The sequence below is a fragment of the Canis lupus genome, chromosome X (assembly GCF_003254725.2).
Source record: "Canis lupus dingo isolate Sandy chromosome X, ASM325472v2, whole genome shotgun sequence".
Lineage (NCBI taxonomy): Eukaryota > Metazoa > Chordata > Mammalia > Carnivora > Canidae > Canis > Canis lupus.
The window spans coordinates 41,743,435-41,803,329 of NC_064281.1; the positions used below are offsets into that span (position 1 = coordinate 41,743,435).

General features: G+C 46.7%; 3 protein-coding genes across 10 annotated transcripts; all 3 read left to right on the top strand.

Moving 5' to 3' along the window:
* The first annotated feature begins 19,078 nt into the window (after window positions 1-19,078).
* Window positions 19,079-29,860, top strand: PORCN (porcupine O-acyltransferase). Of its 6 annotated transcripts, XM_025468761.3 has the most exons (16): window positions 19,083-19,236; window positions 19,551-19,668; window positions 19,904-20,076; window positions 21,389-21,581; window positions 21,923-21,966; window positions 22,348-22,529; window positions 22,610-22,740; window positions 22,856-22,873; window positions 24,350-24,364; window positions 24,462-24,587; window positions 24,750-24,850; window positions 25,996-26,072; window positions 26,168-26,231; window positions 26,343-26,428; window positions 27,428-27,538; window positions 29,421-29,860. In XM_025468761.3, the coding sequence occupies exons 3-16, from the start codon at window positions 19,941-19,943 to the stop codon at window positions 29,520-29,522; spliced, it is 1,386 nt and encodes a 461-aa protein (XP_025324546.1). In that variant the 5' UTR covers window positions 19,083-19,236; window positions 19,551-19,668; window positions 19,904-19,940; the 3' UTR covers window positions 29,523-29,860. The 6 variants fall into 6 exon arrangements, with proteins under 6 accessions (XP_025324545.1, XP_025324549.1, XP_025324547.1 ...); XM_025468760.3 differs by lacking the exon at window positions 19,551-19,668 and having other exon boundaries at window positions 19,079-19,236; XM_025468764.3 differs by lacking the exons at window positions 19,551-19,668; window positions 27,428-27,538 and having other exon boundaries at window positions 19,079-19,236.
* A 945-nt stretch (window positions 29,861-30,805) lies between these two features.
* On the top strand, window positions 30,806-35,427 carry LOC112673146 (EBP cholestenol delta-isomerase). Of its 2 annotated transcripts, XM_025468766.3 has the most exons (6): window positions 30,844-30,964; window positions 31,266-31,310; window positions 31,890-32,208; window positions 34,033-34,069; window positions 34,198-34,328; window positions 34,931-35,427. In XM_025468766.3, exons 3-6 carry the CDS (start codon window positions 31,908-31,910, stop codon window positions 35,146-35,148), a joined length of 687 nt encoding a protein of 228 aa, XP_025324551.1. In that variant the 5' UTR covers window positions 30,844-30,964; window positions 31,266-31,310; window positions 31,890-31,907; the 3' UTR covers window positions 35,149-35,427. The 2 variants fall into 2 exon arrangements, with proteins under 2 accessions (XP_025324550.1, XP_025324551.1); XM_025468765.3 differs by lacking the exon at window positions 31,266-31,310 and having other exon boundaries at window positions 30,806-30,964.
* Window positions 35,428-38,709: 3,282 nt separating this feature from the next.
* On the top strand, window positions 38,710-55,038 carry TBC1D25 (TBC1 domain family member 25). 2 transcript variants are annotated; one of them, XM_025468758.3, is made up of 6 exons: window positions 38,710-38,961; window positions 40,549-40,658; window positions 41,515-41,720; window positions 52,686-52,813; window positions 52,956-53,144; window positions 53,422-55,038. In XM_025468758.3, the coding sequence occupies exons 1-6, from the start codon at window positions 38,842-38,844 to the stop codon at window positions 54,781-54,783; spliced, it is 2,115 nt and encodes a 704-aa protein (XP_025324543.1). In that variant the 5' UTR covers window positions 38,710-38,841; the 3' UTR covers window positions 54,784-55,038. The 2 variants fall into 2 exon arrangements, with proteins under 2 accessions (XP_025324543.1, XP_025324544.1); XM_025468759.3 differs by having other exon boundaries at window positions 38,714-38,961; window positions 41,566-41,720.
* The last annotated feature ends 4,857 nt before the right edge of the window (window positions 55,039-59,895 follow it).

Sequence of the window (59,895 nt, forward strand, 5' to 3'; positions counted from 1 at the left end):
CCCAGGAACCCAGGCAGTAGTATCTGTGCATGTGTAACTCTGGGGGCCCATGCCTGGGTGTGTGCAAGGTTTCAGGTGTGGCCAGAGGTTTGAGTCAGGACATGTGTGTATGTGTATCCCTAGGAGCCCATGCCTGGGTATGCTCACATGTTCAGATGTGCCTATGGCTTGGAGCATGGTGTCTATGTGTGAATCTCCTTGGGGGCCCATGTATGCCATTTGTGCTTGCATATATTATGGCCACGTGGGCTGGATGGGTATGCAGCTTCACTTCCACTTACACCTGGCAGGGGAGGGTAAGGGAAACCAAGGAATGTGCTTTCTGTAGGAATCCAGGTTTTGACAGTCAGGGGAGTGAAATTGAGGGCCATTTTGCTTTTCTTAAACCTTGTCACTTGGGACAAAGCTAGAGCTTGGAAAACACCCCTTCCTTCATTCAGCCCCAGGCTCCAAGTCAGGCACCATGCTGGGCTCTGTGGCAACCCAGAGACAATGTGGCCAGACTCCAGGAAAGATGAGCAATGCTTATAAGCCCCGTGTATGAAGCAGAAGCACCAAGAAGCCACTCAGGGCAGGGAGAAGAGACTCAGGTAAGGATTCCTAGAGGGTGGGGAAGGAAGGTACAGGAAAGGGGGGCCCAGGCAATGGGGGAGGGCCTGGACGTGCAGGGATGGGAGTAGAGAGATGTCAAGGTCAGGAAAACTCAGAAGGCTAAGAAAGATCTGGGCGTAGAATGGCAATATTTGGGGATGGCTGGGTGGCTCAGTTGGTTAAGTGTCTGCCTTTGGCTCAGGTCATGATTGCAGGGTCCTGGAATCAAGTCCCATATCAGGCTCCCCACAGGGAGCCTGCTTCTCCCTCTGCTTCTGCCCCCCACCTGCACTCTTGCATGCATTCATGCGTGTGTGCATGAGTGTGTGCGTGCACATGCACATGTGCACTCTTTCTCTCTCAAGTAAATAAATATTTCTTTAAAAAATAGAATGGCAGTATTTGCTTGGTCAGGAAGCTGCTTCTGGCTCTCTGGTCACTTGGAAACCAAGTGCCCAGGCCTAGGAGGCACCCAGGGATGAAGGAAGATTGGTGGGTTGGGGAGCTATCTATCTGTCTCTGGAACAGGCAGCTTACTCTTAGGAAGCAAGTTAGGGTTCCATGGACCCCTGGGGCCTAGAGTAAGCCAGCTCCCCTTTCTGAGCCTCAGTATCTTTCACTGTCAAATAGCTTGCCCGTCTGCAGCCCAGGCCCAGGGAAGAATTTAGCCTCAAAGAGTAGCCCATGGGTAGAGAGCAGGCAGGTGCTCCCCAGGATTGGGGTACCTGCCTGCTCCTCTGCCATCTCTGAGTCCTTACACTCTGCCCTCAGGGTCAAGGCTTGGAGATTGGCTGCGGAAGCAGCAGGGAGACCAGGCCTGACAGTGCGGCATCTCTGGGCTAGGAAGGAGTATGCATCTACACCACCCTCCCACTCAAACATGTCAGGGGAGGCATTGGGACCCCAACACTCTTAGCTGTGGTTGGATGAGGGACCGCTGCTCCTGAATTCCAACTCTAGTCCAGATGTAGAGCAGGGTCTCCCCTTCTAATCTCAGCCCCTCCCCACCCAACCCTGCCAGCTTCCCCTACAAAAAACCCCTCAGGTGTGGTGTCAGGACCTTCTTGTGCCCCCATCTCAACCCCAAGCCACTGGCTTTCTTCTAGACCCTCCAGAGGGTCACCGCTACTGACTGTGGAATGTCAGGCAGTGGCAGGGCCACTGTGCAAAGTTATGCAGGCTGTTTGCTAGCAAAAGACACCTGGCCAAGGAGGAAAGTGAGGACAGAAATGCAGCCTGGGCTCCTCTTGCATCCCTGGGTCCTGGCTTGGGGCTGTGTCCACCCAGAGGAAGGAGTGTCCTTCCCTGAAGTTCACAAAGTCACTCTGCGAGCTAGTGGCGCCCCTCAGTGTCCAGGTCTTTAAAGGCAAAGTCGGGAGATGAGTCTGAATGTGGACACCTCTCCCAGAGCTGGAAATGCCTTAACGCCTGGGGATGCCTCTGAGCTGGAAAACATCTCAGCTGTTGCTTGGTCCAGCCCCTTACATTGTCAGGAAAAACCTCGAAAGGCTTTTCAATGGACAGAACTATTCCGGAGTGTCCTTTCAATAGACCGCTGGTGTCATCTAGCAGACCTTTAGAGCTTATCTGATCTACAGAGGGCAGCAACCTTGTCTCTGGCTGGGCCATTTCGAAATTCTAGAAAGACAGGAGTTAACACGTGCAGGACTGATGATTTCTGTTCGCAAACGTGCACATGGATTTTGTCCTGTCGAATTACGACTGACTGCCTCCCTGATGAAAAGATGAGTCCAAATATAATGATAGATTCTAGTACATCTACTGGCAAATGCTACCTACTAGGATTTGGGAAACCACTACCCCGTTTCCCACCACCCCACCCTGAACACATCAGGGGAGGCATAGGGACGGCAAATTCGTTTCAGTATCCCTGGTAGCCGATATATGTCTATTCTGCAGATTCTCTTTTGAGTGGATTGTAACTTCTCACCAGTTCTCTCCTTCATAAAAGACCTAACTAAAATCTTTGACACATGTTCACTTTATATTTGTATGTGTCATGATCTTACCATTTGGGAAATTACCCTTTAATTGCATCTACCAGCTCATAGCACAGATGAGGTCACCCAGGGGGAAGGGGAGGAACTTGCCTGAAGTGACCCTCAGGGGCTGGGGCTGGAGACAGAGCTGAATCCGGGCCATTCTCAGCTCTGCCCTGCTCCCTGAGTGCGGGTGGAGGAGCATGCTTTACACAGGGTATGGAATGGGGACTGTGACATCTCCGACTGTGGGGATGTAGAATGACCCTCTAGGGTGAGGTCTCCCCCTGTTGGCTCCCATCCTCTATGTCGGGCCGATGCAGATCTAAGACAGCTCCCTGACCCCAGGCCATCCTGGCCAGCGGCAGTTGGGGTGGGTTCATTCAGGACACACAGGTGCTGAAATGCCCCCTTGCCATTCTGGGCTGTTGTGCTGGTGACACCTGGGGGAAATGCTTTATGCTTGGGTGGGTTATATTAACTGCTGGGCTTCAGCTTCCTTATCAATAAAATGCAGGTAATTATGGTTCCTGCCTTACAGCCCTGTGGAGATGAAGTGAGATAGCAGATGCGAAGCTCTCCAGATAGTCCTGTGCAGAGTCAGCGCTCAATTAATACCAGCTGTCAGGCATTAGGTCTGTTTGCCTTGCACAACTTCCAGTGGTAGACATTTTGTAAAAGATGCCTGGGGGCAGCCCGGGTGGCTCAGCAGTTTAGCACCCCCTTCGGCCCAAGGCCTGATCCTGGAGACCTAGGATCAAGTCCCCCATCAGGCTCCCTGCATGGAGCCTGCTTCTCCCTCTGCCTGTGTCTCTGCCTCTCTCTCTCTCTCTCTCTCTCTCTCTCTCTGCATGTGTGTGTCAAAAATAAAAAAATCTTAAAAAAAAAAAAAAGATCCCTGAAACGCCTTCCAGACTCTGGCCTAGCAGGACTTAGTTCCCCCATCCTTAGCTACGATCCCCAGTAAATGCTCCTTGGTGGTAGATGAATGAGTCAGAGCCTGGGCCAGCATGGACATGCCCTGGCTTGCTCTCACTGGCGCCCCCATGCCGCCACCCAGGAGATCCTGGGACCCAGAGGACCTAAGGGGGAAGAGCACAAGAAAAGGTGGCTATCTGCCAGGTAATTATGGGGTGCCCTGGGGCAAGTCCCCTGTTAGGGCCTTGGTTTCCCCATCTGTATGATGGGCACCAGGGAGCCTGGAACTGCTGAGGACCTTCGCAACCACCATTTAGGGAGAAACAGATGGTCTCCAAGGGCAGAACAGCTAGAAGCTAAAGCTTTCCCGGGCCAGAACTTGCTTTGGGTGACAAAGCACAGCACACAAGAAAGGGAAAGGCACTCCCACACACACCACAGGAAGTTGCCCAGCAGGTTGAGTGGCAGAGCTGGCTGAGAGCCCAGGTGGCCAAGTTTCTTGGCTAGTGAGGAGGAAAATGTGGTTCAGGTCACTCTTCAGGCCTGCCAGGGGAAATTACAGAGGCCAGGGGATGGACTCAGTGGCCTGAGGGGGTCCAAGGTGGATGTATCCTTCAGTGAATACATTTGGGTGTCAGAAACAACCCAAATCAGCCAAACTGAAGAGACTTGGGCAGAGGGGGAGCAGGGCATGTACCCCGCCTCTCACTGGGAGTGGGCTTGTGTTTTCTTTTAAAGATTTATTTATTTATCTATTTGACAAAGACAGAGAGAACACAAGTAGGAGTAGAAGGAAAGGGAAAAGCAGACTCCCCGCTGAGCAGGGAGCCCTATTCAGGGCTTGATCCCCGGACCTTGGGATCATGACCCGAGCCCAGGGCAGACGCTTCACTGACTGAGCCACCCAGGCAGCCCCGGGCTCTGTGTTTTGATAGCTTCATCCTCAGTGGACTCCCCTCATGTGGTGGTCACCTTGCCTCCACCTGAACGGCTGCGAGCTCTAAGGGACCCAGAGACTTCATTCCTTGAAGTCCCAGCTTTAGGTCACGTGGTCTGGCTTGGGGTACCTGCCCCTTCCCAACTCTGGGGTCAGGAGGGCAGGTTGCTCTGGTGGACCAGGCTAGCATGGGTCTACTCCTAGAGCTTTGGGCAGGGCAGGGCCAGGGGGGAATTAGCCCCATTAATTAGGGAGCCACAGGCTGGCACTGAAATCTTAAATGAGACCACTGGCAGCCTCAGTCCCTCTCTGCCTATTATTTGGAGATCCTCAGGTTTATGCAATAAACTCACCTTGTCTCTCTCAGCCACCAGAAATTCTACCCCCTGTGACAAATGAAAAAGTTGTTTCTTTTTATTTTTTAATTTTATTTATTTATTCATGAGAGACACACACACACAGAGAGAGAAAGAGAGAGGCAGAGACACAGGCAGAGGGAGAAGCAGGCTCCATGTAGGGAGCCCAATATGGGACTCGATCCCGGCACTCCCAGGATCATACCCTGGGCAGAAGGCAGATGCTCAACCGCTGAGCCACCCAGGCATCCCGATTGTTTCTTTTTTAACATATTTTTAAAATGTATTTATTTGAGATAGAGAGAGAGCAGAAGCAAGGGGAGAGGCAGAGAGAGAGGGAGAAGCAGACTCCCCACCGAGCTGGGACCCCGATGCAGAACTCGATCCCAGGACCCAGAGATCATGACCCAAGCTGAAGGCAGAAGTCTAACTGACTGAGCCATCCAGGTGCCCTGAAAGGGTAGTTTCTATTAAAATCTCAGTGCCTTGGGGCGCCTGGATGGCTTGGTTGGTTGGGCAACTGCCTTTGGCTCCAGTCATGGTCCTGGGGTCCTGGGGTCCTGGGATCAAGCCCGGCATTGGGCTCCCTGCTCAGCGGGAAGCCTGCTTCTTCCTCTTCCACTCCCCCTGCTTGTGCTCACTCTGTCAAATAAATAAATAAAATATTAAAAATAAAATAAAATGTCAGCACCTTCCACAGTGTTTTGTGGCAGAGGCTGTCTAAATCACAGGAAAGGATTCCATCTAATGGTGTGATTTAGGGCAGTGTGGTCAAAGGGCAGGGGAGACATCTGGGAAGACTTCCAAGGAGGCAATGGATCCATCAACATGAAGGTGGCCTGGGAAGAAAGAGAAACTTCCTTCCCATCTTAGGCTACCATGCAAGACGGATGGTCCTCTCATGTATGTCAGAGGTCCAGGCTCTTCTGCTCCCTTCCTCTGAGGGATCTGTCTGTCCAGCTATCAGCCTGTCATATCAGCTCTGCTCTAAAGCTGTTAGATTGAGTGTGTATTCATCAAGCATCAGTTTCTAACATGGATGAAGGATCCTTCTCCCTAAAGAGGGAGAAGGTCTGTCCTGGATGATTACAGGTAAATTCTGTATGGGAGGGTCAGACGGGAAGCTCCAGGAAGCAGATAGGATAGGTTAGAACATTAAAATAGTCATCATCTATTCTTCCATCCAGCCACACACTCACCCCATTGCCCAGCCCTTCACCTAGCCTTGCACCAATTCATCCACCAATCAGTGACCCACCTACCCATTCATCTTTTCATTCATCTACCCACCCATACACCTACCCAACTGTCTGCCCATCCATCCACCCACATAATAACCAGTGGCTGCTGTGGATCTATCTTGAGCCATGCATTGGGAACACAGAGATGAGTCATGTCCACCCCCTGCCTTTTAGGCCTCCCAGTGTAGCTGGAGAGGCATCCTCAGGCATATCTCACTTCCTGATTCTCTGACCGATGCTGTGGAAATCCCAAGGAGCATTTAGTCATAACGACGACATTTTAGTGGAATGTTGATAGATCCGTTAGTGTTTGCCAAGAGAGAGGAGGAGGAAAGGCATTCCTGGAAGTGGGAACAGCATGGGTGAATTCTGGGAGGTGTAAGAGAGATGAGAGTGTTTGAAACAGGGTGGATGGAGGGCGGAGGCAGAAGTTGAAATTGGAAAACTGACCAGGGACCTCTAATTCCTGGCCCCAGGAAGCCAGGGGTGGCATCTGAGCAAAAGAGCCATCACACAAGAGGGTGTGGCCAAAGACCTGGAAGTGGCCAGGCCATTATTATTGCTCCAGGCTTCGATGAGACACCTGCAAATCCACAATTCAAAGAAACAAAAGAAGGATGCCTGCATGGCTCAGTGGTTGAGTGTCTGCCTTCGGCTCAGGGTGTGATCCCGGGGTCCTGGGATTGAGTTCCGCATCAGGCTCCTGCAGGGAACCTACTTCTCCCTCTGCCTCTCTCTCTCTGTGTCTCTCATGAATAAATAAATAAAATCTTTTTAAAAAAATTAGGAGTCTGTGGACTAGAGGTTCCAAAGAGGCCTTGAACATGTAGCAAACTCCATAGGTGCCACCAAAGCCCTCCAACCAAAGCCCCCCAGGAATATGCCTGTGGTTCAACAAGTTGGATAGTTGGATTGCTTGCTTGTTGCAATAAGAGAAAGAGCACACCGTGGGGAAGCATGGGGTGTCTTGTCTCAGGTGTTAAAGAAGACTTCGTCTAGGATTTGGGCTGGTGTTAGGTGAGTTGGTGGCAGCTCTAAGGAGGCAGGGCTTTACTCTGGATTGGAAGAAGAGCATTCTATGATTGGGTATCTTAATAAATCCTATCTAGAAAGAGGGAAGACTAGAGTGAGGCTAAAGTTGAAATGGTAAAGGGGCACCTGGGTGGCTCAGTCAGTTAAGCTGTCGGTTTCAGCTCATGTCGTGATCTCAGGGTCATGAAACTTAGCCCTATGGCAAGCTCCATGCTCAGCTCAGAGTCTGCTTGAGTTCCTCTCTTTCCCTCTCCCTCTGCCCCTCCTCCCCTACCAGTGTGCTTCCTCTCTCTCCCTCTCAAATAAATAAATAAATCTTTAAAAAAAGAAATTGGTAAAGAAACAACCTATTAGGAGACTATTTGGTCACTTTTGTGGCTTGGACAAGGCTCATGTTCCATCTGTGTTCAGATATTATTACGGAGCGGCCTTGTTTTTGTCCTGATCAATTGTAGCTGTAGAATGGCCTTGTCTAAGGCTGATGTTCTAGGAAATTGTTCACATTCAACAGGAGGACACCAGGGGATGGCTCTGAGTGAGAGGCCAACTCCTGGATGTGGGCTTTTTTCCCTCTTTCTCAGTGTGTTCCTTTGATCAGATTTTCTGAAATCTCACAAAGAAACAAATGCTTAATCTCTAAAAATCACCTATAGCCCAGACAGGCTTTGAATCACAGATACCTTATTCATAGATGGGCCCTCACATAGCTTATCACACATGACCTCAGTGGCTGCCTCTATGAAATAGGTGGCTCCTATAACAGCATCAGGTTGTGTGGGGAAGGGCGGAGCTACCCACAGAGGCTTCAACAATGCTGGTGAAATTAAATCCCTCAATCTTAAACCCAACATGGACTATTGAATGGCAGCAAGAAAGACTGTGTGGTTTCTCTTGTGAATAGTAGCTTTTTTCCTCTGTACTTTCTTTAAAAAGATCTTATTTATTTATTTGAGAGAGAGCACGCATGAGCTAGTAGAGGGGGGAAGAGAAGAGGAGGGAATGAAAATCGAATTGGAAGCAGACTCTGCATGGAGAACAGAGCCTGACACGGGGCTCCATCCCACAACCCAGACATCATCAGGTCATGACCTGAGCCAAAACCAAGAGTTGGACGCTTAACCAACTAAGCCACCCAGGCACCTCTCTTCTATGTGCTTTTTAAAATGTCCTTTTTACAACCCAAATGGAGGGGGATTTGGTATCTAACAAAATGCATACATGTTTCTCTTTTGCCCCAGCAATCCCATTTCCAGCAATTTGCCCCTGAAGATATACCTCCAACAGTGTGAAACTGTATAGGCATTGAAATATGGTTAATAATTGCAAAATATTGGCAAAAATATCAGTTCCTATACATAGGCAGTGGTTGAATAAACTGTGGTACATTCGTTCAATGGAGTCCTACAAAGCCGTAGAAAGATCAATGCTATGAAATGATGAGGAGAGATTCCAGGACATATGTTAAGTGAAAAAAGGAAAGTGCACAGAAGTATCTGGCCCTAAAGGGTATTATGCTGAGTGAAATAAGTCCCACAGAAAAAGAGAAATGCTATATGATGTCACTTTACATGTGGAATCTAAAAAACAAAATAAACAAACACAGAAATAGACTCATAAATACGAAGAACAAACTGGTGGTTGCCAGAGGGGACAGGGATGGGGGATGCGTGAAATAGGTGAAGGGAATTAAAAAGTACAAGCTTCCAGTTATAAAATAAATAAGTCACAGAGATGAAAAGTATAGCATAGGGAACATAGTCAATAATATTGTATGGTGACACATGGTATGTACACTCATCATGGTGAGCATTGTATAATGTATAGAATTGTCAAATTGCTGTGTTGTATACCTGAAACTAATATAACATTGCATGTCAACTACACTTCAGTTACAAAAAGAGAAAAGTGGGGCCTGTGCCTGGCTCAGTCGGTATAACATGAGACTTAATCTTGGGGTTGTGAGTTCAAAGTCCCACACTGGGCATAGAGCTTACTTAAAAAATAAATAAATAATTTTTTTAAAAAAAGAGAAAAGTATCTACAGTATGCGACCCTTCATGTAAGAAATGAGAGGATTTAAGGAAACACATGTATTTGCATATCTTTACAAAAAGAAACATAGGAAGGATAAACCAACAACTATTAAATTTGGTTGCCTAGAGATGCTGGGAGGGAGCAGGCTAGAAAGAATAGAATGGAGAAGTGATACTTCCTTGAGTATACTGGTTGGTATATTTCTGACTTTCGAAACCATGCTAATGTTTTACACACTTAAAAAATAAATAAAATTGGGGCACCTGGGTGATGCAGTCAATTAGGAGTCTGACTCTTGGTTTTGGCTCAGGTTGTGATCTCAGGATCATGAGACTGAGCCTTATGTCCAGCTCCATGATCAGCACAGAGTCTGCTTGATATTCTCTTGCCCTCTGCCCTTCCCCTCTAAAATAAATAAATAACTCTTCTTAAAAATTAAAATAAATAAAATTAACAAGGATGGAGAGGATACTAAAAAGGACAAATTAACCTCCACTGTATTTCATTTTTTAAAAGATTTTATTTATTTATTTGACAAAGAGAGAGCATGCATGCAAGCAGGGGAGGTGGCAGGCAGAGGAAGAAGAAGAAGCAGGCTCCTTCCTGAGCAGGGAGCCTGACTCGGGGCTCAGGGTTTGATTCCAGGACCAATCCCAGGACTCTGGGATCACGACCCGAGCCAAAGGCAGATGCTCAACTGGCTGAACCACCCAGGCACCCCACCTTTACTGTATTTCAAACACAGCCTCACTTAAGGAGAGCAGGAAGAAGAACTAACCCAAGTAACTTTTGAATATGGTATCCATTAGGCTAAAGACAAAAAAGACTGTGACAAATATTGACCTTTAGTTGGTAGACTTGTCTTCCTCAGTAGTATTAGCTAGTGAATCTGAAACTACTAAATGTGTATCTTAGGATTGAGATAAGTAAATTCTTGTGGATAAAGAGAATCAGGATTCTCACTGCTGGAGAAGGGAGTTAAAAATACAGACAAGGAAAAGGCTAGGATGAACATTCTGGTGTTGGATTGTTATTGTAGATGCAGTGGGAACTCGTAGATTTTAATATATAAGCAAAAAGATAGATGTATGTATGGAATTACATACATGTGTGTATGGATTCACTATGTATATGCATCTATATTTACACTCTACCTCTGTCCTCTGAGAGGGCCTAGCATTAGCAACACCATAGAAGCAATGAGCACTTCTAGTACCTAGATCTTGGTTTCCTAAATGCCATTCTCCGCTAAAAGGAGAAACAAAAAATGGCTGACCCCAGGGCCATGACTGGGAAAGTACAAGATAAGCCTGAAACATTTCAATGTGCTCTAAAGGAAAGATGTACTCAAAAAAATGATGGAGATACGTCAAAAGGACACAGGAACCAACTGGAGGAGACTCCCATAGCCAAATCTAGAACAATTTGAGCATTAAAATAAATAGAGTTCTGTTCAACAAATGGTGCTGGGCAAACTAGATATCTACATGCAAAAGAATGGATTTGGACTCTTACATCACATCATATACAAAAATTAACTCAAAATAGACCAAACATCTAAATATAAAGGCCTTCTTAGAAGAAAGCTTCATGACATTGAGTTTGGTGATGATTTCTTGGATATGGTACCAAAAGCACAGGCAACAAAAGAAAGAATTGGTAAGTTGGCTATATCAAAATTAAAACCTTCTGGGGGGATCCCTGGGTGGCACAGCGGTTTGGCGCCTGCCTTTGGCCCAGGGCGCGATCCTGGAGACCCGGGATCGAATCCCACATCAGTGCATCGGTGCATGGAGCCTGCTTCTCCCTCTGCCTGTGTCTCTGCCTCTCTCTCTCTCTCTCTCTCTCTGTGACTATCATAAATAAATTTTAAAAAATTAAAAATAAATAAATAAATAAAACCTTCTGGGGATGGGATGCCTGGGTTGCTCAGTGGTTGGGCGTCTGCCTTCAGCTCAGGGCGTGATCCTAGAGTCTCAGGATCGAGGGCAACATCAGGCTCCCTGCATGGAGCCTGCTTCTCTCTCTACCTATGTTTCTGCCTCCCTGTGTGTGTATCTCTCATAAATAAATAAATAAAATCTTTAAAAAAACCCAAAAACCTCTGAGGTGCCTGGGTGGCACAGTCAGCTGAGCATTCAATTCTTGGTTTTGGCTCAGGTCGTGATCTCAGGATTGTGGAATCAAGCCCTACCTCAGGCTCTGTGCTTGGGATTCTCTCTTTCCCTCTTCCTCTGCCCCTCCCTCTTGTGCTCTCTCTCTCTCTAAAATAAATAAATACAATCTTTTAAAAACTTAAAAATTTCTGTGCATGAAAGGATACAATCAACAGAGAGAAAAGGCAACCCATGGAATGGAAGACAATATTTACAAAATATATATCTGATAAGAAGCTAATGTGCAGAATATATAAAGAACTTCTGCAACTCGACAACAACAAAAAACAAACAACTCCATTTTAAAATGAGCAAAGGACATTTCTCCAAAGAATATATATAAATGGAGCCAATAACCACATGAAAAGATGCTAAACATCACTCATTATTAGGGAAATACCAGTCAAAACCATAGTGAGATACCACCTCACACCCATTAGAATGGCTACTATGAGTAACAAAAAACAAGTGTTGGAGAGGATACCTTTGTTGGAACCCCTGTGAATGGAATGTAGGAATGTAAAATGGTACAGCCACTGTGTAAAACAGTATGGTAGTTCCTCAGAAAGTGAAATATGGAATTACTATAGGATCCAGCAATTCCATTTCTGGATATATACCCAAAAGAATTGAAAGGAAGGACTCAAAGGGGAGCCTGGGCGACTCAGATGGTTGAGCATCTACTTTCGGTTCAATAATCTTAGAGCCCTGGGATCGAGCCCCACTTCAGGCTCCCAGCCCAGTGGGGAGTCTGCTTCTCCCTCCACCTCTCCCTCTGCCTCTCCCTCTGCTTGTGCTCTCTCTGTCTCTCTGTCTCTCTCAAATGAATAAATTAAAAAATCCTTTTAAAAAAATAGGGATTCAGGGATCCCTGGGTGGCGCAGCGGTTTGGCGCCTGCCTTTAGCCCAGGGCGCGATCCTGGAGACTGGGATCGAATCCCACGTCGGGCTCCCGGTGCGTGGAGCCTGCTTCTCCCTCTGCCTGTGTCTCTGACTCTCTCTCTCTCTCTGTGACTATCATAAAAACAAACAAACAAACAAAAAAAAATAAAAATAAAAATAAAAAAATAAAAAAATAGGGATTCAGAGGTATTTGTATACCCATGTTCATAGTAGCATTATTCACAATAGCCAAAAAGTGGAAGCAACCCAAGCGTTTATGGATGGACGAATGAGTAAACAAAATGTGACATATACATACAATGGAATATTATTCAGTCTTTAAAAGGAAGGAAATTCTGACACATGCCTGAACCTGGAGAACATTAGGCTAAGTGAAATAAGCCAGTCACGAAAGGGCAAATACTATATGATCTCATTTATATGAAGTACTTAAAAGAGTTAAATTTTTAGAAACATAAAGTAGAATGGCAGTTGCCAGGGGCTGGAGGAGGAAATCCTGGTATTTAATGCATAGAGAGTTTAAGTTTGGGAGGATGAAAAATGTTCTGCAGATGAATGGTAGCGTCGGTTGTACAAGAATGTAAATATACTTAATATTACCAAACTGTACACTTAAAAATGGCTAAGACGGTAAACTCTATTGGGGCACCTGGCTGTCTCAGTCAGTGGAGCATGTGACTCTTGATCTCGGGGTTGTGGGTTCAAGCCCCACGTTGGGTGAGGGGTTACTTAAAATGTTTTTAAAACGTTAAAAGAGGGGATCCCTGGGTGGCTCAGCATTTGAGCACCTGCCTTCGGCCCAGGGCATGATCCTGGAGTCCCCGGATCAAGTCCCACATCGGGCTCCCTGCATTGAGCCTGCTTCTCCCTCTGCCTGTGTCTCTCTCTGCCTCTCTCTCTCTCTCTCTGTGTCTCTCATGAATAAATAAATAAAATCTTAAAAAAATAAATAAAACGTTAAAAGATAGTAAACTTTATGTGTGTTATATCACAATTTTAAAAACTATGCTCGGTGAGAGAAACAAGACACAAAAGATGATGTATCATATGATTTCATTTATATGAAATGTCCAGAATAAGCAAATCTATAGAGACATGAAGAGGTCAATGACATTGTCTAGGGCTGCCAAGGGCAGATGAGGAGTGACTGCTAATGGGCACAAGGTTTCTTTTTGGGGTGATTGAAATGTCCTAAAAATAGATTGTGGTGATCTTTACACCAGTCTATAAATCTATCTACCATTGCATTGTACAACTAACACAGGTGAGTTTTATAGTACTTAAATTATATCTCAATTAAGCTACTTTCATAAAGATAGGAACTGACGTTAATCTTTAAATTAAAAGAACTCATGAGTCTCATACTTTTTTTTAAGATTTTATTTATTTATTCCTGAGAGCCACAGAGAGAGGCAGAGACATAGGCAGAGGGAGAAGCAGGCTCCCTGCAAGGAGCCCAATATGGGACTCAATCCCAGTATGTCGAGATCACACCCTGAGCCGAAGGCATCCCATGAGTCCCATACTAATACAAATAAACAAATTAATAAATAAAGACATGGGAAGGAAGGGAAAACTCTTCCTTACCATAAAATCCCAGCTATACATGTAAAAGAAAACCATCACTTGGCCACCATCATAGTAGTAATTGCTTTGGGTAAGAATTACCAATGGATGCTACATTATTTTTTTAATATTTTATTTATTTATTCATGAGAGACACACACAGAGAGAGAGAGAGAGAGAGCAGAGACACAGGCAGAGGGAGGAGCAGGCTCCATGCAGGGAACCTGACGTGGGACTCAATCCCGGGTCTCCAGGATCAGGCCCTGGGCTGAAGGCGGCACTAAACCACTGAGCCACTCAGGCTGCCCCTGGATGCTAAATTATTAAGTAGAAATTTGAGGAACAGTAGGAGAGTTACATAATCTCAAAGTATGTCCTTACAAGGTACTCATTTATTTTTTAAATATTCTTTCTTTCTTATTTTTAAAATTCGCATAGCATATTATTAGTTTCAGAGGTAGAGTTCAGTGATTCATCAGTTGCATATAACACTGAGTGCTCCTCACATCACGTGCCTTCCTTAATGCCTGTCACCCAGTTACCCCATCCCCCCCACGCCCTCCCCTCCAGCAACCTTCAGTTTGTTTCCTATAATTAAGAGTCTCTTATGGTTTATCTCCCTCTCTGATTTCATCTTGTTTTATTTTTTTCCTGCCTTTGCCTATGCTCCTCTATTTTGTTTCTTAAATTTCACATATGAGTGAAATCATATAATTGCCTTTCTCTGATTGACTTATTTCACTTACCATAATACCCTCTAGTTCCATCAATGTCATTGTAAATGGCAAGATTTCTTTTTTGATGGTTGAATAATATTCCATTACACACACACACACACACACACACACACATCTTCTTTATCCATTCATTTGTTGATGAACATCTGGACTCTTTCCATAGTTTGGTTATTATAGACATTGCTGTGATAAATATTGGGGTGCAGGTGCCCCTTTCAATTACTACATTTGTATCTTTGGAATAAATATCTAGTAGTGCAATTGATAGGTCATGGGATAGCTCTATTTTAAACTTTTTGAGGAACCTCCATATTGTTTTCCAGAGTGGCTATACCAGCTTGCATTCCCACCAACAGGGTAAGGTTTCTCTGCATCCTCACCAACATCTGTTGTTTTCTGACTTGTTAATTTTAGCTGTTCTGAGAGGTGTGAGGTGGTATCTCATTGTGGTTTTTTAAAAAGATTTTATTTACTTATTTGACAGAGAGAGAGAGAACAAGCAGGGGGAACAGGAGAAGCAGGCTCCCTGCTGAGCAAGGAGCCTATATGGGGCTCGAGCCCAGGGCCAAAGGCAGACACTTAACCAACTGAACCACCCAAGCATCCCTCTTTGAGGTTTTGATTTGTATTTCCCTGATGCCAAGTGATGTTGAGCATTTTTTCATGTATCTGTTGGCCATTTGGGGTCTTTTTGGTTTTTTTAAGATTTTATTTATTCATGAGAGACACAGAGAGAGAGGCAGAGACATAGGCAGAGGGAGAAGCAGGCTCTCTACAAGGAGCCCAATGTGGGACTCTATCAAAGGACCCTTGGATCACAACCTGAGCCAAAGCAGATCCTCAACCACTGAGTCACCCAGGTGTGCCCTGTTGGCCATTTCTAAGTCTTCTTTGGAGAAATGTCTGTTCATATCTTCTGCCCATTTCTTGATTGGATTATTTGTTCTTTGGATGTTGAGTTTGTTAAGTTCTTTATAGATTTTGGATACTAGTCCTTTATCTGATAAGACATTTGCAAATATCTTCTCCCATTCTGTCTGTCGTCTTTTTTTTTTTTTTTTTTTTACTATTTCCTTTGCTGTGCAGAAGCTTTTTATCTTGATGAAGTCCCAGGAGTTCACTTTTGCCTTTGTTTCTCTTGCCTTTGGAGACATGTCTAACTGGAAGTTGCTGTGGCTGAGGTCACAGAGGTTGCTGCCTCTGTTCTCCTCTAGGATTTTGATAGATTCCTGTCTCACATTTAGGTCTATACAAGATACTCATTTAATTACAAAGGGAAAAAAAAAACAAAGGGGAAATAGTACCTTTACAATTGAGAAACCTGGAAGACACCACCTTAATCAAATGATCAAAGCTAACAACAATTTTGCAATTAACCAATACTTTGAGCTTTCAGATATGCTGAGAAGAACGCAGTCACTGCTGTGGAATTCCTGCCAAAAATGCATAATCCAAATCAAATTCTGAGGAAACATCAGATAAACCCAAATTGAAGGACATTCTTCCAAACTGCCCTGTGCTCTTCACAAACATTAAGATCATGCAAGTTAAGAGAAGACCAAGACATTGTTCCAGATTGAAAGAGATTAAAAAGACCTGATAACAGAATGTATCTTGTGACCTAGGATTTCCTTTAACTATAAAAGGACATGAGTGAAATAGGTGAAGGGGAGTAAGAGGTACAAACTTCCAGTTATAAAATAAATAAGTTACAGGAATGAAAGGTACAGCATAGGGAATAGAGTCAATAGTATTGTAATAACATTGCATGGTGACAGATGATAACTACACTTATAGAATAGTCAGATCACTGTGTGTACACCTGAAATTAACCATAACATTGTATATCAACTATGCTTTTTTGTAAAGGACATTATTGACACATTCACTAGGATGGCTATAATCGAAAAGTCAAATAACAGTGACTGCTGGTAAAGATGCGGATAAATTGGAACATTCATACTTTGCTGGTAGGAACGGAAGAAAATGAACTTGTTCTTAGGAAATTCATATTAAAGTATTCAGTTGAAAGTGTTTCATACCCTCAACTACTCCCAAATAGTTCAGAAAAAAATACAGATAGATATAGGGGCACCTGGGTAGCTCAGTTGGTTAAGCATCTGCCTTCAGCTCAGATCATGATCTCAGGGTCTTGGGATGGAGTCCCACATCAGGCTCACTGCTCAGCACGGAGTCTGCTTCTCCCTCTCCCTCTGTGCTCTCCCTCTCTTGCTCTCTAGTAAATAAATAAATCTTAGATAGATAGATAGATAGATAGATATAGATGATAGATATATAGAAGCAGAGACAGAAAGAAACAGAGATAAATGTGTTATTATTATGAGACTTGGTATTTTTTCCCATCTAATAAGTGAAAAATGGGATCTCATTGTCTTAATTTGCATCTCTTTAATTATGGGGAGACCATTTAAAATGCCCCAGAATCCATAATCTGGAATGACCACAAAGGCTAAAAGATTTAACAGATATGCCCACCCTCTATAAAGCTCTAGTGATAAAAATATGAAACACCACATCTAGTAGAGGTGAAATGGTATCTGTCGTTTTAATTTTGCATTTCACTGACAACTAAAGAGATCAGGTTATCTTTTCATATATTATACATTTTGGTCACTTCAAGTGTCCTCTGCTGTGCATTACCTATTTGTGTCCACTATCCATTTTTCTAGCGTGTTGTTTGACTTTTTCTTATTGATTTGTAGGTATCCTTTAGATGTCCTAGAGTCTATATGCTAGTTCTTTGTCACACACATCAAAAGACTAGATGGAAACAATCAAGTCTGTGAAGCTCAGGGTCACCTGTAGTGAGGATCTTCCAGTTTAAATGCTAGGTCTTACAACTAACGGAAATATTTCTGGCCTATGCTGTGGGTCATTCTTGACTCTACTCGAGTATGTTTGAAAACTAAGGAAGAAGGGCATCTGGGTGGCTCAGTGGTTGAGCCTCTGCCTTTGGCTCAGGTTGTGATTCCCCCGTCCTGCCGTAGAGTCCCACATCAGGTTCCCTGTAGAGAGCCTGTTTCTCCCTCTGCCTAAGTCTTTTTCTCTCTGTGTGTCTCTCATAAATCAATCAATCAATCTTACAAAAAACTGAGGAAGAAATTACAATGATAATTCAAAAATGCATGGTCTGTATTAAGGGAGAAGAATTAGTGTTTGTGCATCTGGACTATAATTATTCATCATATATATATATATATATGTTCTTGCTGTGTTAAACATTTTTCACTTGTAATACATGAATATTAATTTTATGAGTTAAATGTCTATTTAACTTTATGTTAACATCTTTTAAAGAGATAAAGCATCCATTTCTCTTCAACTGCTACTGGTATTTCCAAGCAAAGAAGTGATAATCCCCCTCTTCTGTTTAACAGAAAGGCACACTGAAGCCCAGGGAGTGGCTTGCCCAGCTTCATACTGGCAGGTATTAATCTGATTAGATCCTGTTTTCCTTAGCTCCTCAGGTCACGGTGGGGTCCAGCTTGACATGGGCTTCCTTCTCTCTTGCTACTCATGCTAAACATGCAGTATGTGCCCAATAAATGCCCCTTTGTAATAATAAACCTTTATCAGCCTAGGGACAGAGGGGAGTGTCCAGGCACTGCAGGGTAAGGAAGGTAGACAGCAGGTGTTGCATAAATCCTCAGTGTTGGTGCAGATAGAACCCAGGAGAAATCATTGTTGGGGGCACTGGAAGTGCCTTTTAAACATGCTCTCGGGATCCCTGGGTGGCTCAGCGGTTTGGCGCCTGCCTTTGGCCCAGGGCGCGATCCTGGAGACCCGGAATCGAATCCCACATCGGGCTCCCGGTGCATGGAGCCTGCTTCTCCCTCTGCCTGTGTCTCTGCCTCTCTCTCTCTCACTGTGTGCCTATCATAAATAAATAAAAAAAAATTAAAAAAAATAAACATGCCCTCTCCCGATCTATACCCTGTACTAGCCTCCCAGTTCACAGGAAACACTCTTTGCTGGGGTCACCCTCAGGCCAGGAGTGAGTCCAGTAGGGAGTAATGCAAGCATATCAGTTCTCAACGACAAGCCAAGTGCTCACGAGGAATCCCTAGGGGAAGCCCAGGCACCTAATTCCCACTCCTAGGTGACACAGTAATTATGCTTCTGGCCCGTCTCTGGGGGGTGGGCAGCCTTGGAGATTCCTTTAATTCCCTCACCGGATGGGGAAGGAGAGATCTCGATTTATTTTCCCATCTGTGAAACCAAGCGGGGGGGGGGGGGGGGGGGTGACAAAAGTGGCCAGAAGACCTGCGCGGGTGGGCAGTTTGGCCGGGAGTGGGCTTTCCTTCTCTCTCCCCATCTTTCCCATCTCAGCTTCCACGGATTATGAATTTGACGATTTGAAAGTTTCTTCCCGGACGGCCAGGAGACCTCGCGGCGCGAACCCTCAAGGGGCTGCGACAGCCCCAAGAGGCCGGATAGGTGCCGGCGCAAACGTTCCGCGCGCCGACGTCCTCCCGCGCCCGGCTGCTCTCAACCTCCCGCTCCTCCTTCCCTCTATCCTCTGGCTCCCCTCCTCCTCCGTCCCCGCCCCTCTCCTGCCCTCTCATTGGCCGAGCTGGCCGGCCGGGCCTCCCCGGGATTTAAAGGGCCCGCTCTCCGCGCCGCCCAGGGAGCCGCAGCTGGTCCCGGCCTTGCGGCCTGCGGGGGAGGCTGCCCGGAGGAGGCGGCGACGGTGGCGGCGGCAGTGCGTCCCCGGCCCCCAGGACCGCGGCTTCCTTCCTGCCAGGTAAGTCGCCGGCAGTGCGCGTGCGGCTGCCCCGCTCCCATCCCGAGCCGGCCTCCCCGCGCGGGTCTGCAGCGCGTGTCCTGGGGCCCCCTCTCCATCACCTTTCCCACTGCTCCAATTGCTTCATCCCCTACTGCCAACTTCACCTTCCTGCAGCTCCCGGGCCTGGGCAGAGCTTTGTTGGCGCCCGCAAGAGGCCAGGTGGGGGTGAGATGGGGCGCTCAGGGGATACAGGACACCCCCCACATCTGTAGAAGAAGAGATGCACACGGCCCCCGAGTGTCACAGGATCTCCCTCTTTGCCTTCCACACAGAGTGACTCTACCTTGGAAACCACGGAGCGCCCCCCCCCCCCATTTGATATGTGGGCCTAGAATGTACACCATTCAATTACATCGGACCCGGACTGTTCACAGCATACAAGAGACACAGGTCCTTCCTTCACCACCACAGGTCATGGGCTGTGTGTGTGCACCCAGGACACCCATCCATACACACAGTTCGTGGCTCAGTCTGATGTACCTGACATTCACACCCTCCTTCAGTCCCCTAGTACCGTATCTCCACAGGGACAGCCCCAAACTGAAAGATGAGTGTTCAAGTCCATCCTTTGAGCTGGTTCTGCCCCATGGACTTCCTGGCTCCCTCTGTGTCCCCACTTTGACAGGTCTATCCATCTGTCCATCCATCCGTGGGGGTCCGCAATGGCCACCTTCAGCCGCCAGGAATTCTTCCAGCAACTGCTACAGGGCTGTCTCCTGCCTACTGCCCAGCAGGGCCTTGACCAGATCTGGCTGCTCCTTGCCATCTGCCTCGCATGCCGCCTCCTCTGGAGGCTTGGTAAGTGCTTGCCACACTGTATGCCCCCACACCAGGCCATATCATACGTACCACATTCATCCATCCTAAGCCAACATTTTATCCTGCTGCATCTTGCCATGCCAAGCCAGACTCCAACATATCTAGCCCACCACATCCCAGCAGCCCCAGTGCCATTCCACTATACCACATTCTACTATGCCCAGCCACCCCATGCCCCACACCACATCAAGATACAGCCTGCCATGGCAAGCCACATCTTTCAGTATGCCTGGGTTCTGAGATTCTAGAAAGCTGAGGTTCTTGGATCTTGGGATCCTAAAATGTCTACATCCCAAGGTTACAAGATTTGGGGATGCTAATGTCCCAGGGCTATGGAATCCCAAAGTACCATGTTACAGGGCTTGGGCATTCTGACAAATTGAAATCCACACATTCTAGGCTTCCAAAAAGCTGGCATTATGGATTTCCAGAAGCAGGGCATAATGAGATTTCTGGATTGTAGGACTCTGGAATGTTTCCACAATCGTGGCAAGCCTATATCCAAATGACAAGATTCCAAGTTCCAAAGGTTCCCATAGGAGGCTGAGAATTTTGGAAATCTGGGATTCAAAGGTTCTCTACTTTCTTTTCTTTTCTCTTTTTTAAAGTTAATTTTTTTTGTCATCTGTACACGCAATATGGAGTTCGAACTCATGACCCGAGATCACGAGTTGCATGCTCCACCCACAGAGCCAGCTAGGCACCCCCCTCCCTATTTTCTTTTATTTTAAGTGGATGGTTTTTTTCCCCCCAGGTTCATCATTTTGAAATATTTCAAAGTTACTGAAAAGTTAAGCTGAATCATGTTACGAGCACCCATATATGCACTACCAGATTCTCCAACTGTCAACATCATGACATGTTAGCTCTATCTTTCTATCTACCTATCATCTTCCTGAATCGTGTGAAGAATGTGTTGACACTTCACCCCAAATCTTTCAGTGTGTGCCCCCAAAGAACAAGGACATCCCCCCCCAACAAGCACACCCTCAACCATCACCCCTCAAGAAATTTACTCTGGGTCCAGGAATAATTATCTAACATAAGTAGATATTCAGATTTCCCCCACGGTTCCCAAAATGTCCTTTATAGACCTTTCTTCTTAAACCCGGGCCCTGCCACCCCTCCGGCTCCCCAAGCCCCACTTCGGGCCCCCTGCAGTCTCACCACATTCCAGCCTCTAGGCCTTTGTCCATGTTGTGCCCTCTGCAGAGATGCCCTTGCTCCCTACCAGCCCACCCAACTTCCCTTTCTTGTTCTCTCTCTCTCTCTCTCTCTCTGTCACCGGAAGGGTTGCCGTCCTACCTGAAGCATGCGAGCACCGTGGCAGGTGGATTCTTTAGCCTCTACCACTTCTTCCAGCTGCACATGGTTTGGGTCGTGCTGCTCAGCCTCCTGTGCTACCTCGTGCTGTTCCTCTGCCGACATTCCTCCCATCGAGGCGTCTTCCTCTCCGTCACCATCCTCATCTACCTGCTCATGGGGTATGGGTGTGAGTCGTCATCCCCGCGCCCTCAGCAAAAGGGCCAGCGGGACCCCAGGCTACAGCTGGCGAGGCTGTCCAGGACAGGGAGGGCATAGGGTATTCCTGGAGGTGGAGGGGGGCAGGAGTCTGGGAGACTTGTTCTTTCTGGAGGCTGCGCGGGACAGGCTGGGCTTGGGCTCCCCCTGGAGGAGGGAGTCCTGGAGAATTATTCCTCCAGGAGATTGTGCAGGAAAGGTTAGGGAGGGGGATAGAACCATCTCCGCACCTTGGTTTCCCTGCTCCGTGGTCCTGAGACCATGGGAGTCATGAAGCCAAGACCACCTTTTTTTTTTTCCTTAGTGAGATGCACATGGTGGATACCGTGACATGGCACAAGATGAGAGGTAGGCAGCCCTGGCCCTCTCACCTGCCCCAGTCCTCCTGTCCTGCTCCACAGCTCCTAATGCCCCAACCCTGTCTTTCCTTCCCCACTTTTCTCCCACATCTGCCCACCCTGGTGGATGTGCAGGCCTCCGATTCCCCTTATATCCATGTCTCTCTCTCCCATGCCTTCCCCCTCCCGTCTGTCTGTCCTTTCTCCTGGCACTTGAGTAAAGGCATCTGCTTGTCCCGGGCCCACCTGCTCACCTGCCTGTCTGACACTGGGCCCACCCATCCACCCTTGTACTCCTCTTTTCCTCCCTGCTCTCCCCTGGTGCGCCCCACCCCCCCCCCACGCGGACCTGCTCTTCGCCTGTCCACTTGACTGTGGGCCCCACACATAGGGGCCCAGATGATCGTGGCCATGAAGGCGGTGTCTCTGGGCTTCGACCTGGACCGGGGCGAGGTGGGTGCGGTGCCCTCGCCCATGGAGTTCATGGGCTACCTCTACTTCGTGGGCACCATCGTCTTTGGGCCCTGGATATCCTTCCACAGCTACCTGCAGGCTGTCCAAGGCCGCCCACTGGTGAGGTCCTGGGTGGACAGGTGGGCAGGGACTGCGGGAGCCACCACGGGGCAGTGTTCATGGAGCCTTGATCCCCACAGAGCCGCCGCTGGCTGCAGAAGGTGGCCCGGAGCCTGGCGCTGGCCCTGCTGTGCCTTGTGCTGTCCACCTGTGTGGGCCCCTACCTCTTCCCATACTTCATCCCCCTCGACGGTGACCGCCTCCTTCGCAAGTGAGCACAGCCTTCAAGGCCTTTACCCAACGGTGCGGGGGTTGGGTAGGGACCTGGGGTCACCCCAGCTCTGAGCCGGTCTCTTAATTCTTCTATCTGTCTTCTGTTACTACAGCAAGAAACGCAAAGCCAGGTAAATGAGGGCAGGTGCTAAGGGCAAGTGGGGCTGACTGGGGGCTGGGGGCGCAGTCTGTGGCCGGTTTGTTCTGGGAGTCCGAGACTGTCTGACCTTCTATCCCGTGACTAGACAGAAACCGTTTGACCAAGATCGGCTCTGTGACTGTGTGACTGACTCTCCAACACAAAACTGAGTCTGGCTATCCACCCATTCCATTGTTGGGGGGGAAGTCACGTGACTACCGTGGGGAGGGACGAGTATGTATCGGTGGGTGATGCCGACCTGACTGTGACTCTGGCAAGGGGTGTCTATGGGTTGTTTGCCTGTCAGCCACTCACTCTCTTGTGGGACTGGTATTCTGGCTGTCCAGCTGTGCCACTGTCAGTGATGGGATGTGTACCTGTCACTGGATCAGATAAAGTGGGGTCATCTGAGACTGCCTGGGAATGGGTCCGAACTATAGTCTGTTGTGTGCCTATCTATGATGAATTCCGCCTGTGAGTCCGCCTTCTCTGGCTGCCTGGTGTTGTCTAGCTGAGGGGCCATGACTAAATGGGTGTCTGTGCCTGTCAGTGGGACTGACCATCCACCTCTAGCATGACTAGGATTTCATCCAAGCTGTTTGAGTTCATGACCCAGTGCCCCACTTGCTGGCCACTGATCATGTCTGATGCTGAATGAGGCTCCCAAAGGGTGGAATGGCTTGCCCAGTGTCACCCAGCTCCACAGCCAGGCATTACTCCCAGGCCTGATTCCAGAACTTACACATTTTCCTGGATGCTGGCTGTTTTTCATCATGTCTGATTGTGCAACTGAGAGGATGACTGTCTCGAGGGTAGCAGGGTACTTGGTTTGGTGGTATCTGTGCCTAAATAAAGGACTCTGGTGTGTCTTATGGTCACTGAATCCGACTGGAGAGCTATGAGGCTGGGAGTCTGATGGTGTTTGTGTCTGGCCACGAGGCTGTGTCAGTGTGTAGCACGTTGAGTTCAGGCCTCTGACAGTGTGGCTGCTGGGTCTGGATGTCTGGCCACGTGAGGCTATAGGACCATGTCATTTTTTTAAAAAGGATTTTATTTATTTATTTGAGAGAGAGAGAGAGAGGCAGTGCACGTGCACAAGAAGGATGAGGGTAGAGGGAGAAGGAGAAGCAGTCTCCCTGCTGAGCAGGGAGCCCCGCTGATGTGGGCACTCGATCCCAAGACCCCTGGGATTGTGACCTGAATCGAAGGCAGATGCTTAACCGACTGAGCCAACCCAGGTGCCCCAGGACTGTGTCACATTGCAAGGCAGCTCACACATCTGTTTGAGGCATGTGAAACTAACAGACGGTGTATGTATGCATGTGACTATCATAGTACACCTCTTTTGCTGCCATGTTTGTCTTGTCTTGTCTTGTCTTGTCTACAAACAACTCCGGCAGGCCTCCAGGTCCTCTCTGACTCTCTTTCCTTTCTCCTCTGCTGCCTTTCTGACCCCCGGGGGCCCTAGGGGCACCATGGTAAGGTGAGTCTGCAGAGTGGGGCTGGGGATGCTGACATGAGGTGGGTGTCATGCTGTGGCCTAGAAATGATCCCTCTCTCCCCTACTACTTTCTCCCCAGGTGGCTGCGAGCCTACGAGAGTGCTGTCTCCTTCCACTTCAGCAACTATTTTGTGGGCTTTCTGTCCGAGGCCACGGCCACGTTGGCAGGGGCTGGCTTCACCGAGGAGAAGGATCACCTGGAATGGTGGGGAGGGCTGGGGGGCCCCCTCTCCCACAGGGTGCTGCCTAGAGGAGCTTCAGGGAGGGGGGAGGGAGTCCCAGGGGAGGGAACAGCCAAGACAAAAGTATGGAGGTTCAATGGATGGGTGAGACCCCGAATGAATTTGCATGTCTCTTTTGCCTACAGGGACCTGACGGTATCCAAGCCACTGAACGTGGAGCTGCCCCGGTCCATGGTGGAAGTTGTCACAAGCTGGAACCTACCCATGTCTTATTGGCTAAATAACTGTGAGTCCCCAAGCCATCATTCCAAGAGAGTTGGGAGTCTTCAATCCAGGCCCTTTCCCGTTCATATAACAAACATTTACTGAGAACCTATTGTGTACTAGGCACTGGAGATACTGCAGTGACCAGAAAAAAACAAAAACAAAAACCGAAGTGCCTGCCTCTGGGGAACTGGCATTTTTGTAGGGAGAGCAGACAGTAAGAGAAAAGAAAATACAAAGTTCAAGTGGTGTCAGGTGCTATGGTTAAAAAAAAAAATGAAGCCGATAAAGATGATCTGGGAGTGTTGGCAGGAGTCCAGGGCAGGGGGAGTGTTGCAATTTTAAATAAATTAACCAGAGAAAGTCCCAGAGAGGAGGTGACATTTGAACAAAGACCTGAACAAGATGAAATATTAAGCAGTGCCAATGTGTGGGGGAGGAGTGTAACAGATGGTGGGAACAGCCAGTACAAAGGCCCTGAGGCAGCACACCTGGCACATTTGAGGAATAGGGAGGAGACCAGTGCAGTGGGAGCAGAGTGAGCAAGGGGATCAGTGGCAGGAGGTGAGGTCAGAGAGCTGACAAGGTCCTGTTCCTATAAGGCTTCACTGGCCATGGGGAGGATTTTGGCTTTTTCTCTGAGAAATGGAGCCATAGCAGGGATCTAAGCACAGGAAGACTAAGGCCTGGCTTGGGTTGTAACAGGACTTTCTGGCTGCTATGAGAGCAGATGGGAAGCAGACAAGGGTGGTGGAAGCAGTGAGGAGGCCCCTGCAGTAGTCCAAGCAAGCAATGGCAGTGGTGGCAGTGGATGTGGAGAAGAGAGGTCAGATTCTGGATAAATTCTGAAGGTGGAACTGACAGGCTTTGCCGAGAGTTTGCTTGTGGGGATGGAGGGAGGGCAGCGCAAGGGTGATTCTAGATTTTGTCCCTGAGGAACTGTAAGAGTAGAGTTGACATTGGCTGAACTTGAGGACACTATAGGAGGAGCAGGTTGGGTGGGAAGATCAGGAGGTAAGTTTTGGACATGTGTAGTTTGAGGCCATTATAAAGATTTTTGTTCTGGGGGGCTCCAACAGGTTGTGGGTTCCTTGCTTTGCCCTATAGCCCCCCAGGAAGGGCAGAGGGGATGCCAAGAGACTCTTGACCTGCATCTCCCCCTTCCAGATGTTTTCAAGAATGCTCTACGCCTGGGGACCTTCTCAGCCGTGCTGGTCACCTACGCAGCCAGTGCCCTCCTGCACGTGAGCTGGGCAGAGCGGGACGTGGGGTTGGGAGAGCTGGACAGGGTTGGCAGGGCCTCCTCCTTATTCACCTCCTTGCCCCCTGGGCCTTCCAGGGCTTCAGCTTCCATTTGGCTGCGGTGCTGCTGTCCCTGGCATTTATCACTTATGTGGAACATGGTGAGTGCAGAACGCAACCCAGCAGATGGGATGGAAGGTAGGGGCAGGGCTAGAACCACTATCGCCTGAGGCTAACCTGACCACCCCCTTACCTCCTGGCCCCTGCCCTAGTCCTCCGGAAGCGCCTGGCTCGGATCCTCAGTGCCTGCGTCTTGTCGAAACGATGCCCACCGAACTGTTCGCACCAGCATCGCTTGGTGAGGGTTCAGCCCGGTCAACCTTATGCCCAATACTCCCCCTCAAAAATGTTACTTTGGGGTGCCCAGCTTCCTCTTCTGGTGCCTGAGCCATCCCCGGAACCTCACTTCTATTCACTGGCACCCATTTCTTTCACATTTATCAAGCACCTGCTGTATACACACCTGGCATTTGTTCCCCACCCCACCCCCCGTGAACATTTATTGAGCACCTGCTGGCATCAGGCACTGCTCTAGGCCTCAGAGACACAGTGGTAAACAAAACAGTTTGTCCCTATGGGACAAACATTTTAACAGATGAGACCGTACATGTGTAAAGAGTCAGTAAAGTATAATAGTTTTTTTGGATTGTGATTAATGCCAAGGAGAAAAGACATAAGGGAAAGGGCAGGAAGTATGGAGGGGGGTGAGTGGTTTCAATTTTGAATAGGGAGATTGACTTTTGAGTTCTTTAACTGAAGGAGATGGGGAAGAGAAGCGTTCCAGGCAAGGAGAGAACAAGCGGTGTAAACGCTCTGAGATGGGAGAGAGCCTGGAATATTTGTCGAACAAGGAGACCAGCATGGCTTTAACAGCCAAGCAAGAAGGGGAGAGTGGTGGGTTCTCTGGGTCATGGTGGGGATTTGTTCTTTTCATTGTCTGCAATGAGAAATCCTGGGCCACCTCAGATAATCTCTCCCACCCAGCAACTGATGTTTATCACCATAAACCCCCAATGCAAGCCACTCCATTCTTCCTCCTCTGCCTGAACATTCACATCTCCCTACCCCAGATGCAGATGCCCTCACGCTAATAGTACCCTCATCCTTGAATACCTCTTGAGCACCCATGGGAAGATCCAAACCATTTTTCCTACCACAGGGGGTGCCCTGTGCCCTGGATGTCCTGATTCCTGGGACCCACTGTGCCTTGTGCATTTACCTGGGCTCCCCTGCCCAGGTGGGGCTGGGGTACAGTGAGCAGATCCAGCTGCCAAGCATATCCATCTGTCCCCCACAGGGCCTGGGGGTACGAGTCTTAAACCTGCTCTTTGGGGCCCTGGCCATCTTCCACCTGGCCTACCTGGGCTCCCTGTTTGATGTCGATGTGGATGACACCACAGAGGAGCAGGTGAGGTGGGACCCTGGGCTGGAGGTTACTTAGGGATGTGCTTCCTGCTCATGGGAACCATGAGAACAAAGGTGAAGAGGCCGAGGCATTGAGGATCTCGTGTCACGTGTCTAGCTTGTGAAGCTAGTGTTCCTTGGTCCTTCTTTCCCATGGCCCTTCTGGTTGATTTGTCCTGTTAGGGCTTTTATTAGAGTGAAATGTGCAAACTATGGTTTTTATTTTTACTTATAAAATTTATGTTATAGAGATGGAGTGAAAAATCCAGGTTTTAACTTTTCAAAATATTTTATTTATTTGAGAGAGAGAGAGAGAGAGAACATGAGTAGGGGGAGGGGCAGTGGGTGAGGGAGAAGCCGGCTCCCTGCCAAGCAAGGAACCCGACTCCACTCTGGGCTCCACTTGGGGCTCCATCCCAGGACCCCAGAATCATGACCTGAGGTGAAGGCAGCCTCTTAACCGATTGAGCCACCCAAAGGGCCCCAGGTTTTACTTTAAAAAAAAATTAATTCTTTCACCATATATTTATTTAGGTAGAATTCACAAAGTTTCTTTCTCCTTTAATTAAAGAAGTATTTTTACTCAGGTCAAGTGTGCAAACTCTGGATTCTGCTTTAAAAATGTACATTAAAATCTATATACTATTTTTATTCATGTGGAGTATGCATATTCTAGATTTTCCTCCTTTCTAAAGGAAAGACAATTTTAAAAATACTGTTTCTTCCTCTGGCTCCTGCAGGATCCAGGTTTTGCTTCTCTTTTAGTTGAATTTTTTATTTTTAATTGAAAATAAAACTTTTATTTCATAGTTTGTCATTAAAAACAATTTTTAATCTTCACTCAGGTTGAGTGTGCAAAATCTGGGTTTTATTTTTATTAAGACATTTAAAAATAGTTAATGCACATATCACAAAGTTCAAAAACAAAACAGTATCCAAGATTTTCAGGGAAAAGTCTTGCTCCTACTGTCTACTTCCTGCCCTCTTACAGGTAACTACTTTTATTCATCTTATTAAAATATCCTTTTAAAGTGTAAGCTCAATAAACAAATATAAATATATATTTTAATTCCCTTCCCCACCCCAGTTTTTATCCTAAGGTGACTCATGAATGGTACTGTTCTGCATGTCACTTTTTTCACATAATAATTCTTGAAAATCTTCCACATAAGTATGTGGCATGTCCTCATTCATTTGTTTCCATTGCGAGGATATGACAACATCACACAGTGTAGTTTGTCCCTTGTCACTGAACACCCAGATGATTTCCAGCCCTTTCCTATTGCAAGTGGTGCTGCAGCAAGTAACAATACCCTTGTACCCATTGTGGATTCACACAGGTGCAGTCAAAACTATAGGATCTATCCTTGATAGTTACAATGGAGAAGTTACCTTTTTGCCTCCCTCCAGCAATGTGTGACCATACCTGTCGCCCTACCGACAGAGTGCCTCTCAGATTTCCTGGATATGTTTGCCGGGTTGAGAGGAAGAAAATTAGGAATGAGGCTAAGTATCTTTTCATATGTTTAAGAGCCACTGGGGTTTTATACTCAGTGAAAATGGCATACTCCCCTCCTTTGCCAGTTTTTTTTATTCTTTTTGAAAAATCAATTCCTAGAAGCTCCTTCTGTATTAGGGAGAATACTGGTCAGAGAGTGGAATTGCCTTGTTTTGTTTTTAAAATAATTTTGAAAGAAAAAGAAAACATGAAAGAAAAAAAACCCCACCTAAATCTGCTTATCTTTCATACGTACCCAGTCTCTTCTCTGGAGCCTCACCTAGGGTGACCATGGAGTCACAGAACTGTCCTTGAGCAAAGGATGGGTTTTCCTGAGGCCTTTTTTTGTTCTTGCCAAGTGGGACTGTCACCTCTTTCTCTCCCACAGGGCTACGGCATGGCATACACTGTCCACAAGTGGTCAGAGCTCAGCTGGGCCAGTCACTGGGTCACTTTTGGATGTTGGATCTTCTATCGTCTCATAGGCTGAGGCACCCCTGTGGACCCACATAGCTTCCTCAAGATTCCTCCTCAGGGTGCCAGCCCTGATGGGAGATGAGGGAAGGCCCTATCTCTAAGTCTTGACCCCTCTCCATCCTTGATCCCCCTGACACCCCTACACACACACACACACACACACACACACAATTTCCATGCCTGTCGATCCCCACTACACCACAAGGCGGGAAGGGGGTGGTCCCTGCTGGGGCCTAGAGATGGAGGATGCTTGGGGAAGCAGAGAGGGGTAGATCCAGGGCCTCCCCGCCTTCCTTCTCCCTTTTTATATACAGTTTGTTATTGTCAAATAAAAGTAGGAAAGATACAAAAGGCTCTTTCTTCACTGCTCAGTGGGGAATAGGATCGACTGAGGAATGGGCACAGTATGGATAAAGGTTTAGAAATTGGAAATCATTAAGAGGGAGCAGGTTGTGATCACTTCCTGGTTAATTTGTTATTGCTCAGTTTTGGATGATGAGCCTGAGGACTGCACAGCTTGATTTCAGTGGAGCTAGGACAGACTAGATAATTGGATGGGGCGCTGGGAAGCTGATAGTTACTGGCTGAAAAACTGATTGGTTATTCTGACTAGGACGGGGAGGGAGAAAGCAAGACAGATGAAGAGTTCATGCTTATTGGTCCTTAGGACTGAAGCTTGTGGGTTCCTGTTTGTTAGGATAGGTCTGGGTTCTGATTGATTGCCCGGCCTGGGGTGCCTGCTGGCTTAAGAGTTAGGGAGTCGGGATTGCCTCTTCAGAGTTGGCAAAGGCAGACCGGGGGGTCTCAATGACAAATGGCCAGCAAGGCTGAGGAGCCTGGGTTTTGACAAGTTCTTCTGACTTTATAAGTCGGGAGAGGTGGAGATGGCCGCTGAGAAGCTCTGAGCGCCGAGGGAGAGGAGAGAGGCAGTGTACAAGATGTGCTCTGCCTGTCGTATTAAGTTTTTTTTTGCTGGTTCGGGCATTAGGATTGAAGACCGGTCCAGGAACTCATTGATTGCTCTGCCTAAAAAACGAGGGCAAAGGTGAGCGAACCCAAAGCAATGCTGACTCAACAGTAGATGAGGAGGATAAACACCCGGTTTCCGATAAGACTGACAATGGGATAGGGGAAATCAAAGCCACGACTCGCAGCAGACCCGGCTCAGCCCGAAAACGCCCACCAACCTCGGCGGGTCCCACCCTTCCTGCAGCTCCTGACTGGGCTTCAACCAACAGCGAAAATGGCACCACGCACGGGGGTGGGGCCGGCGGCACACAGGGAGCTCCTATTGGTTAGGAACGGCACTGGCCGCCTTCTCAGCCCCTCCATTGGCCAGCTCCGTAAGGTGAGGAACCTGTGAGGGGGTGAGTCGGGACGAGGGATTTTACGCAGCCAGCAAGCTAACTTAGATCCGGGAGTGTGTGAGAGAGGCTGCCGCGACCGCGCCGCCGGGTGAGTGTCCTCCGCTCAGCCTACCACTCCGTCCCCTAGCTCGCTACTGCTAAACAGCCGGCCCTCGGCGCCTGTGCGAGACCCTTCCCGCCGCCCCCCAAACGCGGGCGCGCCCCACACACTCCCACACTCCCAGTCTCCCACCGCCCACCGAACGCGCCTGCGTGAGACACCCCTCCACCCCCGCCAACCGCGCGGTTGCCCAGACGACAGAAGATCTGCCTTCTCATTGGACAGCTAGCCTAGAGGCTTCTAGTCCTAATTGGTGGTCTCTGTGTTTGACCCTCGTTTTCCTGTTTAGACCTATGCACGGGACCCCTGCCTTCCGCTTCCCTCTTCCTCGCAGGTTGGTGGCCTTACGGGCGATTTCAGGAAGGGTCTGGCTCTCCATACACTGAACTCGGGGGTTGTAATTCTGATTAGTTTTCTCTCTTCTGTCCTGCAGTTTCCAGGACTATGGGGAGGGGATAGATTTCTGTTGAAAGATGCTAAACCCTGACCCCTGCAGTGTAGCCCAGCCTGATCTCTGTGTCTCCCCCAGCCGACTGTGACCCCGGAGGGCGGGGACCACGCCAGGCTCCTTTGTCCCCTCTATCAGGGTATGACCAATGAGGGCAGGGACCAGGCCTGGTACCTTTATATTCTCCAGCAAACTATGACCCCCGAGGGCTAGAATGTGGCCTGGTTCCTGTGTCTTCCATATCACAGGACTCCTAGAGGACTGAAACAGCCTTATGGTGATGATTTTAAAACTGCATATAATTGGACTATTTTTAATACAGTGTATTCACTGATAATTTTAGTCCATTTACATTTATTGCGATAATAAACTATTTGGATTTGATTTTATGATCTCATTGTGTGCTTTCTATATTTGTTCAAGTTCTCTATTTTTTTTTTCTCCTTTCTGCTTATCCACACACAGCCATCAGCCTACAAAGACATGACCACCAATGCCAGCCCCTTGCACCCATATTGGCCTCGGCACTTGAGGCTGGACAACTTTGTGCCTAACGACTGCCCCACGTGGCATCTCCTGGCCGGCCTCTTCTCTGTCTCTGGGGTCTTGGTTGTGACCACATGGCTGTTGTCAGGTCGTGCTGCGGTCATCCCCCTGGGGACGTGGCGGCGATTGTCCCTGTGCTGGTTTGCAGTGTGTGGGTTCATTCACATGGTGATTGAGGGCTGGTTCAGCCTTTATCACGAAGATCTTCTTGGAGACCAAGCTTTCTTGTCCCAACTCTGTGAGTCCTGAGTTCTTTGATGTGCTGTGGGAGGGGTTTTTCTGGACAGGGATTGGCTTAGATATTCATCCACCCACCAACTCTAACATTAATTTATTTTACAAATTTATTTAACTTTTTTGTTGGATGTATATTCACATGGGTCAAAAAAACAAACCATTTAAAGAGATGTGCAGTGAAAATCTACCTTCTGTCCACCAAGTTTCTGTAGTTATTAATCAATGTTAATAATTGTGTATGTTTTCTTCCAGGGTTTATTTACACAAAAATTATACAGATAAGCCTCAGTTTGCTATTGTAAAAGAGGGATAACAGTAATACCCAAATATATGTAAGTCACTTAGAACAGTGTTGGCAGGGGTGTCTGGGTGGCACAGTTGGTTAAGTGTCTGACTCTTGGTTTCGGCTCAGGTCGAGATCTTGGGGTCACAGGAGATCAAGCCCTGCATCAGGCTCTGAGCTCAACACAGAGTCCGCTTGAGATTCCTGATGCACAACGTGCTTGCTCTCTTTCTCTCTCCTTCAAATAAATAAATAAATAAATAAATCTTAAAAAGAAAGACTTTCAGAACAGTGTTGGCAGACAGTAGATGCAATAACTGTTTATCATCATCCTCATCATCGTTTTTCCCCCTGCTGTATAAACATATGGTAATATGGTATATACACTTCTGAATTTTGCTTTTTTAAAATGAGGTCATGCCTCATCAGCTCACAAAAGGCTTTCAAAGCATAGATGTTACAGAATTATTTGACTTGTCCAGTATTTATGAGTATTTCCCACCAGTCTTTTGCTATTGCAAATTTATTCCCTTTTGGCCTCATGAGTAAAACTGCCATTCTTATATAACACCTTGATCTAACACAAGTCTGTGTGGAGACCTGCTTTCATTTCTCTTGGGTAAATATGGAAGAGAATAATGGTAGATGTGTGTCTAACTTTATGAAAAACTGCCAAACTATTTTTAAAATTGGCGGCACCGTGTTATTCTCCCAACAACAGCATGTGGGAGTTCTAGTTCCTTCACATCCTTGCGGACACTTGGTATGGTCAGGTGTTTTCTCAGTTTTAGTCCTAGTGGATGCGAGTGATATCTCGTTATGGTTTCATTTTGCTTTTTCTTTTTTTTAAGATTTTTATTTATTTATTTGAGAGAGAGAGAGCAAGCATAAGCGGGGGAGGAGGAGAGGGAGAAACAGACTCCAGCTGAGCAGGGAGCCCAATGCAGGGCTTCATCCTGGGACCCTGGAATCATGACCTGAGCTGAAGGCAGACACTCAACCAACTGAGCCACCCAGGCTCCCCTTAATTTGCTTTTTCTTAATGACTAATCAAAGTTTTGAGCATGTTTCATGTTTATTGACCATTTGGGAATCCTTTTTTGTGAAGAACCCATTCTTGTCTCTTGCCTATTTTTATATTGGGTGGTCTTTTTATTAATTCTCTGCTCATTCTTTCATTCACTCATCTGTTCACCTTTGTGCTTGCTCACTCACTTGCTTGTGCGTGCTCTCTCTTATACTCACTGACTCACTCACTCATTGGCTACTTCACACACCCCATCACCTACACTTCCCTTCTTTTATTCCACATTTATTGAACACCAGACAATCATAGCATTACTTATTGTTCTGTGAGGTTTGTACACATTATCTTGAGTACATCTGTCCACCTTAGAATCCAGACAGCTACCCCATTTCACAGATGAGGACACTGAGGCATGGAGAGGTTATAAAGCCCACCTTACATGGGCCCTCAGCTCTCACAAGTCTGAGTTCCTTTTCTTACCTTTATTCCTCATGTATGTCTCTTATCTTTTTCAGGGAAAGAGTATGCCAAGGGAGACAGCCGATACATCCTGTAAGTGTTTGCCTCCATCAAGGAAGACCTGCACTGATTTAGGGTGGTTGTGAGTCAGGGAACACTAATGGGGTGCCCTGTGGGTAGAGCACAGTGATGCCAGTGTCCCCCAATCCTTTCTCCCACAGGAGTGACAACTTTACGATATGCATGGAGACCATCACAGCTTGCCTTTGGGGACCACTTAGCCTGTGGGTGGTGATTGCCTTTCTCCGCCAGCAGCCCCTGCGCTTCATCTTACAACTTGTGGTCTCTGTGGGTGAGGAGAGGGCCCACACTGGGTGCTGGAGGGCCTGATGAGGGAATCCACATATACAGGGGCATCCCTGCAGGGTACATCTCTCAATTGTGCCTATCTGGGGCTGAGTCAGGCTGAAAGATGTCCTCCTAAGGTTTTGGAAAGCCATGACCATCTCAGTCTGTGTTCTCAAGTGGGAAGGGTTCATTTCTCCTCCTTCATCACAGCATTCCCTGTGAAGGTTATATGAGGTGGCAGGGAGCCCCTGGATCCTCCAGGATTAGGATTCTGAGCTCAATCTGATAATCAGTCCTTTTGTGTTCTTAAATTGCTAGCTTTCTTTTAGTTCTGGAATCCTGAGCTGTCTTGAATTAAGGATTTGGGGTTTCCTTAAGTTCTAGAGGTAGGACCTCTCCTGAGTTCAGAAATTTTTGGCTTCTGATTTCTGGAATTCTCACTTTTCTAATTCTTCAAATTTTCAGCTATGTGATTTCAGAATTCTTAGCTCTTGAAATTTGAGAATCCTGAGCTCTGAGACCTTAACAATGATGATGACTTAGAAAATGCCTTGGAATAGCTTTTCCTCCTCACTGGGTTTCTCCTTCCCCTTCTGCCTCCCACAGGTCAGATCTATGGGGATGTGCTCTATTTCCTAACAGAGCACCGGGACGGATTCCAGCATGGGGAGGTGGGCCACCCGCTCTACTTCTGGTTTTACTTTGTCTTCATGAACGGCTTGTGGCTGGTGCTACCTGGAATCCTCGTGCTAGATTCTGTAAAGCAGCTTGCTCATGCCCAGAGCGTGCTGGATGCCAAAGGCACAAAAGCCAAGAGCAAGTAGAACTAATCAGTAGTAAGCTGGGCTTGAACATTGGCTGATGAGGAACCCTCCACCAGGAAGAAGAATCCAGTCCTTACTCCCACAGGTCGGAGGAACAAAGCAAATTGATCTGTCAAACTCAAGCTAATGGGTAAGGACCAGAAGGACCAAAGGCAGGGGCAAGAAAGGAGTTGTGTGGAGCTACTGCCAGGAGCCACTGGGACAAAGGTGCAGAAGAACCTAGGAGGGCCATGATGGTGGCAGTTTTTAAAATCAGGAAATAAAAGATCTTGACCCTAACACTGACAAATTTGTAATTACTAACCCCAGAGATGCCCTATGACTGACCTCACAAGCCCTTCCCTCACTCATTTCACAGACCACCATTCTCTCAGCCATAGACCACCCCCATTACCATTACTTAGACCTCCAATCTATAACACCACAAACCCCCTATCACTGACCCCGTAGATTCCCGTGATGACCAATTAGATCCATGAGACACCCATTATCTCTTTTAAGAAGTGATGATCCACTTGGTGTTCTCTCCAGAACACACTTTCATTTTTTGCAATATGGGCAGGCTGAGAACTTTCCAAATCTAAGTTTTTCAATTTATTCAGCCTCTCGTGTCCTGATCAGGCACCCCACAGATACCCCATCAAGAACTCCACAGATCTTTCCTCACTCACCTCAGACTTCCCCATTACTCATTCCAAAACTCCACCATCACTCACCTCAGAGACCCCACAAAACTCACACAAGACTGATCACTCACTTCACATACCCCAGTCACATACCCTACAACCCCCTGACTCACCCCATAGACCCCCACATCATGTATCACACAGACCCTCCCACTCTTCCCACAAATCCCCCATCATTGACCTCATAGGCTGTCATTACCTAACCTATAGACCCCCATAACTCACCTTGCAGAATTTATTACCTCATACCCCACAGGTCCCCAATTATCCCATAGCTCTTCCATTGTTCCCATTGCTCACCTACATCCTGTCATCCCACTGACCTCCTATCATGTAGCCACAGATTCCCATCATTTACCCAATAGATAACTCTCTCTCTATAGACCCACCCCATCACTCTTCCCAAAGTCTGTCTCTCATTAACCTCATAGACCTTGAGTCATAAGACAAATGGGCACTTGAGGAATTTTGAGGAGATGACAAAGAATGAAAACACTGTAGATACCTGTAGACTGCCTGCAGTATAGCTTTTGAGAAATGCTTCACTGTTCAAGCCAAAGCCAGGCACAGCCCATCTTCTGTCCATTACACTTACTCTCCATGCCACTTATTATCCCTTTGACCTTAAGCATGTTTCTCCCTGACCTTCAGTGCTCTCCTCTGTAAAATTCTTTTCTTTTATTTTTTTTAAGATCTTATTTATTCATTCATGAGAGACACAGAGACAGAGGGGCAGAGACACAGGCAGAGAGAGAAGCAGGCTCCATGCAGAGAGCCCGATGTGGGACTTGATCCTGTGCCCCAGGATCACACCCTGGGCGGAAGGCAGGCACTAAACTGCTGAACCACCCAGGCATCCCTCATCTGTAAAATTCTAATAATAGTACCTACCTCATTGGGTTTTTATGCAGATTCAATGAATTAATATATGTAGACTATCTGGCATACACTTTGTATTTGTTGAATGGAAGAATAAATAAATGAAAGAGAAAGTTTTCCCAGGACTATGAAAAGGACCTCTTTTTTTTATCTCCTTGCTTCCAGTAGTATCTTTCCATCCAAGGCTCTCTCCACAACCAAGACAGGCATCTGACCACATCATACCCCCATTTAAAACCTGTGCTCATAAAATAAAATAAAATAAAATAAATAAAATAAAATAAAATAAATAAAATAACCTGTGCTCTTGGGACGCCTGGGTGGCTCAGCGGTTGAGCATCTGCCTTCGGCTCAGGGTGTGATTCTGGGGTCTGGGATTAAGTCCCGTATTGGGTTCCTTTCGGGGAGCCTGCTTCTCCCTCTGCCTGTGTCTCTGCCTCTCTGTGTATCTCTCACGAATAAATAAAATATTTTTAAAAAATAAACAAAACCTCTGCTCCAATGCCATCAGGATTGAACTCCAGAATCCAGACTACTGTTTTACTCATCCCACCCTATGATAATTTTAATGAGAAGCACATTCTCAAATTCCTTATTTCAGAAAATCCAGCAGAGCCATAAGAAGTAAAGATTTTTACTCAAGCGCATGGGTCAAAAGATATGTGCCAAAAACCTTTCTTTGGTTTTCAAAAAAAAAAAAAAACTCCATTATTTATACCTTCTAGGAAATTGACAACTATCTAATATTAAAACCAAGGAAACTATTTAAGAAGATAGCAAAATAGGGACGGCTGGGTGGCTCAGCAGTTGAGCATCTGCCTTTGGCTCAGGGCGTGATCCTGGGGTCCTGGGATCGAATCCCACATCAGGCTCCCTGCATGGAGCCTGCTTCTCCCTCTGCCTGTGTCTCTGCCACTCTCTGTTCCTCTCATGAACAAAGTCTTTAGGAAAAAAAAAGAAGATACCAAAATAGGGGCGCCTGGGTGGTTCAGTGGGTTAAGTGTCTACCTTCAGCTCAGGTCCTAATCCCTGCGTCCTGGAATCAAGCCCCACATGGGGCTCCTTGCTCACTGGAGAGTCTGCTTCTCCCTCTCCCTCTGCCCCTCCACTCCCTTCGTTTTCTCTCTCTCTCTCTCTCTCTCAAATAAATAAATAAAATCTTTTTTTAAAAAGATACCACAATAGAATTGCAGACTTTTCTAAAAAGTTAAGAGTAGCATTCATACAACACTGCAACAATAACAAGTCCAGGCATCTTACAGGACTTCTTTGTTAGAAATTACACTGGTAAGGGCAGTCTGTATTTTGTCCAAACCAGATGGATGTGCAATGAAGTGAAAAGAATGCCTTCATGTATTTTGATTTGAGGAGTCTAAAATATGTTCATTCAGCAGATATTAGTGGACACACACTGTTTAATAACAGGACTGACTTCAACGTGTTGCGAGGATTAAATAAAATGAAGGCAAACTTAAAAAGCTAGGACCTCCAGAGAGTGTAAAAACAGCTTTTTTGGTAAGTTATTTATTGAAATATGCAGATAAAAACTGCAGAAGTCACAAATGAACAGCTCCATGAATTTTCACATGGTGTAAACTATTTTAAAAAGATTCTGGAAAAAGGATTATTTTTCCATTCAGCGGACTTGAAGCGAGGCCTACAGGCGGTTTGAAATACATGACATCACCTGCTAAGCAGATGCGCGAGGCGAGTGGGGCGGGGCGTGGAGACTGACGTCACCGCACAGCAGCTTCTTTTCCCCGCCCACTTCTCTCGCCAGAATAGATTGTCTCTGTTACATGCGAGCGAATCCGGAAGTGAACTGCCCAAAAAACCGAACCGTAGGCGGGGGGAGGTGGGACCTCAGAAGGCGCCTGCGCACGGCTGAAAATGAGGCACAATGCTCAGGTTTTGGAGGCGGGACACTTGGCAACAGCATCTGAAGCGCATGCGTAGAGGCCATCTCCACCCTGTGCTTGGTGGGAGGGGCAGTGGGGGGGCAGGATCGCACGGCGGCCTCTGCGCCTGCGCCAGGGCGCAAGGTGGGGCCGCCGGCGCCGGGACTCCGGAGTGCGCACAGTGGTGGGGGGCAACGGTCAACCGTCGCCCTGAGGCGGCTGGCGGCGAGATGGCGTCGGCCTCTGGATCCTCGGACTTGGCCGGCTCTGGAGCGCCCCCACCTGGTGGGGGAGCCCAGGCGGCGGCGGCTGAGGAGGAGGAGCGAGAGGTGGTACGGGTCCGAGTCAAGGTGAGGCTGACAGCTGGTCGGCCTGCCTGCCTGGGGTGCCCAGGGGAGGGGAAGGCGGTGACTCTCCTAGGTTGGAAGGCGGGGCCCGAGATTTGGGGTGTTAACCTGAGGGGCGAGGCTTGAGGGCAGAGTGATGGTGATGGGGACGGGCGAGGGGGGAGGCTGGACCTGGAAATGTTGGGCAGGGCCTGAGAACGTAGGGATTGAAAATGGAGGGATAGGGGCCTAAGGAGATAGGTGGAGATAATGGGTAGAGAGGAGGGACCATAGGACTGGAGGAGGGGCCTTAGTAGTCGAGGCGCGAGGGGGGCTGTTGGTGTCTGAAAAGGAGGTGCTGAAGTGAATTAACATGTATGTTGAGACTGCACTTTTGTGCCAATTTACAATCTCACCCTGGATGAGCTTACTAATGCTTCTCGGGAAGACCGCTAAATAAGTGAGATGCTTTGGACAGTGGTGAATGTCGTGAGGAAGTAACTAAAAAGCTTCTGAACTAGGGAGTTACTTTGGCCACAGTTGTAGCGGGAAGTCCCTAGAGAGGTTCTGAAAGAGCAGAGACACCCCCCTTAAAAGGAATCGTCCATGTGCCTATAGGAGGATGAGTGGAAGCAGAGAGACCAGCAAGGGCAACGGCTGGGAAGTGGGGATGAGCTTGGCATGTTCCCTTAGGTTCCCATATTGCTGGAACAGGTAGGGAGTAAAACGAAGAGGTATAAGGGAGGCAGATTGTGAAGGGCCTTTGACATGTATTCTAAGTAATAAAGCTGTTGCCATAGCTGCAGGAAATGAAAACGGTGGCTAGGACTAGGGTGGTGGGACTGGTGTTGATGAAAAGAAAGTAGATTCTGGAAAGAAGTAAATGGATCACCTCAGGGTAATACAGGAGGCTCTAATGTAGAGGTTTGGGAATTCAGAAAAGAGATGATGCCTGAGCTGTGTCTAGCTGGTTGGAAGAAAGTGGGAAGGACTTTCCAGACAGGAGGATCCACACAAGCAAAGTCTTGAAGCCAGGATGTGTTCAAAATAACTTCCAAGCAGTTTGGTAGTACCAGATTGTGGAGTTCAAAAGAGCTGACTGAAGACAGGCTGGCCAGAGTCCTATAGGCTTACCTTTTGGGAACCCTGGGGTTGCCTTTGATGAGATTTAAGCAGGGTAGTATGTATTGTAGATAGATGAGCTAAATTGGTGCAGCATGGAGTATTGATTTAATGGGGGCCAGACTGGACATGGTGATCCTGACAGCCATCGTTGCAGGGGACAAAGAAGGATTGGGTGCTTAGACTATTGCAGTGGCCTCCTCCTCACTGGACTGCTGCTTTCTCCCTTGCCCCCCACAATCTGTTCTTCTAAGAGCAGTCAGAAGGATCCTGTTAAAAATCCTAAGTCAGATCACATCCCTCCTCTGCACAGAACCCTCCAAGTCTTCCCCCTTATTCAAAGCAACAACCAAAGCCCTCACCAAGGCCCGGAACCCCTGCCTCCATCTGACCCCCGCCCACCACTTGTCTGACCTTGCCTCCTATCCCTCCACTTCAACCTGGTGATGCGTGGCCCCTGGTGGCCCACCCTGTGTCTTCTCTCCCCAGAAGTGTGACAGCTTCTTGCCACCGGAGTTCCGCTCTTTTGCCGTCGACCCCCAGATCACCTCACTCGATGTATTGCAGCACATCCTCATCCGAGCCTTTGATTTGAATGGGTGAGTTATGGGTTACTGGGGGACCGACCATGGGGCCACCCACCTCAACAGTGGTTGTTTGGCGTTTTTTTTGTTGTTGTTTGGTAGGGTTTTTTTGTTTGCATATCCTGGAATATTTGAGGAAATCTAGTCATAGGATAAATTCCTAACAGTCATATTACTGGGCTAAGGGTGTATGCTTTTTAAAATTTTCAGAGTGTTTCCAAAATGCATCCTGGACAGGTTTTTGCCAATTTATAATCTCACCAGCAGCATATAAAATGCCTGTTTCCCTTGGAAACATTGCTTATTAGAAAACACTGGAAAATTTGCCGACCTGATAGATGAAAAGTGGTGTCTCTTGGGGACAGGTATGATGGTTATTTTGTTGTGGTTGTTATTTTGGAGAAGTACATGTACGTGGTAACAAATTCAAGGAGTACAAAAGTGATGTGTACTTAGGATGTTTCCATGGTTACAGTAGTTACCAACATACTTCATTGCATAGTTGCACAAGTGTATCTGAAGAACAAGTACTTAGTTGTTTTTTTATCTTTCTTCTTAAACATTTTTTTGTTGTCAAAGGTAACAGACAGATTGCTTTATTTTTTATGCAATAGGAAGGCTGTTTTCTTCCCACTTCTATCCCTTAACTACCCTGTTACCCTCCCTAGAAGGGACCAACATTTTAAGTTTTCAGTGTACCCTGTAGATACAAGCAGGTGTGTATCTGTTATCTGTGTTTGTATAACAAAGTGGAGATAAATTGTCTGACCTCAGACTTCCCACCATCCTTGGCACAGTACCCAATACATAGTAGGGAGTTGTTTGACTTCATCTCTGCCTTCCCTGGCTTTTTGTGGAAACTGGCCCTCAGGCCTCCAGGGCACAGGGGGCACTTGAGAGCTGCCACACCTCCTCTGTCCAGGAAGAAGAACTTTGGCATCAGCTACCTGGGTCGGGATCGGCTAGGGCAGGAAACTTACCTCTCACTCCTGTCTGACTGGGACCTCAGCACAGCCTTCGCCACAGCCTCCAAACCTTATCTGCAGCTTCGGGTGGATATTCGGCCCACCGAGGACAGTGAGTACCTGGCCCCCTGGGGCCACTGCTCTGGGACCCACCCTTTCCCCATAGGATGACTCCACTCCTTCCAATACACTCCCTCACAATGAGCTTGAGAAAAAGGTATCCTAAGTCCATATCCTGGCTTGGCCACTGGGCCTCAGTTGCCTCACCTGTAAAGTAGAAATAATGATATCTTAGGGCCATCATGAGGATTAAACAGGGAAACTCACGTAAAATGCCTGGAACAATGCATGGCAACAAGGAGAGTGCTCAAAAAATATTAGTTCTAGGTGGCCCAGTTGGTTGAGCATCCAACTCTTGGTTTCAGCTCAGGTCATGATCTCAGGGTCATGAGATGGAGCCTGTGTCAGGTTCTGCACTCACTGTGGAGTCTGCTTGAAATTCCCCCCCTTTCCCTCCCCCCTCTCTGAAATAAAATAAATAAAAGTATTTTTAAAATATTAGCTCCATGGGACGCCTGGATGGCTGAGTGATTGAACGTCTGCCTTCGGCTCAGGGCATGATCCTGGATTTCTGGGATTGAGTCCCGCGTCGGGTTCCCTGCAAGGAGCCTGCTTCTCCCTCTGCTTATGTCTTTGCCTCTCTTTCTCTCTCTCTCTCTCTCATGAATAAATAAATAAATCTTTAAAAAATAAAAAATAAAAATAAAATATTAGCTTCAGGGGTGCCTGGGTGGCTCAGTTAAGCGTCTCCCTTTGGCTCAGATCATGATCCCAGGGCTCTGAGATCAAGCCCTGCATCTGGCTTCCTGTTCAGCAGAGTCTGCTTTTCCATCTCCCACTGCCCCTCCTCACTACTCCTGTATGCGTGCATGCGTGCACGCTCTCTCTCTCTCTCAAGTAAATAAAATCTTATATATATATATATATATATATATTAGTTCTAACAATAAGTATCCTATTATGTTTCCTATTATAACATATAATCTAGTAATATAGGTAATAATTATATAATGCAGCATAACAATAGAGATGTAATATTGTATGTTTCCGTTATAATAACACATAATTAGGGACGCCTGGGTGGCTCAGCGGTTGGGCACCTGCCTTTGGTTCAGGTCATTATTCTGAAATCCAGGATCGAGTCCTACATCGGGCTCCCTGCATGGAGCCTGCTTCTCCCTCTGCCTGTGTCTCTGCCTCTCTATCAGTCTGTGTATCTCATGAATAAATAAATAAATATTTAAAAATAATAATAACACATAATTATAACAATGCTGATTATGATAATGATGATTGTATTTATCCATTCATTCATCCTGCACTCATGTTCACCCATTCATTGTTCCTTTGATCTCTCAGCCACTTCCTCTCTTCTCATATTCGTTCCCTGACTCTTACATGTGTTGGTCCCTGGGAATGCACAGATAAATTAAGACATGGGCCCAAAAAATTTGATTATGAACCATATATTAGATGATAATATTGTATCAATGTTAAATGTCCTGGGTATGGTAATAGCATTATGGTTATTCAAGGAAAATGTCCTTGTTCTCAGGAAAAACACAGTTAAGCATTAAGGGGTAAAGTGTCATGATGTCTGCAAATAATTCAGCAAAAAATAATATGTATTGGAAAAAAAAATATATGTATTGGGGTGCCTGGGTGGTTCAGTCGGTTAAGGGGCTAACTCTTGATTTCAGTTCAGGTCATGATCTCACAGTCCTGGGATTGAGCCTCCTGTTTGGCTCTGCACTGGTATGGAGTCTACTCAAGCATTCTCTCTCCCTCTGCCCCTCCCCTCCGCGCATTCTCTCTCATTTCTCTCTCTGAAATAAGTAAATCTTTTTTTTTTTTAATAAATAAATCTTTAGGGGATCCCTGGGTGGCGCAGCGGTTTAGCGCCTGCCTTTGGCCCAGGGCGCGATCCTGGAGACCCGGGATCGAATCCCACGTCGGGCTCCCTGCATGGAGCATGCTTCTCCCTCTGCCTGTGTCTCTGCCTCTCTCTCTCTGTCTCTCTCTGTGACTATCATAAATAAATAAAATTAAAAATAAATAAATAAATCTTTAAAAGAAAACCACTATGTAGAGGTGTCTGGGTGGCTTACCTGCCCCACATCATCGGGCAGCCTGCTCATCAGGAAGTCTGATTCTCCGTCTCCCTGGCCCCTCCCCGCTGCTATTGCTCACATGCTCTCTCTCTATTGCTCTCTCTCAAATAAATAAAATCTTTTAAAAATTAAGATAAAAGAGGGACACCTGGGTGGCTCAGTGGTTGGATGTCTGCCTTTGGCTCAGGGCATGATCTTGGAGTCCCAGGATCAAGTCCTACATCGGGCTCCCTGCATTCTCCCTCTGCCTATGTCTCTGCCTTTCACTCTGTGTGTCTCTCATGAATAAATAAATAAAAATATTTTTAAAAAAGATAAAAGAATAATAAACAATATGTATCTATATGGAGAAAACAAGAAGAAGCAAATGTGGCAAAAAATGAACAGTTAGGGGAACTAGATGAAGGATGTATGGGTTTAACTTTATTGTAGATTTGAAATTTTTTAAAATAAAAACTTGGTGCCTCGATGGCTCAGTCAGTTAAGCATCTGTCTGACTTTGACTCAGTTTGTGATCTTGGGGTCCTGGCATCGAGCCCTGCCTTGGGCTCTGTGTTCAGCAAGGAGTCTGCTTTTCTCTCTCTCTCCCTCTGCACCTTCCCCCACTCGTGCTTGCTTGCTCTCTCTCTCTCTCTCTTTCAAGCAAATAAATAAACTATTGGGGCTCCTAGGTGGCTCAGTCAGTTGATTTTCCAACTCTTGGTTTTGCCTTGGGTAATGGTCTCATGGGTCACGGGATCGGGCCCCACATCCGTCTCCACGCTCAGCAGGGAGTCTGCTGGAAGATTTTTCTCCCACTGACCCTCCCTCCACTCTGTCTCTGTCTCTCTCTCTCTCTCTCTCTTTAAAATGAATAAATAAATCTTTTTTAAAAATAATAAATAGGGCAGCGCAGGTGGCTCAGCGGTTTAGCACCACCTTCAGCCCAGGGGCTGATCCTGGAGACCCGGGATCGAGTCCCATGTCAGGCTCCCTGTGTGGAGCCTGCTTCTCCCTTTGCCTGTGTCTCTACCTCTCTCTCTCTCTGTCTCTCTCATGAATGAATAAAATCTTTTAAAAAAATAAAAATAAAAAAATAATAAATAATAAATAAATCTTTAAAGGGACACCTGGGTGGCTCAGTGGTTGAGCATCTGCCTTCAGCTTAGGGCATGATCCCAGTCCAGAGATCAACTCCCACATTGGGCTCCCTGCAAGGATCCTGCTTCTCCCTCTGTCTTTGTCTCTGCATCTCTCTCTGTGTGTCTCGTGAATAAATAAATAAAATCTTTTTATTTATAAGATTTTATTTATTCATGAGAGACACACACAGAGAGAGAAAGGCAGAGAACACAGGCAGACAGAAAAGCAGGCTCCATTCCATGCAGGGAGCCTGCTATGGGACTGGATCCTGGGTCCCCAGGACCACACCCTGGGCTGAAGGCAGCGCTAAACCGCTGAGCCACCTGGGCTGCCCTAAAATCTTTAAAAATAATAATTAAATTAAAAAGTTGGAGAGTGAAAGTCATGGTTCCCAGCCTCAGGGAATTTACATGCCCATTTGGGATGAGAGGTAACATATAAATAGCTAACATGTGTTGAACACTCAGGACCATTCTACACACATAATATTTATTCATTAGATTGTCAAAACAATCCTACAGGGTAGGCATGATGGTCATCCCTACATTATAGATGAGGAAACAGGTTCAGAGAGGGGAACAGAACTTGTGCATGTCACACAGTCAGTGGAAGAGCAGGATTTGAACTCAAGTGGTGGCTGAACTAGTCCAGAGTCTTTGCTCTTAACCATTTGATTCTATGAAATTGTGGGCTTATTAAGATTAGCAGCCTAGAGAAAAAGAGAGAGAGGTGGAAAGAGAGGAAAAAACTGGAGTCAGAGAGAAAGATAGTGACAAAGATGGGCAGAGACAAACTGAAAAAGACAGGTAGCTGGAGACAGGAACTTCTGCCAGAGTAGCCCCGTGTGCTTGGATTACTCACTTAACTAATTCCCCAAGCTTTGGTTTCCTCACCTATAAAATAGACACAGTGACACTCCTTTGGTAAAGAAATCAAATCTGTACAGCTAATAACATGAAGAAAACCCCAACTGTATAAGAACTGAGAGGAATGCAAATAAAGCAGAGAGACAGACACTTATCAATTTGACAAAAAGACATTTAAATATTCTTTTTAGAGGATTGACTTTATTTTTTTTAAAGATTTTATTCATTTATTCATGAGAGGCAGAGACATAGGCAGAGGGAGAAGCAGGCTCCCTGCAGGCAGCCTGATGCAGGACTCGATTCCAGGACTCTGGGATCACAACGTGAGCCAAAGACAGACGCTTAGACACTCAGCCACCCAGATGCCCCTGACTTTCTTTTTTTGAGATTTTTTTTTAATTTATTAGAGTACGAGCAGAGGGAAGGGGCAAAGGCAGAGGGAGAAGCAGGCTCCCCACTGAGCAGGGAGCCCCATATGGGGCTTGACCCCAGTACCCCGGGATCATGACCTGAGCCAAAGGCAGACACTTAACTGACTGAGCCACCCAGGCACCTTGAGAATCAACTTTCCAGTTATTGATGAGTCCATTCTTTTCCTACCATTGTCTCATCTACCAGATTCCTGCCTGCATTTGGGAAACAAACCTGTTTCTGAACTCCTGGTCGTCTTATATTGATCTCTTTGTTAAATCCAAACCAGTTCCATGTTGTTTTAATCACAAAGCTTTATGACATGTTTTAAAGTTTTCCTTTTTAAAAATGTTTCTTAAATATTCTTGTGCACTTACTGTTCTTCTCATTTAATAGAATTAGCTTATCAGTCCATTAAAATTCTAATGGGAATTTGATTGAAGTTGCATTTTTTTAAAGGAATTAATTTTTAGGGATGCCTGGGTGGCTCAGTGGTTAAGCATTTGCCTTTGGCTCAGGACATGATTCCGGATTGAGTCCCACATCGGGCTCCCTGCGAGGAGGGCTTCTCCCTCTGCCTATGTCTCTGCCTCTCTGTCTGTGCCTCTCATGAATGAATAAATAAAATCTTTTTAAAAAGAAAGAAATTAAAAATTAATTTTTAATTAATTAATTTTAATTCCCCAGTAAATACATTTTCCTTATGAAAAATGAAAACATTTCAAATAATGCTGAAGTCTCCTGGAACCACTGTGCCAAATCTTGATTACCCTACCCTTTTGCCCTACAGGAACCACTATGATTAGCTTGATGAGTAATATTGCAGCTCCTTACTCATACACATACACATGTTTATCTACATATAAACATAAATATATTCATATCATATTTGTATATAACCACAAATGGTATATGTTTAACATAAATGGTCTCAAACTATATAAGTATCCAATAGATAGGGCTGTTATTATAAATATTATTAATGATGTTCCTGTGATCATGTTCATGACTATGAAAGCACCAGGCATGTTGTGACACCTTGGATGGCCAGTCCTCTTTCTGGGAAGAAGTCAGTTTCTGTCACCTCTACAAACAGAAGATTACCAAGCCTAGATCTTCAACCAATTTGTGCTATTGTGATCCAAATCCTCTTTGTCATATTGTCATATGTACTGCCAATATTTTTTCCCAGCTTATCTTTTGTTTTATGGCTTTGCTTATAGTGTCTTTTTCTTTTGTCCTATTGAAAACTGAAATTTACATGCAGTCTTTTTTTAAGATTTTATTTATTTATTCATGAGAGACACAGAGAGAGAGGCAGAGACACAGGCAGAGGGAGAAGCAGGCTCCATGCAGGAAGCCTGATGTGGGACTTGATCTTGGGACTCCAGGATCAGGCCCTGGGCCGAAGGCAGGCTCTAAACTGCTGAGCCATCCAGGCGTCCCTGCATGCAGTCTTATACATAATATCTATCTCTTCCTTTATGACTTCTGAGTATCTCCCCTTACTTTGGAACATCTTTCCATCCACAAGTTTATACAGATATTCTCCTATGTTTTCTTCTAATATGCTTATTATTTTATTTTTTTACATGTAAATCTCTACTCTGTGAACATTGTGATAAGTACACCTAGTTGTTTTCAAAAAATTCCAGAAAAAGTTATGCCAGCATCATTTATTAAAGAATCACCTTGTTTACACTGATTTGGAATGACACTTTTATTATACACTGAGTTGCCATATGTACTTGGATTTATTTCTGGGCTCTCTATTACATTCCACCCATTGGCTCCGTTTGTCTATTTCTGTGCTGACATCATATTTTTATCACACTGGTTTTGTGGTTAATTTTAATAAGGCAAGCATTGCCATCCTCCCACTGTTCTTTTTCTTGGCTCTTCTTTTTCTTAACTATTCTTATTTTTTTAAGATTTATTTATTTATTCATTCAGAGAGAGCGAGAGAGGCAGAGACACAGGCAGAGGGAGAAGCAGGCTCCATGCAGGAAGCCCGATGTGGGACTCGATCCAGGGTCTCCAGGATCACACCCCGGGCTGCAGGCAGCGCTAAACCGCTGCACCACCAGCGCTGCCCTTAACTATTCTTAAATGTGAATTCTTCCATATGATCCTTAAAGTAATTTTTATCCAGTTCCAGGAAAAACCCAATTAGATTTCTGATTGGCATTACACAGAATTTATATATTAATTTAGCGTTTGGGAAGTTTGACAATTTTATAGGAAAATGTAGTATGTATAGCATATATCATGTAATACCACAAGTAGGGCCTGGGACAGCACTCCATAGTGAAACATTTGGATGATTCTTCAGGGAAATATGTACACATTCACACTTAGTAGGTTATATAAAGACTATATATAGTTCAGATCAGGCTTTGCCACTGGATGAGATTGTGCTTATAGAAATCCTTTGCCCATTCTATTAATGGCTTCTTTCTTTTCTTAAGCAATATAGAATGTCTCTCTTTTCCTGTAATACTTTTGCCCTTGAGCAGTGCTTTTTCTGACATTCACATGGCTGTGCTTGCCTCTGTTGGTGTTTGCCAAGAATACCTTGGGTTTCTTCAGTTTTCAACCATTCTTTGTCACATAATTTTAGGTATGTCTCTCACAAAAACCCCATACCAGGATTTATGCTTTTTTTACTCAATTGACAGTTAAACTGTTTTCCCTCCAGTCTCTCCCACCCTCCCAGGCCTTGAAATGGAAGCTTTGGAACACTTTTGTTTTTTTTATTTTTTTTAAGTTTTTATTTATTTATTCATGGGAGACACACAGAGGGAGGCAGAGACATAGGCAGAGGGAGAAGCAAGCTCCCATGGGGAGCCCGAAGCAGGACTCAATCCCAGGACCCTGGGATCATGACCCGAGCCAAAGGCCGACTCTCAACCACTGAGCCACCCAGGCATCCCATGAAACACTTTTAATTCTTACTTTTACTCTGATCCCTAACCTTTAACTTCTGGGTTTGGTTTAGATAGTAATTTCTATATATACATATATACATACATACATATACACACGTGTGTGTGTGTGTGTGTGTGTATTTTTTGTAATGATTTCTTTTTCAATTCCAGGCTATCATTGTATTTTCTTTATAGTAGATCACTTATGTTTCAGTAATCCTAATGTAATGCTTAATACTATAAACTCCCAATAACAGTACCTTTGTCATTTCATGTTTAACTACACATATTAAAAACTTGTAGCCTGTCGCCATTTACCTTCCCTTTTGCCTTCCCCCACTTGGAGCCTGCATTGTGATTCGGGAGTCATTGGCTTAAAGAACTTCTTGTTCTCCAATAAGGTGCAAGGGTTGGATGTACTCCAGTGACGAAAAACGTCTTTCTCTGGCCAAGATAGATATGTACTGTCTTGGCTGGGTGGGTGGAGCCCTTGCATCTCAAGGCTTTCTTCTCAGCGCTCCGTGGGTGCTGCAAACCACTGTCTTCTTGCTTTCAGAGTCGAGGAGCAGAACTACTTGCATCTTGCATCTCCTGGACTTGTCCTCTCCTCGTTTTCACTCAAATCATCAAGCTGTAGCTCTGCACCTTGAAGGGGTTCTTCTATTTGGTCTTTCAGACCATTAGTTTGACCTTCTTCATTTTATCTGTTAAGTGTTTTCATGTTTTGGGGGCGCTTGGGTGGCCCAGTCGGTTAAGTGTCTGCCTTCGGCTTAGGTCATGATCTCAGGGTCCTGGGGTCGAGCCCTGCGTCAAGCCCCCTACTCAGTGGGGAGCCTGGTTCTCCCTCTCCCCATTCCACACCCCTGCTCATGCTTGCTCTCTCTTTCTGTCAGATAAATAAATAAAACATTTTTTTAAAAAGTGTTTTCATACTTTGGAAAGACCACTCTGGCAGCTGTTGGGAGGGAGTGGAGAGGAGCAAAGAGGCAGTCTCAAGTGAAAGATGTGGTGGCTCAGACAGGTGACAAGGTAGAGATGAGAGAAGAGGTAGAATTGAAGTATGTTCTGCATGCAGAAGCCACAGGGCTTAGTGACAGTTTGGCCCTGAGAGTTGAGAGAGTGGGAGGCAGTAAGGATGTCTCTCAGGTTTCGGGCTCAAGCAGATGAACAGATAGAGACACTGTTTACTCCCATGAGGAGCAGAGGAGGAGGCTGTGTCCAGAGTGGATCTTGGGCTCTCCTTTTGTTCTTGTTGTTTTGTTTTAAAGATTTTATTTTTATTTTTTTCATGAGAGAGAGAGAGAGGCAGAGACACAGGCAGAGGGTGAAGCATGATCCTGCAGGAAGCCTGATGCAGGATTCAATCCCAGGACCCTGGGATCACAACCTGAGCTGAAGACAGACGCTCAGCCACTAAGCCACCCAGGTGCCCTGGGCTCTCCTTTTGGACCCCTTGCATTTTCTGTGCTCTGTGAGACATCCAGAGAGAGGCAATAACATCCAAATATGGCCTAGGGTTTGCTTCTCCTTCAGCTCTGTGGGAGAAGGTATAGTGGACTCCATCGACAGGCTGCTTAGGAATAGCATTTGCCTGCAAATGACAATGGCTTAAATCAAAGTTGACTTGTTTCGTAGAGTTTGAAGTCCATTGGACAGGGGTACCTAGGTGGCTTAGTCAGTTAAGCACCTTCCTTTGGCTCAGGTCATGAAACAGAGTCCTAGGATGGAGCCCACCCAGTGGGCTGTCTGCTCAGTGGGGAGCCTGCTTCTCCCTGTCCCTCTGCCTGCCTCTCTGCCTGTTTCTGCGCTCTCTTTCTCTCTGTCAAATAAATCAAATCTTTAAAAAAAGAAACCTGTTGGACACTGCTGTGGTCAGATTAGCAGCTCTGTGGCACCAGGGCTGACATCTTTCCAGCGTCTCAAATTTCCCTTCACATGGCCACTGCTACTTCAGCCATCACATCACATTTGAGGTGGGAAGAAAAGATGCAAGGGCAAGGAAAGGAGAGGGACTGGTGTTTCAAGGGCCAGAACTGGGTAGAGCCAGTATAACACTATTTCCTCTGTGTATTATCTATGACATTCCTGTTCCACAAATACTTCTAAAGTCTGTCTAGGCTCTGGAACAAGGTTCATATTCAGCCCTACCATTTCCTGGCTGGAGAATTTTGGCCAGTTGTTAATCGTTCCAGCCTTTTTTGTCATCATCTACTAAATGAGAATGATCATGGTAATCTATAGCAATTGTGGGATGGAGACTAGTGTGAATATAAGATTAAGAGTTTGGGCTCTCAAGCTTTGGGTCTGGGCTTCAAATTTAGTTCTTTCACTCACTAGCTGTGAGGTCTTGGGCAACTATCTTATAAAGACTGTGCCTGTTTCATCATAGAAAGAATGGTGTTAATAATAGCCTAACTGGGGGTGCCTGGCTGGCTCAGTCAGTAGAGCCTGCAACTCTTGATCTTGGGGTCCTGGGATTGAGCCCCATGTTGGGTATAGCTGTTACTTAGAGATAAAAATCTTTTTAAAATATTTGAAACAATAATAATAATAGTGCCGAGTGCTTAGGTGGCTTAGTCGGTTAAGTGGCTGCCTCCAGCTCAGGTCATGATCTCAGGATCCTGTGATTGAGCCCTGCATCAGGCTACCTGCTGGGTGGGGAGTCTGCTTCTCCCTCTCCCTCTGCCCCTCCCCTCCCCCCTGCTCATGCATATTCTCTCTTTCTCTCTCTCTCTCTCTCTCACAAACAAATAAAACCTTTTTAAAAAAATAAAAGCGGGGATCCCTGGGTGGCGCAGCGGTTTGGCGCCTGCCTTTGGCCCAGGGCGCGATCCTGGAGACCCCGGATCGAATCCCACGTCGGGCTCCCAGTGCATGGAGCCTGCTTCTCCCTCTGCCTGTGTCTCTGCCTCTCTCTCTCTCTCTCTGTCTATCATAAATAAATAAAAAGAAAAAAGAAAAAGAAAAAAAAATAAAAAATGTTTTTAAAAAAAAATAAAAAAATAAATAAAAAATAAAAGCACCGGGATCCCTGGGTGGCGCAGCGGTTTGGCGCCTGCCTTTGGCCCAGGGCGCGATCCTGGAGACCCGGGATCGAATCCCACATCGGGCTCCCGGTGCCTGGAGCCTGCTTCTCCCTCTGCCTATGTCTCTGCCTCTCTGTGTGTGTGTGTGTGTGACTATCATAAATAAATAAAAATTAAAAAAAAATAACAGCACCTAACTCATGGGAAGGATATGAATATTAAATGAATCAATATTTGTAAAAAGGCTCAGAACACTTCTTGGCATAAAGTGGAGCCCTTTTCATAATGGTTGGCACATAGCAAGTGCCCCAAAACTATTAATTTATACCATTAAAATACTGCTTAGAGTCTGCTGAGCCATTCTGTGGGACAGTTAACCACCAAAGAATTATTATTCATGGTTTTATGTTTTTCCTGATTTAGATGACATGGGAAGAGAGGGTGGGAGTCATTCATTGCCCGATGGGTGGCCTGGCTTTGGTAGGAGAGGAACCCAGCCCTGACGTGTGGGACTCTAACGCCCATTCTTGTATTGCGTCATTCTGTGTACCTAGGCCCTCTCCTGGAAGACTGGGACATAATCAGCCCCAAGGATGTCATTGGTTCTGACGTGCTACTGGCTGAGAAAAGGTCATCGCTGACAACAGCTGCCTTGCCCTTCACGCAGTCTATCCTCTCTCAGGTGATTTCAGGGACCCCTGTGGCCAGCTGTAGGGGGAGGGCAGGCCTACCCAGCACCCCAGATTCTGACCAATCTAGGTGGTTGGCACCTTCCTCTAGCCTGCCCAGCTGATTGGTGGTGTTTCTCCCTCCTTCTGTCACAGGTGGGCCGCACCTTGTCTAAGGTCCAACAGGTGCTGAGCTGGTCATATGGAGAAGATGTCAAGCCCTTCAAGCCACCCCTGAGCGATGCTGAGTTTCACACATACCTGAACCATGAGGGCCAGCTCTCCCGCCCTGAGGAGTTGCGCCTGCGGATCTATCATGGTGGTGTTGAGCCCTCTCTACGAAAGGTGAGCCTCCTTGGTCACTCATTGGATCCATCACTCCTGCAGTCATGCATAGCTCATGAGATGCATGCGGTGGACCACACTGTCATGGGATGGCTTGGAGATGTTCCAGGGCAGCAAGCTCTCCTTCAGGAGGGGCTAGGAGGCCAAGGTGGGAAGGCAGACTTTTCTGAAGGAAGACAAAAGCCCCAAGGCAGCAGGGTGGGTGGTAGCAGATATACACTGAGATGTGGTGGCTCATTTGTAGAACCTCAGCCTTATCTCTTTTGCCCCTGGCCAGGTGGTATGGCGGTACCTATTGAACGTATACCCCGATGGGCTGACAGGCCGTGAGCGGATGGACTACATGAAACGCAAGAGTCGCGAGTATGAACAGCTCAAGAGTGAGTGGGCACAACGAGCAAGCCCTGAAGACTTGGAATTCATCCGCAGCACAGTCCTCAAGGATGTGCTGCGTACAGACCGGGCCCACCCCTACTATGCGGGGCCTGAGGATGGCCCACACCTGCGGGCACTGCACGACTTGCTTACCACCTATGCTGTTACCCACCCACAGGTGTCCTACTGTCAGGGCATGAGTGACCTTGCCTCACCCATCCTCGCTGTCATGGACCATGAAGGCCATGCCTTCGTCTGCTTCTGTGGCATCATGAAACGCCTGGCCGCAAACTTCCATCCTGACGGCCGCGCCATGGCCACCAAGTTTGCCCATCTCAAGTTGCTGCTGCGGCATGCCGATCCTGACTTTTACCAGTACTTACAGGAAGCTGGTGCCGACGACTTATTCTTCTGTTACCGCTGGCTGCTGCTTGAACTCAAGCGTGAGTTTGCCTTTGATGATGCCCTCCGCATGCTTGAGGTCACCTGGAGTTCGCTGCCCCCTGATCCTCCAGAACATGAGGTAGAGCTCGTCGGACCCCCCAGCCAAGTGGCAGACGCTGGCTTCAGTGGCCACAGGGGGCGGCCCGTACGACAGAGGCACATGCTGAGGCCTGCTGGTGGAGGAGGCAGTGCTTTTGAAGATGCTGTTGACCACTTGGTCACGACCAGCCAGGGGCCTGGTGGCGGGGGGCGTCTCCTGAGACAAGCCAGTCTGAATGACCTCCAGCAACTCAGGGATAACACAGGCTCCAAGAGGGACCCTCTGGTTCAGCTGCCCCCACCAGCTGCCCTCATCAGCTCCAAGTCCCTCTCCGAGCCTTTATTGAACTCCTCAGACCCACTATTCTCCTCCTCTTCCCGCCCTGACTCCCCATCCTCCTCATCTCCACCATCCACCCAGGAGGCCTCTCCCGCTGGTGATGTGGCTGCAGGATCCCCCTTGATGCCAGAGCTGGGCTCCCCACAAGAACCTGGGAAGTCCCTGCCACCCCCGCCCCCACTGGGCCTGCCCCCACCCCAGGAATTTGGCCGGGGGAACCCATTTATGCTCTTCCTCTGCCTTGCCATCCTGCTGGAGCACCGCGACCACATCATGCGCAATGGGCTAGATTACAATGAGCTGGCCATGCACTTTGACCGCCTTGTGCGAAAACACCACCTGGGGCGCGTCCTTCGCCGGGCCAAGGCTCTCTTTGCTGATTACCTGCAGTCAGAGGTGTGGGACTCAGAGGAGGGGGCTGAGGCCACAGCCCCATCTTGATCAGGCTCCTTCCAGCCCACCATCAGCCCCACCAGATCTCTGTTCTTTGCCATGAGAGCCTATACATGAGACCCCAGCTCCCTGCCTGCCAGCCCTAGACCCGTTGGGAGGGCAGGACCCTTTCTCCCCAGGTCTGAGAGTATGGGGCTCTGCTTTGGCACTGCCCCATGGAGGCCATGGCCTCCTTTCTCAATTTATGTTGTTTTGTTTTTAACAACTGTACTTTGCACACATGAAGGTCATTTGGTCTGTGTATTTCTCTGTGCTTTCTCTGGTTTTTGTTATAGATGGCATCCCCAGGAGCTCCTAACCTGATGGAGCTGAAACACTTCACTTGGTGGAGGGTGGCCCCTGCTTCCCCAGTGGCAGGAGAGTAGGTGCTAAGAATTGGTTCTAGGAAGTGAGCCCAGGTCGAGGGCTGCTTAAGGAAGGCCTAAGGCTGTTTTGTGGTACATCTGTCTGCCGGTAAAAGTCTAGATCATAGCGGTGAATGTACATTTTCAGGATAGGCCCCCAAATGAGGGATAAGAGAGGGAGTTCCTGAGTCCAAAAGGACAAGTCTCATTACACAGACTAGACAGTACAGGCTACTTATGTTGGGCCAGCCACTTCTCCCATTCCACATGTCACCATTTCTAGGATCCAGACCCTCCCCTGTGAGTCTTATGCACTAATTCTGGCAGTCCTGGGCGGGGGTCTGAGGCTTCTAATTCTTGTCACTTGTTGTGGGACCAGATTGAGAGACTGGATCTGCCCTGCCTAGGGCTCTAAGCCCTAAATTGGGTTTGCCGCTCATGATTGGCCTGTCTTAAACCATGTTAGCAACAGAAACCACCATAAGTGGTTTCTGTTCTCCAGCCCACTTATGTAGACACACAAACCAAGCACTGATAAAACGCAGGCCCTAAAATAAGTCACTTACTTATTTGGAAGATAATGGTCAAAAGAAGGCCCTTTTCCCACTTACCTTCTCAGAAGGTAGACTCTTTCGTGGGCCAGGTGCTGTCCTCCACAAAGGACATGGCAGATAATGGGTTAGGTAACTGGGTTCCTTCGGGTTATGGCCTGGCTATGCCAAATTCTGGCCAGAAGTTGCTGCTGCACTAGGCACAGAGATGAGAAGCATTGGGGCAGCCATCCTCTCATCCGTCTCCCCCAAGAATGCCATATGAAGCTGGAGATAACCCTTAAAACGTTCCCATCATGCCCCAGTACCAGAGGGGAAGCTGACCATTCCTCCAGTGAGAGCTCGCTTTATAAGAGCGGGACAAGGCCATTCTGTGTCTAGGGTACTCCCAAGACAACGGGTCTAACACGTGCAGATAAGACACACACATCCCGTCTAAGGGCCATACAAGATATGAGGGTATCTGGCCCTCTGAGGACCCAAAATGTCCCCCTCATCAGCCACCGGCTGACACCCTCTGGGTACATTCTGTGATTAACAAGCTCAGATATTTGAGGAGCCAAACAAGTCAATTCTGGGTATGTCAGCTTTGGACCTCAGTCCTTTCTGTGAATAGGAAGCTCGGATCCACTGAAGGGCAGAAACCTCTATTAGTCCCTGAGGATACTTGGGGTTTCTGGTTCCTGCCACAGTGGAAAACAGCACGAGTCACTGACTTGCCCAAAAGCAACCCTGGAGAAACTACAGAGGGAAATGTGAATTCCAGAAACTGCGGCACAGCTATGAAGACCTATGGCAAAAAGGAAGGCCTATGTTTTGAGTAGCAATGGCTGAAGGCAGCAAATACAGGATAGGTTTAAATTCTAGCTCTTACCTCTCCCCTGTGTTGTTTTGGGAAGGTTCTTGTCTGCCCCTCAATGCAGACATCATCCAAACCACTTGAAGTTGTTGGGGGAGGGGGCTGATAGTATCAGGGCATCAAGAACCCTGTTGAGGGGAGGAAATGAGCAGCCAGAGGCAATCATTTCCTCCACCCATCCCCCTCCAGACACCAGAGCTGGTGGTGACACCTAGGGAGATGGCCTCCTCTATGGTTTAAAGATGAAACCTCTATCAGAGGAATTGTCATGTGGTGTGCTAGCAGAGGGCGTGATAGCTCTACTCTTGTGCCTGGGGCTGCCCGCCCTCTGGCTCATCTCCCCACATGTCTTTTTACCCTTTGAACTCCGGGTGATTAAGCAGAGTCATATCTGGCCTTCAGCCTTCCCGCAATACATTGTATATGCCAGAACAGCTGCTCCCATCAGGGGAACATGAGCTCACCACCAAAACAACTAGACACTGGGGCCCCATAACTGCCTCCAGACCAAAAAAAAAAAAAAAAAAAGGTGGAAGTATTAGTAATCTATTGCTGTATAATAAATTACCCCCAAACTTAGCAGCTTAAAACAACAAACGTTGATTTTCTCTGTTTCTGAGTGTCAGGAATCCGGGAGCCACTTAGCTGGGTGGTTTTGACTCGGTCTCATCTGAGGTTTCAGTCAAGTTGTCAGGACCGAAGCTATGACTTAGATGAATGACCCACTTCCAACACGGCCCACTCATGAGGCCGTTGGGAGGAGGCTTCAGTTTTTCACCATCCGAGCCTCTCCACAGAGCTCCTTGCAACACGTGGTCCCAACAAGCAGGTGAGAAACCATGAGCAAGACAGAACTGGAGTATCTATTATCACTTAACCTCAGAAATGACATATCATCACTTCTGCTATATTTTCTTGGTCACACAGACCAACCCTAGTGCAGCATAGGAGGGAACTACACAGGATGTAAATACCAGCAGGCAGGGATTATTAAGGGCTATATTGAAGGCTGGCTACCATACTGCATGACATAAATATCCAAAGCAGAAGTATTGAGACGGGATCCCCAGGTGGCTCAGCGGTTTAGCACCTGCCTTCAACCCAGGGCGTGATCCTGGAGTCCCAGGATCGAGTCCTACATCAGGCTCCCTGCATGGAGCCTGCTTCTCCCTCTGCCTGTGTCTGCCTCTCTCTCTGTGTCTTTCATGAATAAATAAAATCTTAAAAAAAGAAGTATTGGGACAGGCATGAAGAATTTTAAGTAACTGCAATAAATAAGAGATAAAAGTAGAATATAAAACCAGAACAAGTGATGTAAAAGAACCCAAAGAAAATAGTAGGTGTGAGGATGATAGAAAAAAAGGAATAGAAAAGTACTATAAATAGAGAACAGGAAATGGGATGTCAGAGATTTTACTATAATAGCAGTCACAAAAATATCTAAAACACAGACCTTCATTGGATTAAAAAAAAGGTCCAACAATACACACACACACATTGAGAAATATTGGAAATGAAGGATGAAGAGAGGATATATAGCACACTAATCAAAGTCCAAAGAAAGCTGGGATAGCCATCCCAATAGTTGTTAATAAAATTTAAGATCACAAAAGACAAGTTATATCTACCATAAACACATATACACCAAAGGAGCGCTGAACAATACATTTTTTTAAAGATTTTATCAGTGTGCCACAAGGGGGTGGGGCAGAGAGAGGGAGAAGCAGACTCCCTGCTGAGCACTGAGCCTGACGTGGGCTCAATCCCAGGACCCTGGGATCATGACTTGAGCCCAAGGCAGACACTTAACCAACAGCCACCCAGGCACCCCTGAACAATACATTTTTAAGCTTGATATGTGTGTGTGTGTTTATACACATATATACATATAAAATGAAGAAGGCTCCTTTTTTGCTTACATTTAACAATTACAAAAATAGACCACATTAGGGCACAAAGCCTCGATGAATTCAAAAGTATCACTATTAAGCATTATCTCTGACCATAATACAATAAATTTAGCAACAGCAAAAAAGCTAAAAAAACACCCCATTTTTGGAAACTAATATTACTAGGGACACCTGGGTGGCTCAGCAGTTAAGTGTCTGCCTTCAGCTCAGAGCGTGATCCTGGAGTCCCGGGATCGAGTTCCACATCAGGCTCCCTCCCTGCATGGAGCCTGCTTCTCTCTCTGCCTATGTCTCTGCCTCTCTCTCTCTGTGTCTCCCATGAATAAATAAATAAAATCTTGTAAAAAAAAAGGAAACTAACATTACTAAATAACCCTTAGATGAAAGAAGAAATCATAAAGGAACTTTAGAAATATTTATAACTAGGAGCACCTGGCTGGCTCATTTGGTAGAGCATGTGAGTCTTGATTTTGCAGTCAAGAGTTCAAGCCCCACGTTGGGCATAGAGCTTACTTAAAAATATATAGGGGATCCCTGGGTGGCTCAGAGGTTTAGTGCCTGCCTTCGGCCCAGGGCCTGATCCTGGAGTGCCAGGATCCAGTCCCGCATTGGGCTCCCGGCATGGGGCCTGCTTCTCCCTCTGCCTGTGTCTCTGCCTCTCTATCATGAATAAATAAATAAAATCATATATATATTTTTTTTCTCTGTTTCTGAGTGTCAGGAATTCGGGAGCCACTTAGCTGGGTGGTATATATATATATATATATATATATATATATATATATATATATACATACACACACCACACACAGAGAGAGAGAGGGAGAGAGTGAGTCGCCTGGGTGGCTCAGTCAGTTAAGCATCTGAACAGATTTCAACTCTGGTCATGATCTCAAGGTCCAGGATCTAGTCCCGCATTAGGCTCCATGCTCAGTGGGGACTCTCCTTGGAATTCTCTCTCTCCCTTTTCCTCTGCCCCTCCCCTCCCCACGCTTTCTCCCTCAAATAAATAAATAAATATCTTTTTTTAAGATTTTATTTATTCACTTATGAGACATACACAGAGAGAGAGAGAGAGAGGCAGAGGGAGAAGCAGGCTCCACGCAGGGAGACAGACATGGGACTTGTCTCCGGGATTACACCCTGGGCGGAAGGCGGCACTAAACCGCTGAGCTACCTGGGCTGCCCCAATAAAAATCTTTAAAAAATAAAATGCTAAAAAAATATTTACAACTAAATATAAAAACACTACATGCAACATTTGTAGGACACAGCCAAATCAGCTAATATAAGAAACCTATAGCCTTAAATACATTTATCAGGAAAAAAAGATTGAAAAGATACACTTTAAATCCAAAAACAGTGGTTAACTGTGGGAGGAAGAGAACAATAGTTGGGTGCAGGATTAAAAGAGAATAAAATGAGGAGCTTTTCAT

What these genes read in the sequence shown, in the direction of transcription:
- LOC112673146 (XM_025468765.3), top strand. Translation starts at nt 31,908, where the DNA reads ATGACCACCAATGCCAGCCCCTTGCACCCATATTGGCCTCGGCACTTG. An exon ending in GGAGACAGCCGATACATCCT is followed by an intron (nt 34,070 to 34,197) that starts GTAAGTGTTTGC and finishes TTTCTCCCACAG; the next exon opens with GAGTGACAACTTTACGATAT. An exon ending in ACAACTTGTGGTCTCTGTGG is followed by an intron (nt 34,329 to 34,930) that starts GTGAGGAGAGGG and finishes TGCCTCCCACAG; the next exon opens with GTCAGATCTATGGGGATGTG.
- TBC1D25 (XM_025468758.3), top strand. Translation starts at nt 38,842, where the DNA reads ATGGCGTCGGCCTCTGGATCCTCGGACTTGGCCGGCTCTGGAGCGCCC. An exon ending in TATTCGGCCCACCGAGGACA is followed by an intron (nt 41,721 to 52,685) that starts GTGAGTACCTGG and finishes CTGTGTACCTAG; the next exon opens with GCCCTCTCCTGGAAGACTGG. An exon ending in TTGAGCCCTCTCTACGAAAG is followed by an intron (nt 53,145 to 53,421) that starts GTGAGCCTCCTT and finishes GCCCCTGGCCAG; the next exon opens with GTGGTATGGCGGTACCTATT.
- PORCN (XM_025468760.3), top strand. Translation starts at nt 19,941, where the DNA reads ATGGCCACCTTCAGCCGCCAGGAATTCTTCCAGCAACTGCTACAGGGC. An exon ending in CAGCCAGTGCCCTCCTGCAC is followed by an intron (nt 26,073 to 26,167) that starts GTGAGCTGGGCA and finishes TGGGCCTTCCAG; the next exon opens with GGCTTCAGCTTCCATTTGGC. An exon ending in GTTCGCACCAGCATCGCTTG is followed by an intron (nt 26,429 to 27,427) that starts GTGAGGGTTCAG and finishes TGTCCCCCACAG; the next exon opens with GGCCTGGGGGTACGAGTCTT.